Source organism: Lampris incognitus, chromosome 4, assembly GCF_029633865.1.
Source record: "Lampris incognitus isolate fLamInc1 chromosome 4, fLamInc1.hap2, whole genome shotgun sequence".
NCBI classification, from domain to species: domain Eukaryota; kingdom Metazoa; phylum Chordata; class Actinopteri; order Lampriformes; family Lampridae; genus Lampris; species Lampris incognitus.
The window spans coordinates 57,573,863-57,645,951 of NC_079214.1; the positions used below are offsets into that span (position 1 = coordinate 57,573,863).

General features: G+C 44.0%; 1 protein-coding gene across 1 annotated transcript; it reads left to right on the plus strand.

Annotated features, from left to right (window-relative positions):
- Positions 1-694: 694 nt before the first annotated feature.
- Positions 695-47,455, plus strand: rps6ka2 (ribosomal protein S6 kinase, polypeptide 2). The gene is made up of 22 exons (XM_056279383.1): positions 695-802; positions 4,920-5,036; positions 12,758-12,839; positions 14,489-14,569; positions 14,902-14,981; positions 18,893-18,999; positions 19,272-19,309; positions 19,653-19,795; positions 32,970-33,040; positions 33,831-33,919; positions 34,618-34,682; positions 35,373-35,475; positions 35,949-36,094; positions 36,410-36,532; positions 37,276-37,365; positions 37,923-38,081; positions 38,232-38,393; positions 38,691-38,767; positions 38,998-39,115; positions 39,612-39,668; positions 40,645-40,725; positions 47,255-47,455. The coding sequence occupies exons 1-22, from the start codon at positions 698-700 to the stop codon at positions 47,453-47,455; spliced, it is 2,295 nt and encodes a 764-aa protein (XP_056135358.1). The 5' UTR covers positions 695-697.
- The last annotated feature ends 24,634 nt before the right edge of the window (positions 47,456-72,089 follow it).

A 72,089-nucleotide genomic window follows, 5' to 3' on the forward strand; every position in this document is an offset into this window, starting at 1 on the left:
ATGCACATACACACTAAGGGGGGGGGGGGATCAACACAAACATAGGATAGAAATATATTGGAGAGAGCGAGAGAGAGAGAGAGAGAGAGAGAGAGAGAGAGAGAGAGAGAGAGAGAGAGAGAGAGAGAGAGAGCGAGAGCGAGCGAGAGCGTGTGTGTACAGGAGATGAACACATGCACAGCCGGAGAGACAGCAAGGAGGGGAGAGAGAGAGAGAGAGAGCTCATGCACACCTCTCACTGTCCTGATTCAGCTTAACAGATTTATCTGTCGGCTCCCGCTGCAGCCACACGTTGCAGACCCGCAACACAACAGAGGACAGCACGAACCCAGTGGACCTGCTCCGTCCGTCCATGTCAGCCCGTGTAGGTAGTTAACGCACGACAACAGCTCATAACGGCGTGCTTCCCGGCTTTCGACGAAGGTGTGGATTTTCGAAGGTACTCAATGGACGGGAGATAGAGGGAGAACAGGTTAAAGGCACCAGAGAGATGAAAAACAAATGAATATGGAAGAAGGGAAACGCGCCGGCCGCATTGTGGAGGAACCGGCTGGGAAACTGGAAGACAAATAGAAATCAATAGGCAGATCGAACCTCTCTATTCATCTCTACTGTGAGACACCCCCCCCCCCCCACACACACACACATTGGGGCATGATTGTTATTATGGGATAGATACACTTGCCCTCTGGTTACCATGGATACCAGCATGCGCAAATTCACAGTGCGGAGATGGTTCTCCATCTATCTGAAGAACAAGGCAGCGAGAAACAAAAACAACACAAACTTCTGCCAACTAGAGGTGAGTAAAACTATCTATCTACACACCTGTCCGGCTGTCTTTTTCTCTTTTTGTGTAGAAGGAATCAGACAACAACAGCTGCTGAACTCCTGTCAACAAGAGGTCTGTACATGCAACACTGCGTGTTGCATGCGTGAAGGGTGGTAGAAAAGTGTGTCTTTCTGTGTGTCTGTCTGCACACACATGTACTCACATTGGTTTTGGAGGGAATATATGGTGTGTGTGTAATTTTGCTTGTTGTGGCCTGGTGCAGGGATGTTTGCTGCGTTAGGTAATATCAAAACAGACAGACAGGACTCTCTACCCATCCCGTGACCTGTCCTTTGAAATATCTGGATGTGGACGGACAGGTACGTAAACAGAGACAGGTACACAGACAGAGTAGCTGGTAGGCCCGGTAGTAAGATGTGTAGTGTAGCCTGACAGACAGGCAGATAAGACTGAGCAGGACAAATTGGTGCAGACAGATTGATTCAGTCGGTGACCACAGCGGGGCTTTATTTACGTCCCACACAGGGGAGTAAATATGAGGGGGAGAATGAGAGAGTATCCTGTTTGCAGCTCATCCACCTGTATATTTGGGATATAAATAGACACAACTCCCCCCCTCCCCTTCTCTCTTCTCCCCTCATGCCTTGCTGTGGCGGCCCATTGCTGATAAATCAACTTGACAGGGAATCTACTTGTCAGTCTTACCTTCCTGTCTGTATGTGTTAATGTTCATCTGGCTGTCTGTACAACAGCCTGTTTTGTCTTTCTGTCTCTTTATGTGAATGTCTTTCCACAACAACAACTATCCATAAGACGAGGACGATGGGGGAAAAAAAGGAGCGAGAATAATGTCCTGTTTTAATGATGCGCGACGGGAAATTCTCTTGTAGCTTGCTCCTTCCAGAGGAGTCACAGCACAGGATCGAATCCAGAGCCGACATCCCTGACACTGGTAGGGATTCGGTTTGCTCAAGGACTACTCGGCAGAGTCAATGCCCAGTTCAAGGCACCTGAACCTGCTGCAACTGCCTCATACCTGTCTAACTGGACCTCTTATCTGCCCCAGCCTCTCAGCGAGGGGAATGACGGGGAGCTTTATAAATATTTCAATGGCCTAACATTTGATACTTTGACACCGTACTTCCTCGTCACTTTGGATGTGAAATGCCACTAAAAGGTTAAGGCGCGAGGTGTCAAAAGTATATTCAATGTTCAGCCGTATAAGTTTTGATCATACCGGGTGTCCGGGTAGCGTAGCAGTCTATTCCGTTGCCGACCAACACGGGGATCGTCGGTTCGAATCCCTGTGTTGCCTCGGGCTTGGTCGGGCCTCCCAACAAACATAATTGGCCTTGTCTGCGGGCGGGAAGCCGGATGTGGCTATGTGTCCTGGTCGCTGCACTAGCGCCTCCTTTGGTCGGTCGGGGCGCCTGTTCGGGGGGGACTGGGGGGAATAGCGTGATCCTCCCACGTGCTATGTCCTCCTGGCGAAACTCCTCACTGTCAGGTGAAAAAAAGAAGCGTCTGGCGACTCCATATGTATCGGAGGGGGCAAGTGGTAGTCTGCAGCCCTCCCCAGATCGGCAGAGGGGGTGGAGCAATGACCGGGATGGCTCGGAAAAATAGAGTAATTGGCCGGATACAGTCGGGAAGAAAAAGGGGGGGGGGTTTGATCATACTGGATAAAAATATGCACGAGCCCTCCATCTCAGAGTGCCAAATGTGTTTGGCTGTAATGGGACAGAATTACTACAGGTAGTAATTTATCATATTCTGTCAAAAAACTAAATGATGGCTAAAAGGTTTGCATAATACACACACCAGACGGTTAGTACTGTATCACATGAACAGGTTCTCTTGCTAGCTTTTTTTGAATTTCAGTGTATTCCTCTGAAGATTCTGCTGAGGCTACACCTGGCTTTGTATTACTGTGAAGCAGAAGCGAATGCATATTTAGGGTGAATGCGAACAGGTCAACAAAGTGACCAAGGGATCAAACTAGCCACAAATGAGCAAAATCCTACTATGGAGATAGGCATAAATAATGTTTTATGTCCAAACATGTATGGATCTCATGTGTAGGTTTGACCATTGACAGCTATAGCATGCAATTGAATCACACAAGGGCTTCTGCTCAATATTTTCCTTTTTTCACCTTTGATGGCTGAGAAATTTCCCTTTGGTGTTTCGCCATATTTTTTTTTTTGCAGCTGAACATTCATTAGCTATTATTCCCAAATCAGCTTCTAAAAGATCATTTAGTTTATTTTGATGAGCCAAGTGGCGATTCATTTTGTATTCGATTCCAAGTGGCCAAATTCATTTCACTGTCGACTGCCAACAAGCACCACGCTTGCCGTTCACATCAGCCATGCTTTTCTGTGCATACATATGAGTTACTATGAGTTACATCTGATGAAGGTTTTTAAGAGAGTGCTCTTTTGAGATACAGAACCCCTGACTGGAAACACTAACAGAAGATGAAACTAGAAAACAAATCAATTGGGCGTCTGGGTAGCGTAGTGATCTATTCCGTTGCCTACCAACACAGGGATCTCGGTTCGAATCCCCGTGTTGCCTCCGGCTTGGTCGGGTGTCCCTACAGATACAATTGGCCTTGTCTGCGGGTGGGAAGGCGGTTGTGGGTACGTGTCCTGGTCGCTGCACTAGTGCCTTCTCTGGTCAGTAAGGGTGCCTGTTTGGGGGGAGGGGGAACTGGGGAGGAATAGCGTGATCCTCCCACGCGCTACGTCCCCCTGGCGAAACTCCTCACCGTCAAGTGAAAAGAAGCAGCTGGTGACTCCATGTGTATCAGGGGAGACGTGGTAGTCTGCAGCCCTCCTCGGATCAGCAGAGGGGGTGGAGCAGTGACCGGGACGGCTCAGAGGAGTGGGGTAATTGGCCAAGTGCAATGGGGGAGTAAAAGGGGGGGGTCAAACTAATTTTACTGAATGTAATTAATTGAAACATGACCTTCGGGTATTAGTGGTTATGTCTTTTTTGAAAATTTTGGTCCTTCAACAAGCATAAAGATATATTTTCAAGTCACATCTTCATTAGTGGACCACGTCCTGTAAGCTTTTAATACTGTGCAGACTTGGTTCAGAGCATGTTGGACAAATCCTGTCACAGACAACTGTTCAGAAATATTGTCACATCAACCAAGCTAAGCTGTACCACAAGTTGGCAGTTTGTCATGCGCTTCGCCGAGCAATCTGAATGGGCTGAAAATGGCAGCTTGCATAACAGTGTCACTGTCAACGACCTCAGTCCCCAACAGTCAATACCTCAACATAACAACTACAAGCCAACTCCCTTAAGGATGGGGTCACCAGACAATTTCAGCGGGGTTGTAAAATGATTTATGTCCTGACACACGTTCGCCAGCTGTGATCGCTGCACTTATAGAAGTCATGAGCCACAAAGGATGAGAAATACCGTCTCACATCGCAAGTTGTGTTTGTGTGTACGTAAGTGGGAGGTAATGATTTACCTTTTTATTTTCTGCATTTAAATCTTCTCTTGGAGAGATGGGTTGTATGCACCTTGGCCTATGAAGATGAAAAGGTTGAAAAAAGGGTAACGAGAAACAACTGGTTACTTAACTCTGTGTTGAGGAGTGTGTGAGTTGACTGTAATCTTTAATGACTGACTGACTGTGTTCAATACAGTGGCCACATAAACTAACACAGCAATCAATCTGTCTCGCCATCTCTCACGCGTTTTCCATCCAGTTTGTTTTATTGACGTGCATGACCAGTCACAATATTGAAAAACTGAGCGAACGCTATGACAAGTCATCAGTGTACCCTAGCATATAGCAAGGCTGTCCTGTGATTGGGAGGTCTCGGGTTCAAGCCCGACAACAGCCATCTGTCCTTGTGAAATGGCCCTGAGTAAGACACTGAACCCCAAACCTGCTCGCTCACTATAAATGGCTATGTAAAAAAGTTGGAGCTATTTCTGCCACATACCAGCACCACCACGGTTTCTGTCTACACATATCCCTGTCTCTTCCCCTTGTCTTTATCTCACCTTGAACAGTGATAGTTGTGAAAGGTTGAGTCTATCTCTCCTCCCGCATCGCTCTCCTCATGCTGCGTCTCCTCTCTCCCTCCTTCATCAGGATGACAGTATCCTGAAGGAGATTGACATCAGCAACCATGTTAAGGAGGGCTGTGACAAAGCGGATCCCTCTCAGTTCCAGCTGCTTAAAGTGCTGGGACAGGGCTCCTACGGAAAGGTAGAGTATCCACACTTTCCACAACCCTCTGACCCTAAACGACAACTATAACTCCAATACCAAATCATCTCATGGAAAGCTGGTAAAGCAGACCCCTTGTATACTCGGTGGATGAAAGGGCTAGGGCAGTACTACTAGAGAAAAGCAGCACATTATCCTTAAAACCTACTACCACTACCATCCAAACATCAGGTCTAGTATTATATGGGAGACACTAAAAAGACTTTTCCATAGCAAGGTGAAACAGTTCTGAGCGTGGAAGAAAGCATTCCAATGGCATTTCCATTAGCGCATGGCTGGGCATCGAATAGTTACAAACTGAGCTCATGCTGCGATCCATTGTACTTGGAACTCAGAAAAAAACGACCTAGGACACGGAAAAGTGCAATAGAACAGGCATTCAACTCGGAATTCCATGTCGGAAACTCAGAGAGATCCACGTGCCCCCCCCCCATTTCCCCAAATATTATTTAATTCCAATTCAGCAGAACATTACACAGAGAAGACAAACATAAAACAAAAAAACTAAATTATAAACAATACAGCAGGGGATAATGAAAAATGAAAAACTAAATTGAAAGACATATTCAGGACATCAAATATTGTCCGAGTCTTAATGGCTTTTTCGTTTTTTAACATTCTGAAAAGATTCGAAATAGTGTTTAAGTTCCATCTTAAACTGAACAATATGTAGTCTTTTACCTGACAATTTGCATTTGTAAATATAAAATTTACCACACAAAATAAGAAGATTTAATAAAAAAGTTTTTCTCTATCCTTGTTTCTTTTGATAAAAAAAATGCTCTTTATCCAAATAACCTTTAATACAAACTACTCTATATATACATGTTCATAAAATAAGTGCAACATTATTTCAACAGCATAATCACAAAAACCATTTTACATCAATGTCACATTTGTGTTTTTATTTTGTTGGATAAACAAGATTAATTAATTTAAGATAGACATTTTAACTTAGTTGGTGACACAAATGGTATCATTAAAGGTCCAAACTACACTCCAGTCAAGGTTTTTACATTGACTATCCAAACACGTTTAGCATGAGGAGTTGTATGATTAATAAGTACATTCCTCATATACCTATCACTACAATTTCTTTCCTTAATATCCATACCAATTTAACATAATCTTCACATTAAAGGAGCGAGTTTCATTATATATATCACAGCCTTGCAATAATCCTACTAAGTCTGAAGGAGCAGCATCCCAAACTCGCCAAGAGACCCTGGAGTTTCCTGTTTCTTATAAAGTTCTGTTTAAGTGAGACGGTGTTCATTTTCATTACATTGTGTCGACCACAATATGTTGGTATTAACCCAACGGTGAAAAAATAAAGGCTTGTGTTTGAACATAATGAGCTTTGTATTCCAGATGAAATGTTAATGGGATGAGAAATTATGTTTGTAAATGCCGAGATAAGACAACCTGTCTATGGATACTAGATAACCTGACAGGCATTTTGTCTATATTGAAATCACATTTAAGAAGGAATTCTATCCCACAAATAATAATTTTTAAAAAAGAAAGATATTTGGGATGAGGTACAAAATCATGCTTTGTTTAGGATGTAATTCTTTATCCAGGTTACCTTAAATATTGTGTTGGATGAGTCAAAATCAAGCAGATTCAAACCACCATGTTTATATGGACACCATAATAATTTTCTGTTAAGATAATGGATCTTTTTTTTCCAAATAAACCTAAATAAGAGGCTGGCAACTTTCTTGACAAAAGATAAACCTTCAGTTTTAGATGAAACAATACGACCTCTGAGTGATGAGTCTCTTATCAACAACATATTACATTTATTTTGTATTTTATCTATTGGGGGATTTGAATTAAGATCTGTTCTTGCTATTGGGTTTTTGCAGATTTTAATGGCCAGATATATAACTTGGTCTTTAACTTGAATACCCACCACTTCATTCAACTGACTGGGATTTTCTTTCACTGCAAACAGTTCACCTTTTTTTATACAGGAAAATTTTTCCTCAGGGATGAATAAAGTATTCTGATTGGTTGATTGATTGATTGATTGATTAAAAACTTAAGAAAAACAGCAAGGCAATCTGTAGTTGTTGTTTGTTTTTTTTTACTCTCTCCCTCATTTCTTAGAACAATTGTACTATCATCTGCTAGATGGGTACATTTGATCTCCCTCTGATATTTTTATTCCTCTGTAAGAGTTGTTATTCATATGTAATGTCATTAACTGTGTAGCTAACAAAAAAAGGGGACAGCAGGGGCTCCTTATCTTATACCTTTAGAGATGTTAAATCTAGGGGTGGTGCCAAAAGATGATTTAACTGTACTGTTGCATGCTTTATACATAGTTTGTATTGCACACTTAAAATAGGGTCCAAATCCAAAAAAGTCAATTGCATCATACATAAAATTGTGACTGACCGAATCAAACACTTTATAGAAGTCTATAAATAAGATATAACTATTATCTGTGATGTATTCAATATAATCAATCCAGTCTAGGCTTACTCGACTATCATTACTGACTTGCCTTCCTCATATAAAATCAGATTGGCAATCATCTATAATTGTTTCTAGACACGGCTTTAACCTCTGAGCAACAATGAGAGCCAATAGTTTTGCGTTACTATTAATTAGGGTTATTGGTCGCCAATGATCAAGAACTAAACCATCTTTATTAGGTTTGGGTAACAGAGTAATTAGATGTTGAGCCGCAGTTGCAGGGAGTCAGTTCCTCTTTAAACACTCATAATGACATTTCTGCAACGTTGTATTGAAACTCCTTATGAGACCCTCTGGTATGGCCGTCATGGGGACTTGTTGTCATTTAACTTTGATAAGTTTTAAGTTCTTCTAAGAATATTTCCTGATCACATATTGCCCTAGAGCCTTCAGTAATATGCCTTACTTTTTTCCTTTTTTTGATGACCAAAAAAAAACCCCAGATGAATTAGTTTCATTATCTTTAGCATATAGTTTTTCATGGAATTCTTTAACATGGATTAAGATTTCTTCTGGATCAACACAGAGCTCCCCATTTATCCTTAATTTAGCTAAATTATTAATAGAGTGATTCTTTTTTCCCCTTAATTATGGAAATATTTGGTATTCTTCTTACCTTCCTCCAGCTATTTCCTTCTTAACCTAAAAAAAGGCTCCCTTTGCTAAATTCTGATATATAGAGTCTATTTCTAACTGTAGTGTGGTTAATCTATTTATATCCTCGAGACAAATTAACTTTTTTAAATAAAGAGATTATCTCTTTCAATGTAGTATCTTGTTTAGATCTTTTTTTCCTTTGCAATTTGTTTCCCCCTTCTAATCACCAAATTCCCAACTTGAAGTGCTGTGTACTCCCATTATTTGCCATAAGATTTGTGTGCCTTTGCTTTTTTCCAGTTATCAATAATTATTATAATTACGTTGTCTTTGATCCTATTGTAGAGAATTGTTTGGCTTCCAATAACTTGGGTAAAGTTTATAGCTACCTGTTACCTTGCCCAATTTAATGGTTAAGGAGCTACATTTGTGATCTGGAAGTATTTATGGTTCAATTTTGGTTTCCTTTACTCTTTTACTCAAACCATTTAAATAATTGCAATCCTTCATTGTTTTGATAAATCTTTGTTGCTCCATGTAAATTGGGTCTTACCAGGATTTCTAGCCCTCCACATATCACAACAGTTTTGACGTAAACATTAGTTGCTGAACTCACCTTGAGCACCTTTTAATGAGTGAGGAGGGAAGCGACATGTTAATAGAGTTCCAGTCTCCTCCAAATTTCAATGTAGCATGAATGAAGGTTTTCAGTTATATAGATATTTCCTTCTCCAGCTCCTGAAAAAGAATGTTGTTTCGACTATTGTTTCATCCATAAATGTTTCCTAAATAAAAATTTTATTCATTATTTCAATAAGCAAAAGGACCCATCTTCCAAAAGCACGACAAATGTTTTTTTAATACTTTCCCGTTTAATGCTCCTCTCAATACGGCTTTACACTGGCAGAGTGATTGCTTCCATATGCCATCCATATAGTGTCTCCCCATTGATTCTTCCAAAAGTTAGTCTGACTCTGCTGCATGAATCTCTTGTAAAAAATAAAAATCTTCCTTGAAACTTCGACAAATTAAGAATACAGCTTTCCTTTTCACTTGCTCTCAAATGCCCCTGACATTAAATTAACAAATTGAGAAACTAGCGATAAACTAGTGAATAGAATGTAAAATCTGCTTTTTGAAAAAGTGAGTGAAAGAACGAGTAATGGTTTTCAAATACCATTTAACAATTAGAATAAGTACACCAATATTTTAACTTTAGAACTAAGGTTCAGTAGTAGGCAAATACTGACTATAAGAAGTACTGTTATTTTGATCTTACAACTTGATCTCTCTTCCATCAATGATGCCTCTGGCTCCTATGAAGAATGCCTCTTTCCATGCCGCTTCTATTAGAGGCCACAGCTTGTTGCATGCATCCTTGTCTTTGGAGGTAGTCTTCACTGAGATCTCAGTTTCTTTGTCTTGAGAAATTCTGACCCCTTTTCCTTGTTTCCATACCATTTCCTTTTTTGATCTGGCTGTAAACCTTGTTATGGCGGGTCAAATCTTCCCCTCTTCCTTACGGCCAATTCGGTGACTTACAAATAAGTTCTTCTCCGGCATCTGGGACGATGGCATGCCAGATGTCCACCACACGTTGCCTTACATTTTCTCCTTCTTGTTCTGGCAGGCTGTAAAGTCGTAGGTTCCACCTTCTATGGTATCGATCCATCTTGTTGACCTTATCTTCTAGATCTGGTATTTTCTTCTTGTGGTTAGTACTAACTGATTTAGCCTCATTTACGTCTGTTTAAGGTTCCTGTATCTCTTTCCAGAGAAATTCAGTTTTCCGTCAACGCTGTCAGCGTTTTTTGTTTTTTATTTTAATCAAAGATGCCAGAGCATCAGAATTTTCTTTCATCTTCTCAGACAGTAGCCTCACAATGTTGTCTTGTAACTTGGAGAGCGTGGGCTCCGTCTTGCCTTTTATTTTTTTCCTGCTGGAGTGGTTGGCTCAGATTCTGGAAGAGTGGAGCACTTGCTTTCTTTTCTGCAGGTTGATTTCTCAGTCTCATCGATTTCTGTCTCTTATCAGCCATTGTGCAGTCTTCTTTTCGTTCAGCTGCTAGGTCCCTGTATCCGCTTTCTTCTTTTTTGGAAACAATATAAAGTTGTCTGGAAGCTGGAAAAACAGCCTAATGTGCTTCTAATTAAATAAAGCAATTATCCGTTGCTATCTACTACTACTACTTTTGGCTGCTCCCGTTAGGGGTCGCCACAGCGGATCATCCGTTTCCATTTCTTCCTGTCTGCTGCGTCTTCCTCTGTCACATCATCCACCTGCATGTCTTCCCTCACCACATCCATAAACCTCCTCTTTGGCCTTCCTCTTTTCCTCTTTCCTGGCAGCCCCATATTAACTATCCTTCTCCCAATATACACAGCATCTCTCCTCCACACATGTCCAAGCCATCTCAATCTTGCCTCTCTTGCTTTGTCTCCAAACCGTCCAACCTGAGCGGTCCCTCTAATATAATCGTTCCTAATCCTGTCCTTCTTCGTTACTCCCAGTGAAAATCTTAGCATCTTCAACTCTGCCACCTCCAGCTCCACCTCCTGTCTTTTCGTCGGTGCCACTGTCTCAAAACCATATAACAGCTGGTCTCACAACCATCTTGTAAACCTTCCCTTTAACTCTTGCTGGTACCCTTCTGTCGCAAATCACTCCTGACACTCTTCTCCACCCACTCCACCCTGCCTGCACTCTCTTCTTCACCTCTCTACTGCAATCCCTGTTACTTTGGACAGTTAACCCCAAGTATTTAAACTCATATGCCTTCGTCACCTCCACTCCTTGCATCCTGACCATTCCATTGTCCTCCCTCTCATTCACGCATAGGTATTCTGTCCTGCTCCTACTGACTTTCATTCCTCTTCTCTCCAGTGCATACCTCCACCTCTCAAGGCTCTCCTCAACCTGCACCCTACTCTTGCTACAGATCACAATATCATCCGCGAACATCATCGTCCATGGAGACTCCTGCCCGATCTTGTCCGTCAACCTGTCCATCACCATTGCAAACAAGAAAGGGCTCAGAGCCGATCCTTGATGTAATCCCATCTCCACCTTGAACCCATCTGTCATTCCAACCGCACACCTCACCATTGTCACACTTCCCTCATACATATCCTGCACCACTCCTACATACTTCTCTGCAACTCCCGACTTCCTCATACAATACCACACCTCCTCTCTCGGCACCCTGTCGTATGCTTTCTCTAAATCTACAAAGACACAATGCAACTCTTTCTGGCCTTATCTATACTTCTCAATCAACATTCTCAAAGCAAACATCACATCTGTGGTGCTCTTTCGTGGCATGAAACCATACTGCTGCTCGCTAATTGTACTGGGACGCTCGAAACTATCGACTTCTGACTTGCCAAGAATTGCAGCATCACTTTTGGATTTTCAGCACTGCTTGATATCTGCTCAACACAGCCAGATCGTGCTTGTGGGAGTCCTTAAAGAGTCGTTATTCATTGACTGGTTTTATATTCACATCACATCCAGTGACGCTATCCTATGGCGCCATTATTACATCCTGCACTGATATTACAGCGTGTGCTGAAATTGCAATGAGCTGGCGTTTTTCTTTGTCTATGAATAATTGACATCTGGTCCAATGGTGTCATTTGTTGTAGTCATTGTGACTTTTCTATGGGACTTCTTTGTCCTGATTTCGGCTCGAAAGCTAATATACCCCTTATCGCGTGACGTAGAACCTGCGTTGCAAACAAGATGCACGCGCAGAACGTGTGGCAAAACATGTGACACATACGATAGCCATACATATGACTTCTTGCTGGCACAGCATGGCGTGCAGTGGCCTCATTAGGACCTCGACATAATAATGGACAAAGGACATGGCTGCTATTTAATCTCCGGGACATTCAGTGTTAAGCGGATGGTGAGGGCTTTGAAACACCAGGGCAGTATAAAAGGACAGCGTAACTGCCAACAGAGTTTGAGAAGAGATAGGGCAACAAATAAAATGTCATTAATTGGGGCAAAAGTGAGTTGTTCTGTCATCAGTATGATGTCAATTTGACTAAAAGGTTTCTTCTTGTATCACAGCAATTTTACACCAGTGCTCCTTATTCAAAGTGTAATTTAAAAAAACTAATTTCTACCTGGTGATAGGACAGGGTTAAAACAAGCTGAGCTCTACACCAGTGTAGGTGTAATCCACCAAAATTAATTTATAGCTCACAAACTCACAGAAGCAAGTACTCAATGCAAATCACCACAGGAAATATAAATAAACATATAGCATATACATAACTATGACAAGAGCCAGGTTAAACTTCAAATTCAGCTTTCTCATCTTCTTACATGTGGACTCAGCCAATATAAAAAGGAAGGATGAAGATGGTTGATCAATATCTAAATTCTTATATACCTTTTAGATTTGCGCAAGTAACTCCCATTCAGATGCTTCTGATTGAGCATTCACTTTCAATAATTCCTTATTTGGTTATTATAAGATTATATTTTAATCAGTCTCACTAAAAGTTCCTTTGATTTTCTTTTTGAAACCACTACAACACAGTTTATCTCAGGCATGATGGTGGAGAAGGTGATGAATAATGGTGTCAGTGTCATTTTATTTTAGGTTTTCCTTGTCAGAAAGATCCGCGGGGTGGACAGAGGACAGCTCTATGCCATGAAAGTCCTAAAAAAGGCCACACTTAAAGGTAACAATCAGTTTGTGTTCAAATTATCAATGTTCAGTATCATACTTATACACATACATGTGCAACCAACATGATGAGAATGTGTGATATATTTTAGAATAGTATTTACTAATACTTTTCATTGCCTCGTTTGACCCACTTCTTTGTCAGACAATAGGGCCTCACCACAGAACATTCGAGAAGTCACAGAAAAGTATTTGAAAGTCAAATTGAAATACAACTCAACAGACTGGCAGCTTAGGTGACACTGTCTTAAGTTGTTGAGATGCAGTTAAACCCACTGATGCACTATCTCAAGCCAGTTCAAATACATATTAATTAAATACAATTGCAATTAAAATACAATTACTGGTTTTACTACAGCATCTAAGATTAGGGTAGTAAGTAGCTCTCAACAACTCCAACGTATGTAAAAAAGAAAAATCCAGGGTGTCCCGGTAGCGTAGTGGTCTATTCCATTGCCTACCAACATGGGGATCGCTGGTTCGAATCCCTGTGTTACCTCTGGCTTGGTCGGGCGTCCCTACAGACACAATTGGCCGGGTCTGTGGGTGGGAAGCCAGATGTGGGTATGTGTCCTGGACACTGCACTAGCGCCTCCTCTAGCTGGTCGGGGTGCCGGTTCAGGGGGGAGAGGGAACTGGGGGGAATAGCGTGATCCTCCCACGCGCTACGTCCCCCTGGCAAAGCTCCTCACTGTCAGAGGCATGTGGCAGTCTGCAGCCCTCCCCGGATCGGCAGAGGGGGTGGAGCAGTGACCGGGATGGCTTGGAAGAGTGGGGTAACTGGCCAAGTACAATTGAGGAGAAAAAGGAGAAAAATCCAAAGAAAAAAAAAAAAGAGAAAAATCCTGCAATACGATATAATAGCAATTAGCTAACACTTCCATCATACCCTGTCATATGGACAATTTTAGCTGCCTCATCCATCGAAGGGTATTTTACAACATGTGGGAATGTGCTTGTGATATCTCAGTGTGCATCTAAACCGTATCCATTCTGGAAATGACCAACCCGTTTAACGATCATCAAGCAATATACAAAGTTTACCCGGCGGGTCTGTATAGTGATGGTCAGAGTGAAGCGGTTGTCATGGTAACCAGAATGCCCTACATTCAAGAGGATTCAGGAGAAAAGAGGTTAGTTTGTACTTTTGCTTCAGATAAACTGGTTTGGGTCAAACAGGATTATGGTAAATAGGGATGTATTATGGGAGCTGGTCAGGATGCTACATGTTGAGTCAGTACCCTCATACATGCCATAATCCTCTTAACCTGCACCTCTGGAAATTCAGTGGGTACGATTTTATCCCGTCATGCTAAGGGAAAGGGGCCAGCGAAACAGATGTTTCAGGTATGGCACAGACTAGTGATGCCACGGTCAGGGTCCAGTTCACTAGTCACCCTCATTCCCTTTCATTAAGGAGGTGCACTGTGTTTGTCCAGTTATGCTGAAACCCTCGTCTTCACGAATGAAGCTTGTCATAAACAACCGACACAGAAATAACTAAGACGGATGGATCTGTCACCTCTAAATAAATATTAGTCTCTTTCCTTTGAGAGCTGATTGGAGTGAAAAATGAACCAACCTACAATGTTTGATTCCCACTGTCGCTCCTCTTCTCTCCCATCCACCATCTTTGCTCTTCAGTTCGGGATCGCGTGAGGTCAAAGATGGAGAGGGACATCCTGGCCGAAGTGAACCACCCATTTATTGTTAAGCTACACTATGGTAAGTCGCTCCTGGCTGTGTATGTTCATCTCTTTCTCTGAATGCCCTGTAGAAAGCAGCATGTTGACATGATATGTAGCACATCAACTCAACCACACACTCAGCGGTCAGCATGTGCAGTTTGACACAACACCTTCAGGAGCTGAGGAATAAAATTAGAAATGGGTCTGGAGTATTTGTTCTAAGAGCTCCTTGCTTGAATGTAAAGAACCTGAGATAAATACACTTGTCTCTCTTGCTTCTGTAATACTGGAAATAATGTACAACCCTCCGCTCTTACATTTCCATGTGTGTGTTTGCCTGCATGTGTGTGTGTGTGTGCGTGTGTGCAGCCTTTCAGACGGAGGGGAAGCTCTATCTGATCCTAGACTTCCTCAGAGGAGGAGACCTCTTCACTCGTCTGTCAAAAGAGGTGCGTGTGTTTCCAACAGGTCCCGTCCCTTTGCCTAATTTCCATTCAAAACAGGCCATTTAAAGTATCTCCACAACAAATGTGGTAAGTTGTTTTAAAAATGAGCACACAAGCCACACAAAATGTCACCTGTGGATGTGCCCTTTTTGTGCTTTACCATCAAAATCCCACAACATGTCTGCTAGCAAACTCCAGCAGCAACACACGCTATGTTAATGGAGACGAGTGTGTGAGCGAGTGTGAACATGTGTGTAAATGCACTTACGTGTTGTGTGTGTGTGTGTGTGTGTAATAATGTGAGATAATGGCTCCTACAGATGTCAGCTGAGGATTTCTCATCAGTAGCTCCACTTTAGAAGTTACAGTATTTCATGTTTATTTTCAGTTATATGGTTAAATGCAAAACACAATCCTTAAAATATCACCCTGAGGGGCATCCAGTTGGCGTAACAGTCTATTCCATTGCCTACCACATAGCCATCGCTAGTTCGAATCCCCGCGTTACCTCCGGCTAGGTCAGGCGTCCCTACAGACACAATTGGCCGTGTCTGTGGGTGGGAAGCCGGATGTGGGTGTGTGTCCTGGTCGCAGCACTAGCGCCTCCTCTGGTCGGTCGGGGGCACCTGTTCGTGGGGGAGGGGGAACTGGGGGGAATAGCGTGATCCTCCCACGCACTACGTCCCCCTGGCGAAACTCCTCACTGTCAGGGGAAAAGAAGCGGCTGGTGACTCCACATGTATCGGAAGAGGCATGTGGTAGTCTGCAGCCCTCCCCGGATCAGCAGAGGGGGTGGAGCAGCGACCCGGTGACGGCTCGGAAGAGCGGGGTAATTGGCCGGATACAATTGGAGAGAAAAAGGGGGGGAAATATGAAAAAGAAAAAAAATATCCTGAGGGCATTATGTTTACGTGTATGGTTGTTTGTTTGTTTATTAAACGGCTGTTCACCCATTTCTACTAAACAAGTCCAGTTCTAGTCAGTACTGGACTTGTTTGGTGTTGATCTGTTTATTTGTCTGTCTGTTCTGGATTACATTTGTAGAAGAGGAATTGTAGTTATCTAGAAAAGTTAGCTGTAGACCTATTTGTTGATGTTTGCATTTGTTTGATTATTAATTATTACTCCCTTTTAATTGTTTTTTTATCTGTTGATCTTTTTTTCCATCAAGAACTTCTACCTGCTCCATTTTTCTTCCTTTTCTGATGTCATTTGTCATTTACTTCCTTTACTAATTTCATGTATTATTTCAGAAAATTATTGATAATAATAATAATCAGGATCAATACAAACATAAATAGCACCAAGAATGGTCAGACATCAACACCACTGAGACCACTGCTGCCATCAACAAGACCAACAACTGGAAGGCACCAGGGATAGACAGAATTGCCAACTTATGGATCAAGAACCTGCCCAGCATCCATAAAGACCTCGCATCTACTTACAATGACATCATCAAGAATCCAAAGAAATGTCCCAAATGGTTCACATGGGGAACCACATACCTGCTCCCGAAGACAGAGGAGACACAGAACCCAAACAATTACAGACCCATCACCTGCCTACCAACAATGTACAAGATCATGACCTCCATCATTACAGAGAGGACCTATAGCTTCCTCCAACTTGTTACCAGAAGAACAGAAGGGGTGTAAGAAAGGTAGCTATGGATGCAAGGACCAGCTACTCGTCAATAAAGCCATATTGCAAGAGGTCAAATCGAAGAAAAAGAACTTGTCAACAGCATGGACTGACTACAGGAAGGCATTTGACAGCATGCCACACTCCTGGATAGAGAAGAGCCTCAAGATCTACAGAGTCTATCCAACAACTGTCAAATGCATCACGGAGAGCCTGAAGACCTGGAAGACCACCCTGAATCTCCATCATGCAGAGGGGTCGTTAACATCGAGACTGATCAACATCAGAAGCGGAATCTTCCAAGGGGACTCACTATCACCACTGCTCTTTTGCCTTACACTAGCACCACTCAGCAATCTACTGAACAACAGCAGCTATGGGTACAAATCAGAGAATGGCAAACTGACCCACCTGTTTTACATTGACGACCTCAAAACATTTAGCAAAGATGACAATCAGCAGAAGGGTCTACTCACCATCGTAAAGACCTTCAGCGACAACATCAAGATGGAATTCAGAATCAACAAGTGTGCCAAAGCCACTTTCAAGAAAGGAAGACTTACCAAGACTGCAGAGTTAGACTTTGACACGGACACTGTAATCAAAGAGCTAGACCAAGATAGCACATACAAGTACCTAGGAGTGAACGAAGGAGACGGCATACAACACTCAACCATGAAGGAGAAGATCCGGAAAGAGTACCACAGGAGAGTGCGTATGGTACTGAAGAGCGAACTCAATGCGGCTAACAGAATTGAAGCTATCAACACCCTAGCGATACCTGTAGTGACATACAGCTTCAATATCATCAACTGGAAACTGAACGACATCAAGAGACTAGACACCAAGACAAAAAAGATGCTGACCATGGAGAAGATGCACCACCCGAAAGCAGATGTCGATAGGCTGTACCTACCAAGAGCTGCAGGAGGACGAGGCCTAGTCCAACTCGAACTGACCTTCAAGACTACCACTATCGGGCTGGATGCATACCTGACAAAAACAGATGACCCACTCCTCCGAATAGTAAAACATCAGATCTACTCCATCAATAAAGAAGCTGTGCAATTCAAGAAAGAGCTTGATGTCACAGAAACCCCACCAAGACAAAAATGAGGCAACTACCATCTATGCCAAACGAGTGAAGCAGAAGGCAAAACACCATGGCCAGTGGCAACTGCAAAAAACCTGGGAGGACAAAGCAATGCACGGGAAGTACCCAAAAAGAATGAAAAATGCAGACGTGGACCAACATAAGACACACCAGTGGCTGAGGAGCACCGGGCTGAAAGCAGAGATGGAGGGCCTGATAATCGTTGCACAAGACCAGAGCCTGGCAACCAGACCCTATCACCATCGCATCATCAAAGATGGAAAAGACCCAAAATGCAGAATCTGTGGAATGTACAAAGAAACCATCGACCACATTGTCTCAGGCTGCCCGGAACTGGCAAAGACCGAGTACATGTACAGGCACAACAAGGCAGCAGCATACCTGCACTGGAAGATCTGCAGGAGTTACAAGATCAAGATGACTGAGAAGTGGTACGAACATCAGCCAAAAACGGTCACTGAAAACAATGATGTCACCATCCTCTGGGACATGCCCATCCATAAAAGCCAACAAGCCCGACATTGGTATCAAGGACAGGAAGCAAAAGAGGTGCATACTCATCGACATGGCAATACCATCCGAAAAAAACACCTCAGTGAAAGTCACAGAGAAGCTTACCAAGTACAAAGACCCAGAGATTGAAATTAACAGGATGTGGGGAATGAAGACCGTAACAATACCAGTGGTCATCGGAGCTCTAGGACTCATGAAGAAGGGAATGGAAAAGTTCACCAACCGTATCCCAGGAAACATCAACATCAATGCAGTCCAGAAGATTGCCCTTCTCGGAACAGTGCACATATTACGACGAGCACTATCAATCAAGTGACATCTGCTCTATAGTTCCTCAGGTCCATAGTTTGGACCCGGTTCTACAGGATGTAAAACAGGAAACGTGAAAGAAATAATAATAATAATGGGTTACATTTATATAGCGCTTTATCTTGATACCCAAAGCGCTGGACGATGATAATAATAATAATAATCGTAATAGCAGCAGCAACAACATCGGCACACGAAACGTTTGCTGGTGCAATGGGAAAAACTGCTGAACCGCTTTGTTATGTTATCCTACATACATGTATGTTCAGGAGTATTTATATGATACTGTAGTATTTATATAATACTGTATACACCTGTTTCCTTTTCATCCCAGGTGATGTTCACAGAGGAGGACGTCAAGTTTTACCTTGCGGAGCTGGCTCTGGCTTTGGACCACCTACACAGTCTGGGGATCATCTACAGGGACCTCAAGCCTGAAAAGTAATGAGTCAACGCCTTGGTCTTTTTTATACACACACACACACACACATACACAAATGCTAGGGATCAATCATCAAATGTGAAAAGCACTGACACACCTACGTGTTTATAACATTCACACGTAGATTATAGTGGAGGTCTTTACATAATTTGTTTCTAATTTATGACGATATTAAACCTGGCTTTGTTTACTATTACATTTTCACTTTTTTCTGAATTTATCTGATGAACTCACAATTTTGAGCAAGATATTACTTGTTTTTTCTTCACAGTATTCTTCTGGATGAAGAGGGACATATCAAGATAACCGGTCAGTACGCACACCCAAAAGACAATACATCTAATGAGAAGGTCACAGGAAGTGACAGGTTATGGGGAAGTTCTTCTATCTTCAGTTTTCATGAAAGGGTGAAATCTTAAGATTAATGGGTAACGTGACTTAGTAAAAAAAAATTGCTGGAGTTAAAAACTGAATCACAAAGTGTTTTAAAACAAGAATCAACTACTCAATGTTGTTACATCTTTGTTTCTTTTGTAATTAATGGATGAGCTTGTGCATATGCTCAGCTCACGTCTTCAGATACAATACTGATAATAAATGACTGGTCTTTCTCACCACGTGTTCATCTTTCTTTTTCCTCTCCCTGTTTCAGACTTTGGACTAAGTAAGGAAGCCATAGAGAACGATAAACGAGCCTACTCCTTCTGTGGTACTATAGAGTACATGGCTCCCGAGGTGGTCAACCGGAGAGGACACACACAGAGCGCAGACTGGTGGTCGTTTGGGGTACTGATGGTAAGACGTTCATTTAACGTGAAGGTCACTTATTGGTTTTCCAGCATGTTTTTTGCATTTCAGCCTGCTGTTTTGTTAGGGTGACCAGATCCCAACAAACCAAATGTGGGACAAAGAGTTTGTGTGTGTGGGACAATGTGGGACACGTTACCAATGCTAAGAGGTAGTCTGAAATTTTGATATAATGTATATCTAAATTAAAAAATAAAAATGTCTATTCTGCCCCTTAGCTCGTAAAGCATCTCTATGCCTTGCCCTCTGGTTGATTCAGTAGTACACAATAGACTATGCAGGTTACAGGTTAGGCCTTTTTTATGTGAAGGACTTCAGGGTATTTTCCATGTCCAGTCGCAGGTCATTTTCTTTTAACTTGTTCGTAATCTGGAGGTGTATGTTAGCAGATGACTCATTCCTCTCCTCATAAAAGTCAAGGATCTTGCTTTTCAAACCCAACTCTGGTGTCCAATATCTAATAGACAGTGGGAAAAGTTTTGTAGTGCCATGATTAGAGGCATCCGAAGCCACTGAAAAAAATGGCGTGTGTGTGTTTTTGTCACTTTGGAGTTGAACCACTAGTGTTTTTAATTCTCTCAAACAAGTCTCCACAGAGACAGGTGTAAGCACATCTGTAACTATGGACGCTGCTTTTGCACGACCACATTACACTTTTTTTGCAATGTCTGAGTCTGGAAAAGTGACCGGTGCTAGCTTACTACCGCAGTCTGCTGACCTGTATGAGTGGGAGTGCTGTACATTGTGGTAAATGCTAGTTATTTCAGCTGCCGTTACATTATCTGCCAGGAAATCACCTTTGGGTTTCAGTAGGAATGAGTCCATAGATCGGCACATCTTTTTTTGAGCCACACGTTTCTTGTGAGACTTGCATGTCCCGTGTCGCTTCACATCATAATCCCCTCCATGTGAAACTGAAAAATAACTCGTGCAAATTTCACAAAAAAAACTCTCTGGGACTCGCCTTGCACCAGCTTCAACCAGTTATAAGTTGTTTCCCAGTCTTTGTTGTAGCTGCATTTCCTTTTCTTGGTGTTACTGTCCATCATATTCTGCCTAAATCTAAATAAATTGAGGTGGCAGAGTTGAAGATGCTAAGATTTTCATTGGGATAAAGAAGGACAGGATTAGGAATGATTAAATTAGAGGGACTGCTCAGGTTGGATGGTTTGGAGACAAAGCAAGAGAGGCAAGATTGAGATGGCTTGGACATGTGTGGAGGAGAGATGCTGGGTATATTGGGAGAAGGATGCTGAATATGGAGCTGCCAGGGGAGAGGACAAGAGGAAGGCCAAAGAGGAGGTTAATGGATGTGGTGAGGGAGGACATGCAAGTGGCTGGCGTGACGGAGGAAAAAATGGAAACGGATGATCCGCTGTGGCGACCCATGACGGGAGCAGCCGAAAGTAGTAGTAGTAGTGGTATATTCTGCCTAAATCTGCAGTGATTTTGTGGTGACTCGCAATTTTCCCCGTTGGGCGTAGCCTGTGGTGGCAAAGATGGTGACAGGTTAACCTGCACTTGACCCACGTGTGCCCAGTTTGATTGACATCAAACACAGCCTTGTGATGACAGCCTTCCCTGCTTTCTTCACAGTCACTGGATAAAAGCCAGATTTTAGAAAAGCATATTGAGACAACGTCTCAATATGTGGGGCACGGGACAAGGGATAAAAACCCTGTGCTGTCCCGCATAAAGCAGGACACCCTATGTTTTGTGGAAGTAATAAGCGCTAATATTAGCTGTCATCACAGCACTCATTTTTTCCCCTGCCCCCATTACCAATAGCTTGGTTCGCTCACAACCTTGTGGTTTTGCTGTAATATTTGAAGGTGTGATGAAAAAAAAAATAGTTCAATACAATGTCTTGATGCATACTCAATAATCAAAGAAGGTTGAATCAGTTCATCTGGATACAACGTTTATTGACAGATACCTTTCATCACTCATTTAAGGGTGAGGGTGAAGTGTACCTGCACTGGTTTTCTTTACTTTTCCTTGATAAACAACAATAAAGTTAGACTATTTGTTAGTTTGTGTTCGGACAGTTGATGCAGATTTCCCACTTTTAACAATACAATAAATATATATGTTTCTATTCTGACATACGTTTTTGTAGTAAATTAAAACTGAAGCTGTATTTTAGCTTTCAATATCATCATTCAGTAGGAATGGAATGAAATGACAAACCGCACATGCAACACAGGTCATACTTTCACTATTTGTCCTCTGTATAACTTAATATGGCCAGCCGAGTCCTGCTTGGAATATACAGACCCTTCTAATTTAATTTCCAACTGGAAAAAGTGGTCTCTATCCAATAGCGGCAAAAAATTGACAATGACAATATGCTACTAGATTAATGAAAGATACTACCTAGCAGCTTTTTAAAACCTTTTTCGCTGCAGGTTAAAGGTAGAATCTGTAATTGCATGTGACAACACGAGCACTCTACTGACATACTGAGAACAACCAACATGACACAATTCGCCGTTGGGTCCACATTGTGAATTTATTAGAGAAATGGAGACAACTGAAATCCTCAAGAGGAAATGAAAGCAATGCGGCAAGTGGAGTGGACAGCCGCAGTGTGCATCAATTATGAATGGTACCTTTTTTTTTAACCTGTGCTGTCGGCAGGCTTGACATACAACACAGGGAATTTGTATGCTAATGTGTCCTAGACAGAGTTAATCTGCAAGTGGAGTTCAGATTCTCCACCTGCAAAGGCAATCTTTATTAATGATCATAACCGCTTATAATAACTCTGTCCTCTGGATGATCTGTGGGATGATGAGAGCGCAGGGTTTTTGTTATACATTTATAGCCTCACTCTTCTGTACATTTGGTCAGCTGAACAACCAGCCAGCATTGCTTTTCCAAGAGGGGGACAATCACCACAAGTGAAACAAGGAAAGTTAGAAATGCAAAATTAAAACATGTATCTGATAAGACATGGAAATAGAAACAGACGCTGACGTGTGTTCAACAAAACATAATAAATCGATCTATCAACATCATTGTAGGACAACGGTTACAGCAATAAAAGAGAAGACAAAAAAAGGGGGGGAGAAAGGACCAGGAAGAAGGATATAATCCAGAGTGTTCCAGGGAGTGTGAGGCAGATGCTAGCAGTGTGTATGTGTATGTGATGTGACCACTTATGAGTGCACGGGATTAATCCCGATAAATTCTGGTGTCTGAGATCTGTCTTATCGTAGTGCCTCCGAGCAGCAGACAGGCTCTGCAGCAAACCACAGGCCCTGCAGTCGTGCAGACAGCCCACGACCAAGAGAACAGTCAGAGCCCAAAGTACCGCATCCCCAGTTGAACACCAAGCCCACAGGGGTGCCAGGAGCCCACAGAGCAACAGCCCCATGTGCTCCCAAGGAGCACAAACCAGTCGGCAAACGTACAAGCCAGGCCCGCATCCCAGAGTTGCACCCCCACCACCAACCCCCAGGTGCAGGCACATGACGCACGTGCAGGCGTGGGACCCGAGCTGTGGATGGCAAGCATAGACCGCCGGCCTGGAGCCAGACTCCACGACCAACAGACTGATGCACCACCGGAACCCAGCAGGCGGGCAGGTGGGGCCCCATGCCCATCCAAGCCCAGTGCAGGGGTAGGGGCCAGCCTGCTAGACATCCCATCCAGCCACATGCACAGAGCATACACCTTCTTCTTCTTTCGGCTTATCCCCTGTTTCTCAGGGGTCACCACAGCGGATTTTATAGTTTCCATCAGTACCCTGTGAGGGCACAGCAACAGTGACAGCCGTTGTCAACCCAGGCTTTCCCCAGTCTGGTATGGAGCCTTGACCACTGAGTTGGCAAAATTTTACATCGGATGCCCTTCCTGACACAACCACTAACCCTATGGACAGGGGCATAAGTAAAGCACTGGATTCCATCCCAGTATTCATGGACTTGCGCCCATGCCTGCCACTACTCACAGAACATACACCCAGGTAGCCAGCCGATGGCTACGCCCCCTGGGACGGACAGGGCACCGTTAGAGCCCGTGGACAGCAGAATGAGCGGTTCCTCCACTGCTCCCTGCACCTGCAGTGCCTGTCACAGAAAAGCCACGCAGCGAGATCAAGTCGGACAGCCTCCCCCTGCTCTACGGCCCACAATCACCATAACAGGCCGCCACCAAGGGGCCCTAGAAAGCACCTGGCAGCACTTACCACAGCCCTGCAGGAACTATCAGTGGGAGGAAACTGGAGCACCCAGTGGAAACCCACTCAGACATGGGGAGAACATGCAAACTCCACACAGAAAGGACCTGGGATGGCCTGGGGTTTGAACCCAGGACCTTCTTGTTGTGAGGTAACAGTGCTAACCACTGGGCCACCATGCTGCCCCATATATGATGTTCCAGAATGTTTGAATAGGTGGGCAGAGCAAGATGGCGTGGAAGTAATTGTCCATCATACTGGGTGTACAATGTGAGCAGGTGTCATTTTCTAGGAATCCCATTTGAACATTTGGTGCTAGGTAACGTGTTCTATTTAAGACTTTGTACTGGATAAGTTGCATTTTTGAATTGCGGGTCATAGAAAACTTATTACATATATAGTTCCAGAAGGCGGCATCGGTGGACAGCAAGGTCCCTTTCCCTCTCTGTGGTTGGTAAAGACGCAGATTCGTGTTTTTAATAAGAGTTTGTACATTCTAAAAAAGGTTGTTTTTTTGTTTTTTTTTAGCTAAGCAATATGAGTAAGATCACTGATCATCGAAGGTGGTTGAAGGGTGTTGTTAGATAATTTGATTTTTACTTTTAGAGACTTCTGCAGTTGGAAATACTGCAGAAAGCTGTGGCCAACGACGTCATACTTCTGGCTTAATGTTGGGAATGATAAAAATGAATTGTTTTTGAAAATGTGTTCCAAATGAGTGATTCGTAGTTGCTTCCAAGACTTGAAGATTAATGGGTTTGTTTTTTTTTAACCTGAAGATCTGGGTTTTGCCAAATTGGAGTGAGTTTGTTTGGGGATAGAGCGTAACCTGAAAATTTGTTGAATTTCTACCAGGCTGTCAGAGTCATTGCTATGAATGGATTTTTATAGCAATTATTTCTTTATTGATTCAGAGAGAAATGGGACATCAGATATCAATAATTCCTGCTATTCGGTTATGAAATGACCTACGTATGATTTAATTGTTGCTCTGGCTACAGTGATTTGGTAATACATTGAAGATGGCTAGCCAGATTGTAGTGTCTGAAGTTTGGGGCAGCTAGACCACCACTGTCTTTGGTGTTCTGTAGTGTTGTCAGTTTAATACATGTTTTTGTTTTAATACTTGTTTTTTTTGTGTGCTTTCAGTAGAAACTATTGGTTATAGTCAAGGGCATTGAAAGAGTTAGGTGTCGGTTGAACTGGGGTCATTGAGAAAATAGAGTTTATTTTTGGTAGTATTGTGGCAGGATGAGGAAAAACACAGGAGACGAAGGCGAGTTTGATGTTTACTCCTCAACTCCAAAAACCAACTGCAGCAGGAACAACCCTGCACCGGCGAGCCCGGGAACGTAAACCACGCCCCCAGCTCACAGTCCTGCTGGGGGAGAAGCATAGCCCCTAGTGTCCGCCACACAGCCCCCCCCCCCCCCCCCGAACACCCAGAAGGGACTCCTGGAAAGAAAATTAGTGTCTCACTGGAGGCTTAAGCAGCCTGCCATAACGGCTGCGCCGTCCCTCACCCGAAACAGTAGGTGAAACACAGTCCAAAGCCGGCTGAGAAGCAGAACGCTGAACCCGTGAAGACACTGCCGGGGTCCTGGAAGGAGGACGACCCCGACGGGGAACCTGGGCCGGAAACACAATTCGCCTGCCACCCTGTGCGCCGGTTTAAGCCTATCAAGCGTGACACGCTCCCTACGCCCACCCATATCTAGCACAAAACCCTTAGGACCCGTCTCAAGAACCCGAAATGGGCCATCGTATGGGGGTTGGAGGGGCGAGCGGTGAGCATCATGCCGTACAAAAACAAAACGAGCCGACATGAGCTCCGCAGGCACGAACGACCGTGGAAAACAGTGGTGAACGGGGCCTGGAACTCGAGTGCTGTCGGACAAAAAAGGATAAACGGCCGGACGGGGTCAAGGAGCGGACCTCCCAGGCAAAAATTCCCCAGGGACACGGAGCGGCTGACCGAGCACCAGCTCAGCGGGTGACGCGTCGAGGTCCTCCTTAGGAGCCGAACGCAACCCGAGCATAACCCAAGGTAAACGATCCACCCAGTTACCATCCGAGAGCGCAGCGCGCAGCACTGCCTTGAGCGACCGGTGAAAACGTTCACACAACCCGTTAGCCTGAGGGTGATACGCGGTAGTGCGGTGTACCTGCACACCCAAGGATCGTGCAAGTGCCGACCAGAGCTCTGACACGAACTGGGGGCCCCTGTCTGAGGTGATATCTGACGGAGTGCCAAAACGGGCGACCCAGGAGGAAAGAAAAGCGCGTGCACATCCGAGGATGTTGGAGAGGATAGAGGGACAGCCTCTGGCCACCTGGTGGTCCGATCTACCATTGTGAGCAGGTGCGTAAAACCCTGTGAAGAAGGTAGAGGGCCCACCAGGTCCAAATGCACGTGGTCGAAACGTCTGGCCGGGATCGGAAACGGTTCGAGGGGCGATTTAGTGTGCTGGTGGACCTTAGCGTGCTGGCACGCTACACATGCAGCTGCCCACCCCTTGACGTCCTTGCGGAGGCCAGGACAGACGAACTTGGAACCGACCAACTTCACCGACGCCCGTACTCCAGAGTGCGAGAGGGAGTGAATCGAGTCGAAAACTCGACGGCGCCAGGCCACTGGAACAACGGGGCGGGGACGGCCGGTGGAGACATCGCAGAGGAGGGCAGGACTGCCTTCCTGCATCACAGCGTCCTCTAGTTTGAGACCGGTACGCGTTGACCTAAGGGCAAGGACGTCCGGGTCGTTGGGCTGGTCGGCAGCCATAGCGGAGAAATCCACACCGAGGTGCACAGGACACACAAGCACACGCGACAGACAATCAGCAACAGGGTTGGACTTCCCGGCCACATGCTGAATGTTCGTTGTGAACTCGGAGATCTCCGCTAGGTGGCGCTGTTGACGAGCAGACCACGGCTCAGTCACATTGGACATGGCAAAAGTCAGCGGCTTATGATCCACATAAGCCGTGAATGGGCGACCCTCCAGCAGGAAGCGGAAATGCCGGGTTGCAAGGTGCAGTGCCAGCAACTCCCGGTCAAAAACGCTGTACTTGCGCTCGCTATCTCGCAGTTTGCGGCTAAAAAATGCGAGTGGCTGCCACGCATTCGCCACACGCTGTTCAACCACAGCCCCCACGGCTATGTCAGACGCATCGGTTGTTAAAGCTATGGACGCCGTGGGTGTGGGATGGGCGAGGAGGGCAGCGTTAGCCAGGGCGCACTTAGCTCCGTCAAAGGCCTGGACCTGTTCGGGAGTCCAGTCGACAGGGTCGTTAGCCTTCTTAAGCCGCAGGGCTTCGTAAAGTGGCTGAAGGAGGTGGGCAGCGCGAGGGAGGAAACGGTTATAGAAATTCACCATGCCCAAGAATTCCTGCAATGCCTTAACAGAGACCGGGCGGGGAAATTCCGCCACCGCTTGCACCTTAGAAGGCAACGGGACCGTGCCTTGCGGCGAAATGCGGTGACCCAAGAAGTCAATCACCGGCAGTCCAAACTGACACTTGGCCGGGTTGACTATCAGGCCGTGTTCGTCCAGACGACGGAAAACCTGTTTCAGGTGCGCCAGGTGCTCTTCAGCTGACGGACTGGCCACTAATATGTCGTCGAGATAAACGAACACGAAAGCAAGGTCACGCAACACCGAGTCCATCAGCCTCTGAAAGGTTTGCGCTGCCCCCTTCAAGCCTAAAGGCATGCGCATGAACTCAAAAAGCCCAAACGGGGTGATCACTGCGGTCTTGGGCACGTCCTCTGCGCGCACGGGAACCTGATGATAGCCGCGCACCAGGTCCACCTTAGAGAAAATAGTGGTACCCGCCAGGCGTATGGAAAAGTTCTGTATGTGTGGGATGGGATAGCGGTCATTGGCGGTGACGTTGTTCAGGCGGCGAAAGTCGCCGCAAGGCCGCCACGACCCATCCGCCTTGGGCACCATGTGAAGCGGCGAGGCCCACGGGCTGTTGGAACGCCTCACTATACCCAGACGCTCCGTGATGGCGAACTCCTCCTTAGCTGTAGCCAATTTTACCGCGTCGAGGCGCCGCGCGCGCGCAAAAACTGGCGGTCCCAGAGTGGGAATGAAATGTTCTACCCCGTGTTTAGTAAGAAAAGACAGGCGTAGTCACCGATGGAAAATCCGCCAGCAAACGCTGAAAAACATCCCCTAATGCTAAAAAGTTAGCGTGTGTTAACGGCCCGGCTCCCCCTGTCTCGCACAGAACAGTGGCGAAAGACACAGCATCAATTAAACGGCGGTTTGCAACATCAACCAGCAGACCATTAGCACACAGAAAATCCACGCCGATAATAGGAACAGTAATGGCGGCCACTACAAATTCCCACTCAAAATGGCGCCCGTGGAAGCAAACAGTCACCAACCTTGTGCCAAACGTCGCAATGGACGAACCGTTAGCCGAACTTAACTGTGGGCCGCCGCATTCGGCCGACCTGTCTGTCTTAGCAGAAGGGAGTAGGCTCTTTTGCTAGCCTGAGTCCACCAGAAACCGTCTTCCTGACATCGTGTCCTTAATGAAGAGCAGCTAACTACGTCCGCCAGAGCCCACAGCTGCTACTGAGCGCTGCCCTGGAGTTTCCCGCCGCCTCAAACGTGCACGGAGGGACCCAGCGCCTCGCTTTGCCGCCGAACCGCTCGTGGAAGAAACAGAGGCCTCTCCCGCGCCGTCTCCGGGCAGTCACTTCAGCCACCACTGCCGGGTCCGCGTCCTCCGACGTCGGCTGCAGAGGCTCCGATGCCACACTCTGCTCAGAGAACCGTCTGGTAGCCAGCAGCACCCGATCGGCCTCCTCAGCCAAACCTCGGCAGTCACCAGCGGCCAGACACGGGAGTTAGCCAAAGCCGCGCGCACAGGAGGCGGGAGCTGGCGCAGGAAAACGTGCGGGAAAAGGAACCCACCTTCGTCTGAGCCTAGCAGCGACAGCATATTGTCCATGAGATCCATAGCCGTCCCGTCGCCCAAACCGGATAGGGAAAGGATTCTATCTGCCCTCTCTGCGGCAGATAGACTGTACCTCCGGAGCAGAAAATGTTTGAGGGCGACGTATTTATCGTGTTGCGGAGGGGCGCGCAACAGCTGCATGGCCCGGCGTGTGGACTGCTGATCCAGCGCAGCGACGACCAAATAGTATCTGGAGTCGTCCGCGGAGATTCCACGCAGGTGGAACAGCGCCTCGACATGCTGGAACCACGAGGCCGGGTCGCTCTGCCAGAACTCTGGGAGTTTCACAGCCGCGGCGAGAACGGCCGGCTGTGAGAGTTGGGGCGGCGTGGCCGAAGTGGATTCAAACTCCTCTCCTGCTCCAAACATGTTCAATTCGGGGTCACCAATGTGGCAGGATGAGGAAAAACACAGGAGACGAAGGCGAGTTTGATGTTTATTCCTCAACTCCAAAAACCAACTGCAGCAGGAACAACCCTGCACCGGCGAGCCCGGGAACGTAAACCACGCCCCCAGCTCACAGACCTGCTGGGTGAAAGGCATAGCCCCTAGTGTCCGCCACAGTATATTCATTTTACTGCTGCTATCCTGCTGTTACGGCCACGGGTGTGTCCGTATAGTGTTGCCTCCTGTATCACTCTGACTCTACATTCAGGTGCTCCTCATCACCTAATCAACCGGTCAACGAATCCAATCTTCATCAGCTGTTCAGTCTCCCATTTAAACCCCCACATGTTTTCAGTTCACCGGCCAGCTAGTTTAGTTTGTGTGATGTAGTTACTTTGTGTTTGTAACGTCTGGCCCGTTTTTGGTTTAGTTTGCATTGTGACTATTTTGAGTTATGTTTAGTTGTTTAGCTCTTTTGGGCGAGGGGATCAAGGTAAGATGCCCATGGGCAAACACCCCATCACGTAGCTTACCTCTGTTAGACACACTAGGTTAGCAGCGGTTGCCACCTTTTTGTCTTTAGGTTTGGTGCTTTTCAGCACTGTCAAGGGTGGGTTACTTTTGTTAATAGTTTGTTTTGGCAACCGTTCGGTTCCCTTGTCCTGTCATTGTTAATAAATATATTTATTATATCTATACGTTTATGTCTCACTGTGTTGCACCCTCACCTCACTGTTACTCAGTACACTAATAGTTGCACCCTCTCCAGACCGAGGGTCGTAACACCTGCCAATTAATGACAAGGGTAGATTGTTCCAGAAGGTAAGGTTTTCTTCAATGGATTTAAGTAACAGTTTAAGTACAGTTCAGACCGAACAGGTCAAGTCAATTTTATTTGTTTAGCCCAACATCACAAATTACACATCTGAGAGACTGGTGGGGCTATCAATACCCAGGTACCTAATATTGCCTGTTGTGACTGTAAAGGAAGATTCTGAGTTACAGTATTCCAGTTTTCCCCACTGAGTTGTAGGTCTGTAATTTTAGACGAGTTTAATGAGTAGTCTGGAATTGTTGAAAATGTTGATACTTCCGGTAGGGATGTTGTTGTGTTCCGCAATTATAAAAAATGTTGTCAGCATATAAACTAATTTTGAGAACAGCTTTTTGTTTGTATGCTAATTATATTGCTTTGGCGAATGGCTGCTGCGAGAGGTTCGATGAAGATGGCAAATAGCAGGGGTGAGAGTGGACATCGTTTTCTTATGCCAAGTTGGCATGTAAAAACACTGTGATGTGTACCCATTGGTGATGACAGAAGCTGATGGTGATTTGCAGAGAATTTTAATCCACTGAATGAGTGACTCTCGAAACCAAATAAAGTGAGAGTGGCGAAAATATATGCCCCAATTAACTTCATCAAATGCTGGGTTCAAACTATTCTACCATGGTGTGGATGGGAGCAGAAATGGGGTAGGGGTAATTCTGAAGGAAGAGTATGCAAAGAGTGTGTTGGAGGTGGTGAGAGTGTCAGACAGAGTGATGAGTATGAAGCTGGAAATTAAAGGTGTGATGATAAATGTTGTCAGCGCATATGAACCGCAAGTTGGGTGTGAGATAGAAGAGAAAGAATAATTCTGGTGTCAAAAGAGCGCTAGGACGTGTGATTATTTCTAGTTTGTGAACAGGCTAAATTTGGGTCAGGTGCTATGTTAAAGTCCCCTCCTACTATAATATTTGTGTCTGAGAATTCCATGAGTTTTGAAAATATGGTGTGAGAAAAATTCAGGTCATCCTTATTGGGGCCATAAATATCAGCTACAGTTAATTTTGTGTTTCCTATACTTCCATTAATAATGATGTACATAGCACCCTTCTGTGTCAGAAATAGTATTATTCTGATATGGAATGCTTTTATTAAGCAATACATCTTTTTTAGAGCTGTACGATGCAGAGAAGATCTAATTAACCCAGTTTAGCTTTACGTTTGAGGTGCTCAGATGCAGTGAGGTGTTTCTTTTAGTAAACAGAAGCTGGGATGTATTCTTGAGAGGTGATTTAGGATTTTACCATGTTTAGCTGGTGAGCCTATGCCCCTCACATTCCAACTAACTTAATAAATGCCATTGTGATTGGGTCAGGGGTGCTGAAAAAATGAGGGTGAGTGGTCTTGGGAGAAAAAGAGAAAAATAAGAGTGAAAGAAATAGGAAACATGGACCCAGTTCATTAGTCTGTGTGGGACTGGTGTCGTTTCTTTATAGCAAAGAAAGCTGTTCTTCTCCTTTACCTTTGTTTCCGCTGTTGCATAATGATAAAGCTGTGGGCATACACATCTATGCATAGAACACACAAGGGGACAAGAATAAACACAGAACAGAACAGGAAAACAGGCAAAAAGACAAACTTAACATAGAATATATGAAAGTCAGACTTACAGTGGGACATTGAATAGAATGAGAGTTGAGAGAGCTTTGGAAACGGATTAGAAAAGAGAATTTGAGAGGGTGAACAATATTTACAATCTTGACAGTTATTTGATATCTGCTAGTTATTTTTCTGTCGGTTATCATAGTACTCAAAAATTTGACCATCTAATACAGTATAGTTTGTCTACTACCAACGACCCATTTACCCTTTTGCCAGTTCTCTTTCTGGATGGGCACAGAACCTTCCGTCTCTTGTTGATCTCCTGGGGGAATTGGTCGTAAAGTCCAAACTTGGTTCCCTTCAGCTCCTGTCCTCTGCTCTTGACCAGATTCTTTTGCTGGAAATGTTCAAATTTGGCAATAATGGATGGGGGTCAGGCTCCCACGTGGTTACCCAGTTGGTAGACCCAGTGGAAGGTGATCTGGTTCATAGTGGTCATTGGATGTTTCAGTGCCAAGTGGAGAATGTTTTTCACCGTCTTTTTTGAGATCTTGGTGGTGTTCTCAGGGGATCCCTGAAAAAGAGGTTGTCACGTATGCTTCTCGTTTGTACATCCAGGATAGTCTCTTTCATCAATTAATCTAGTTTCCATGGTGGTTTTAAGCTCCGTGTTGTCTTTTTGTAGTTCGGCGACTGCGTGGTGCATGATATCCAGGCTGGCTTTCAACTCCATAAAATCTTAGTGCGATGTACCAAACATGTCCAGCTTTTTATTGATGGAAGCCAGGACACTTATACCTCTGCATTGGTGGTCAGTAGGTTGTCTGTGTCGGTGGATGAGTCTGCCTTCTTCCTCTTAGCTGATTTGCTGCGGTCGTACTCCATCATGTGCCTGTGTAGCGGCGATCAATAAACTCTTCAAGGTCCTCCACACGTATTTGGTGTAAAGTTCTGTTGGGTGACCAAGGTAATTTGGAACAGATGTTTTTTATTTGAATTTTAACTAGTAGTTCGTTATTTTTAGCTGAAACAGAGTGGATTGTCATTAAGATCTGTGTTGGATCTGTTATCTCCTCATGTTCTCGCAAGATCAGAGCATGCTCACTTCTCTCTGCCTAGTCAGCTCCAGTTGGGCGGCTGCTGTGTGCATCAATTGCGGATTGTACCTTTACAGTTATGTTTTTTTTTTTTGTGCCCTCTATTTGACAACTTTAATGCACTCTGTCACAAGTGTCAACTTTTGTTTTTCAGTTCGAGATGTTAACTGGATCATTACCATTCCAAGGAAAAGACCGCAAGGAAACAATGGCACTTATTTTGAAGTAAGCCAAATCCACCATCTGTCCATTATGGCTCTTATTAAGAAGGATATTTACTCATAACTTACTCATAATAGTTGAAATTTTATTAATTTGAGTCTCCGTGTAATATTCATTGACCCTGAAGTGTGCTAAAATCACAACTACAGACAAGTTTCCTTTTTTAATGAAAAAATGAATTTGAAATAATGAATTAAACTGAGGTTTGAATAGACCTCAAAAAGCACTGCAATTGCAAAAATGTCAGCAGGAGTTTTGAACATTAATGAATCGTATTTAGAGATACTTCTATTACATGAGTTTAATGCGAAGATAGACATAGTTTTCAAATGCTGAGGACTGCCAGACTAAGAGAAGTCAGAATTGTGTGTAGTCTGAAACCCTACAGGTTTGATGAGATAAAAAGGAAATGGTGTACCATTAAAATCACATACAAAAAAGAACACACTCCCCATAGATATGCATGCTGCGTAAAATGAGCTGTTCCTGAAAAACCCCATTTGCCAAGTGATCCAATGCCATCCAATCAATGTCAGACTTGTCCAGCCTCTCGGTGGCCTTAACATGTCAAGACCAATTCTTGTAGTCGAAATGGTTTACACAGTCAACATGTTGGTTGGAATTCCTTTGACAAGGTAACTGAGTTCAGATAGAGCATTTTAGTGAATCATACAAAAATAACTAAATAAATAAAAAGACCATCTTTGATCAAAATGATGAATACTTAATTTCTAATAAATTTGCACAGAAGCATATACTATGCACATCACAATGTCTTTGCCTGTTTCCACAGAGCTAAACTTGGAATGCCACAGTTCCTCAGCCCTGAGGTCCAGAGTTTATTAAGAGCACTCTTCAAAAGAAACCCTGCTAACAGACTGGGTATGTGTACAAAAACTGAACCTTGTACTGACAAATATATCAATAAATAACTTTCCCTATTAAACTCAAAGAAATTACCCACCACCACCTTTTATCAGTTACCCAGAGGAATGCATGAAGGGAAATATAAAATGACTGTAGACGGTATCTGTGACATGAAATCAATCATTGAATTTTCTGTCTCGCCAGTCTATTGACTTAGAGGCAGTGTACTTGTAAGGTTACACTATGTAATGTGTTGGACACAATCTAGCTTGGTATTTACTAGGCATGACCTTACTGCTTGAACTCAAGAGACTTCAGAATAATAATATAAAAGTGAAATTCCTTTTGAATACAATTAATAATCATGCATTGCTTTTTGGTATTAATTGTTTGTAGGGGAGCTTAGACAGTCACTAAAGATGTCTGAGAGACTCTTATCGACTGCTTTATATGATGACAACATGAAATTCTGTCATCACAGATAATGAATGGCAAGCTGCAATTGATAGATTAAAAGATGTCTTCATCTTCTTCTGTTTTGCTAACAGGACTTGGTGACATACTTTAGGGCTTGACAGCGTTCATAGTTAAATTTGTTAAATTGTGTTTTATCACAGTACCAGCTATACATAACTTGACAAAACAAAATATTTCCATGTCCTCCATGTCTTTGACAGGAATGATATTATTCTCGCTTTATGTTCCTCTGACAGGTGCAGGACCAGATGGAGTGGAAGAGATAAAGAGACATCGTTTCTTTGCAACAATCGACTGGAATGTGAGTTCAAATTATAGAGCATTTTGGATGATGGGGTTGGGGTTTGACATAATGGTTGAACAGTAAAACAAGGTTGTGTTGAAATGGTGAAAAAATAAAGCAGGCTTCGACTGACTTAACATTTCCAAGGACCATAAAAGCGTTTTCAATTTTTATGTCACTTTATGGTGAAGTGGCCTGTCAGCTGTTCCAGACACAATTTAATATTATAGTGTATATCATATTTTCAGTGGCTCGGTGGTACAGTGGTTAGCACGGTCGCCTCACAGCAAGAAGGTCCTGGGTTCGACCCTCAAAGTTTTCCAACCTTGGGGGTCGTCCCAGGTCATCCTCTGTGTGGAGTTTGAATGTTCTCCCCGTGTCTGCGTGGGTTTCCTCCGGGTGCTCCGGTTTCCTCCCACAGTCCAAAGACATGTAGGTCAGGTGAATCGGCCATACTAAATTGTCCCTTGGTGTGAATGTGTTGGCCCTGTGATGGTCTGGCAGCCTGTTGAGGGTGTCTCCCCGCCTGCTACCCAATGACTGCTGGGATAGGCTCCAGCATCCCATGATATTGTTTAGGATAAGCAGCCTGGGTAATGGATGGATGGATGGATGGATACTATATTTTGTTTTAGGTTTGTTGATGATTATGGTGATAGTAATAGCTATATTATTTATTTATTTATTTGCTTACTTACTTACTTTTAGAAGTTGTACAGGAGGGAGGTGAGGCCTCCATTCAAACCAACAGTAGGAAGACCGGAAGATACTTTCCACTTTGACCCCGAATTCACCTCAAGAACACCAACTGGTAATCTACTCAACCATGCACGTGCACACCCACACCCACACAAGCCTAGATTGAAGATGATGTCAGCGCATCATTTCAATGTCATCACAGCCATCACACAATCCATTCTCAGGATAAGTTGTTTCTTAAGGGGGAATTTGCTGATCACACTTGCTCTTGAACCAGGGAAGCTTTGACACCGACAGCCTGCCAACATTTTGCCAACACATAAACAATTACTGCACCGCTAACTTGGATACGTTTAAACTTTTTAACAGCCACTTCAGTTGCACTATTGGGGGGGAAAAATAATTTCAATGTTAACACAGACCTCTACACACAAATTGCTGCAAGTATACATGATGAATAAAAATTACACTTAAAATTGAACCACCAAAGTATGTTTTAATGCGTGAGTACAGCGTATATATATATATATATATATATATATATATCTGATCTATATCTGTAAATCTAAATGTCTGTGTATCCAGATTCTCCTGGTATCCCACCCAGTGCCAACACACACCAGCTGTTTCGGGGTTTCAGCTTTGTAGCCACCAATCAAAACCAGGAGCCCAGTGCAACGACGGTAACGCCTTCCCGACAGGAAGTGACTAACATCAACCCCTTAACCCAGGTGTGTACCATAGATGAATTAACTTTTGAATCTTCTGCCTGTATCAGTAACAGCTGAATGCATGACCATTAAATAACCAACTGAAGGACTGAGTGGATCTCTGTTTAAATACTGATTGGTTGACTGCCTAACAGATGATGCAGACCTTTCCAAACATTTCCTCCACAAACTGATTTTAATTCGGCGACTGACTACCCTTTTTGTTAATAAATCATCTAAAGTATGGAATAGTAAATTTAGTAATATTATGCGTGTTTCTCACTACCTCCTCTTTTCTGTGTATTCATACGGCATGTATTTTTGTGTTTCCCGAAGCACCTCCGTGGGAATGTGTTGTTTAGTGATGTGTATGAGATGAAGGAGGAAGTTGGACAGACAGCGACTTACATCTACAGAAGATGTCTGCACAGGGTTACTGCGGTGGAGTATTCTGTTAAGGTAGCAAAAACTACTCCCTGAAATACAATTAACCCATACAAATGTCATATATCTATAAAACGCAATATACTTCATGTTTTGATTGAACGATTAAAATAAAGCTTAGCAATATAGATAAGAGAGAGATTCTCTTCAGTCTGAGGATAGCATCACCTATATTCAGAACAGGACATACTATCTGAGTATTAAAGTGTGAGCGAGGGCGCCCGGGTAGCGTAGCGGTCTAGTCCGTTGCCTGCCAACACGAGGCTCTCCGGTTCAAATCCCTGTGTTACCTCCAGCTTGGGCGGGCGTCCCTACAGACACAACTGGCCGTTGTCTGCGGGTGGGAAGCTGGATGTGGGTATATGTCCTGGTGGCTGCACTAGCGCCTCCTCTGGTCAGTCAGGGCACCTGTTCAGGGTGAAGGGGGAACTGGGGGGAATAGCGTGATCCTCCTACGCACTACATCCCCCTGGTGAAACTCCTCAGCGTCAGGTGAAAAGAAGCAGCTGGCGACTCCACATGTATCGGAGGCATGTGGTAGTCTGCAGCCCTCCCCGATTGGCAGAGGAGGTGGAGCAGCGAACAGGACGGCTTGGAAGAGTGGGGTAATTGGCCGGGTACAATTGGGGAGAAAGGGGGGGGGGTGTGAGCGAGGCTAAACTCACCGCAACAAGCTTTGTGCACTAGGTCCAACGTTAAAGATGTCAAAGTTGGAGTTATCTATCTGTGGAGACATCCTCTTTGTCTGTTTTTGTCAGATTATTGACAGAACAAGAAAAGATCCATCAGAAGAGATTGAGATTTTGTTAAGATATGGACAGCATCCAAATATTGTAACCCTGAAGGATGTAAGTTCCACACACAAAACCTCTCACATTCTCCATATTTACACGTTAAACATGTTTATCTGCTTTCACTAAGCGTTCCAGCCAGGAAATGGTAAACAGCAGCCCACATCCGATCAAATTTGTTGTTTTAGTTTATCATTGATGTAATTTTTATACTAAATCCATATAAGTTTTGAATGGTATGAAATCAATCATATTGGTTGAATTCATATAATTTGCTGGAACTGTGATCAGATTAGTAAGACTATGTCTTTACGCAGTGAAAATATAACCAGTATTGAAAACAAATTAAAGTGCAGAAAATTGTCCTTGACACGAAAGTGGAATTAAATATAGCCACAGAAGTTGCGTAACGGGCATTTTCAGGACAAATGTAGATGCGGTATGACAAAAATAGATCTTCTTGATCAGATCTAAGGAAAAAAAAACACTATTGAAATGATAAGTGGAACCTTAGCTATTTATTCACTACTTCATGACACACCAAAGCAAGATTTACAGGCATTAGGGTTTACCAGCATCATTTCGTTTACTATTTTTGTGTACTTCTGCTTTAGGTGTATGACGATGGCCAGTCCATGTACCTTGTTCAGGAACTGCTGAGAGGAGATGAACTGCTAGACAGAATTCTGACCATGCCAAACTTCACAGAGAGAGATGCCTCGGACATCATCTGTGTCCTGACCAAGACCGTAGAATACCTACATTCACAAGGGGTAAGATGGATGGATGCTTTTAATGCCATTTTGTTGTCACTAGCATCACCACCATTTTGGAAAAGCTGTGTACATGGTGTGTGTCTGCCCATGTCTCTGCCTCTGCCTACAGAATGTGTAAGTGTGTGTTTGGGTCTCTTGTCTTGTCAGGTAGTACACCGCGACCTGAAACCCAGCAACATCCGCTACGCTGACGACACCGGACTCCCAGACAGCATCAGAATCTGTGATTTTGGTTTTGCCAAACAGCTCAGAGCTGAGAACGGTTTACTCATGACCCCCTGTTACACAGCTACTTTCATGGCTCCAGAGGTAAGACAACGATCAGTCAACAAAAAAGAAAAGAAAAACTACTTACGGTCATGACATGAGGTCACACACACACAGAGCAAGAACACACACTACCAAAACACTTTTAAAGATTGCTAGTCAATAACATTAGAAGTGCAAGCTTAAACCTTACCCTAAAAGAAAAACTAATCCTTTCAATCTCTCAAGCTTTGAACCTAGTGTTCTCCACTTAATACTGACTACACTCTGTTTATTCTTGTGTGTGTGTGTGTGTGTGTGTGTGTGTGTGTGTGTGCTGTGATTGGGGCTTATGTGCAGGTACTAAAGAAGCAGGGCTATGATGCAGCTTGTGACATCTGGAGCCTGGGCATCCTGCTCTACACAACGATAGCTGGGTTAGTTTTGGGTATACCATTGTGACTCATGTGTATTCTCAGTGCCCAGCAGTCAACTGTGGAAGATGCTTTTGATACACCCTTTGGCACCTTTCTGGTGTAAATGCATGGATGTTTGTCACTCTACATGGCCTTACGTACAGCTGCTACCCCAGAACATCATTTAAATCCAATTTACATTAACTACATGAATTAACACCCCCCCCCCTCAATATTCTCTGTTTGATCAGTTTCAGCCCATTTGCAAGCAGTCAAGAAGACACACCAGAGGAGATTCTGGCTCAGATTGGCAGCGGGAAGTTTTGTATTGATGGAGGGAACTGGGATCTGGTGTCAGAAGCTGCCAAGGTTGAATTTGTCTTCCACTATTGAGACACACAACATTTTGGCAGAACATATGACACATTGCACAACAAAATAACTATATATAATATTATGTGAATTAAATATAACTATTTATTGGATGCAATAGCTGATTTAATAAAGCTGCGAGTTTAAAAGGGGAAACTTGGCTGCAAGAGCTCTTTAGTAATGATAATCATAATCACAATGACAACCGTAATAAGGAATTATTTGTATTAATAAATATTAAATCAAAATCATGATACAAAAGAGCAAAATTAGAGAAAAACATAAGCACATGAATGAAGCACACATCTGAATCTAAAATGTTTTCAGAAATGTTCTCGTTTAACTCTTTTTTTCATATTTATACTGTAGTTATTTCTGTTACTGACATCAAATTGCTGTGGTATTATTCAATAAACTGCTGCTGTGACTGAAAGCTTTGTGTGGTTGTGGTTGTGTGTGTGTGTGTGTGTGTGTGTGTGTGTGTGGGTAATAGGACATTGTGGCCAAGATGCTACACGTGGACCCTCATCAGCGTCTGACAGCCCCCCAGGTAGTATTAGTCATTGGGACATACTATTCTAGATAAGACTATATTGCCCCACAGCTCATACAGGCAATAATTACATCTTTTCTCATTTGCAATTGTACCAACATGGAAAAAGGGAGCGGCTTTGCAACATATAAGTACAGTTTAATGATGTTGTACCTTGCCTTTTTGTGTTCTACACCATCCATTGAAGACGTGCCACATATAAGAATTATTTTCTATGTGAGCTTGACTTCATCATTAAACTTCGCATATTTAAAAAGCAGCTCCCTTTTTTTCCATTTTGTGGTTTTGTTTTGTTTTTTTGTTTTGTTTTTTTTGCCTTGCAGCTCTTTTCCCCTCCCAACAAGACCAATAAAAAAATGAAATTGGTGTTTTGATGACTGTAAATATAAAAATAAAATGATCTGAATTACATTATAAGAGGCTGTGAATATGTAGCCTTAAGATTTTACCCTGTTTTGTTGTTTGTTCTAGTTCTTCTGCCTATCATGTGCATCTGTAACCAAAAACAGCTGCACTATGTCATGCAGCGTCAACCTACGCCATCTGCTGGTTGCCTTTTATAGAGAACGTTTCCATTCATTTCCCCAGATTTAAAAAAAAATAATCACTCTAACCTTGTTTATCAACAGCTTGAACAATCATACGTCTTCCCTTTTTCAACACTTCAACAAGTGTGCTATGAATAGCATCACAATAACCATATATCTTATAAAGGCATAAGAGCATACTACAAACTAGTCTCTTTTTTTCACAAAAAGTGGATTTTTTTTTCTGGATTACCAAATAATGGATATTTCAGGCTTAAAAACATCATTTGCTAGTGACTATGAACTTATTTTGGTCCATAGTTAACCGCTGTTTGGTTTCACCAAATACATTTTAGTTGGACTTCCAGCCACATGACTGTCAAGATCAGAAGTTAGTAATGGGAGGGGACCATACTACCGACTAAAATGACCCTGTTGCTCCTCAGGTTCTTCGTCACCCCTGGATTGTTGAGCGAGACCTGCTCACAGACAGAGTCCTCACCAGACACGACGCACTCAAAGTCAAGGTCAGTCACATGTCTGCATGTTGTGTGTGTGTGTACATGTGCACATGTGTATTTAATCAGAATCAGAAGATTTTATTCATCCCCGAAGGGAAATTGGGTATTTATGTATAAGGATTAATGACTAGGACACCAGACTCCATTTATACAGGTGCGAAATTATCTGGGGTGGGTTTCAAGGGTTTCCTTGTCACAGTTGTTGTGGTATGCATCATTCCGACGCGTGGTTACTTTTCTGGGGGGGTGCACGTCAGGCTACGGCGTAGGGTATGTCACCATCACCATTGACAACACCATGGTGACGCCAACTTGGACTGCAAGGAATCTGGGTGTGATCCTGGACGACCCACTGTCGTTTGCTGCAAACATTGCATCGGTTGCTCGCTCCTGCAGATTCTCCTCTATAACATCAGGAGGATTCACCCCTTCCTCACCAACAAGACGGCACAGGTGCTCATCCAGGCTCTGGTCATCTCCCGGCTGGACTATGGCAACTCCCTCCTTGCTGGCGCCCCAGCGTCGGCCACCAGACCTCTGGAGCTTGTTCAGAAAGCTGCAGCTCGTCTGGTGTTCAACTCCCCTAAGTTTTCCCACACAACTCCCCTTCTCATGTCCCTACACTGGCTCCCAGTAGCTGCTCACATCCAGTTTAAGACTCTGGTGCTAGCCTACAGGGCAGTGAAAGCAACAGCTCCTTCCTATCTCCAGGCCATGGTCAAGCCCTACACCCCCGCCCGACCATTTCGCTCTACTGCCTCGGGACACCTGGTTGCCCCGTCGCTCAGAGGCCCTTGCTGCTGATTGACCTGGTCACAGCTCTTTTCTGTCCTGGCGCCACAGTGGTGGAATGAACTCCCCACTGATGTCAGGACAGCGGAGTCGCTGCCCATCTTTCGGCGCAGGTTGAAAACTCACCTCCTCAAGAACTACTACCCTGTTACTTGCTCTTAGCACTTATTGTATTCACTTATTTTAAAAAAAAATCTCTTTCTTGCGATTTTACTTAAGCATTGGTTTTGCTCTTGGATGCTTGTTTAGAGAGAAGATGCACTTATGACTAGGGTTGGGTATCGTCCGAAAATGTTCGATACCGATACCAAAACAAATACCTCCAATTCGATACCTAAACAATACTTTTTCGATACTATATATTATGAAAAACTTATAGGATTATCAGCAAACTACTTTTCTATACAGCCGAGCACCATAATTCATTGACACATTGTGTTATTTTGGTTCTGTACTCTAGCACTTTGAGATTGAAAGTGAGGTCAACAATGACAATGAGGTCAACGTGCAGACTCACATCTTTAATGTATGTGAGCCTATTTATACACATCATCATAACCGTCCTCACCTGTTTCATTATTGCTAGCAGTGGCACCAGAAAAAGACCCAGCAGCAGACGTCCCAGGGCTAACGTTAACATTGGCAGCAGCACGGACATTAATGCTATCAAACACAGAGCAGCTGTCCACTCGTAAATTTATCCCATGCGTGATCAGATGTTTCATCATCCATCCATCCATTATCTGAACTGTTTATCCTGCTCATAGGGTCGCGGGGATGCTGGAGCCCATTCCAGCAGTCATATTTGACGTATTCCCAGACTTGCATTTGATGATCGCTTTGCGGCGGTTGCATTTTACTGTGTCAGGTTTGCTGTCTACTTTTATTAAGTGTAGCCACGCCTTGGAACACATAGTAGCTCACTAAATCTTTCCCGCCAGTTTTCAACTCCAATGCAGTCACGAGACGCACACGCATACCCATGCTGATTTGTCAGTCAGTCCCCTGTGTACAACAATGCTGGTAGTGATTGGCTGGCTACGATAGCATTCACGTCGTCTACCGTAAAGTATCGAAATTTGGCACCGTTTTTTTCCAAGTTGAGCTGGGATGCCAATCTTCTTGTGTATGGAGGATAAGCAAAGCTTGACTCGGTTTTTTCTTTAGCCTTTAATGTTAGGCTTATTTATTTAGGCAAATACAGCGGGCCCCTGGCTCTCTACTACCGAGTACCGACTCTTACAACAAGCTTACAACACAGTCGCACACAGAGAACGTGGCGACATCACATCTGAATGTACCGTAAAGCCTTAGACAGAACAATAATACGGCTGGTACCATAATACAATGAGTAAGGGCGCCATCAAATAACAACACTCCTGATTTCCTACGTTAAATGCACTTATTCTAAGTCGCTTTGGATAAAAGCGTCGGCTAAATGACTGTCCCAAAGAGAGAGATCTCATAAAATACTTGAATACACATATGTACATGTTATAAATGTCCTTAGGTGGGACCGGAGAACAGTAAATTCAGAGCCAACTAAACTACCAGTCAAATCATCCATCCATCCATTATCCAAACCGCTTATCCTACTCAGGGTCGCGGGGATGCTGGAGCCTATCCCAGCAGTCATTGGGCGGCAGGCAGGGAGACACCTTGGACAGGCTGCCAGTCCATCACAAGGCCAACACAAACACACATTCACACCTAGGGACAATTCAGTACAGCCGATTCACCTGACCTACATGTCTTGGGACTATGGGAGGAAACCAGAGCACCCAGAGGAAACCCACACAGACAAGGGGAGAACATGCAAACTCCACACAGAGGCGACCCGGGACAACCCCCCCCCCCCCAAGGATGGGCTACCCTGGGGCTCGAACCCAGGACCTTCTTGCTGTGAGGCGACTGCCCTAACCACTGGCCCACCGTGCCCACCCTGCCAAATCATGCTGTATCTATTAGCATTTCCATATGCCTTGATTGATTTAATGTTTTCCCATTTCTTTGTCACACTCATTCTCTTCTGCTCTTTTGTGTTCAATGTGGATACCGTTTTCAAATTTGCCCAAGAAATTTCCTCAATTTCTACTTGATCCTAGAGCCACTCTCAGAAACTATCTGCAATGTCAATCAAAAGAGTGTTATGCACTTCTGAAAGACACCGGATTTTTTTCAGTCCACCAGGAAATGAACTTCTCGCAACGAAGTAGAGCAGCAACCAAAATGAAGAACTTGGGACAGTAAGAGTAATGAGCATTTGTGACCACGACTTAATCGCTGGGTTTGAGAAAGTTTGTGAAGTTCACACTACTACCTCACTTTGAGACTGCTGAGTCACTGTATGTGAAGACTAGTTTCACGTGTGTCTGTTTTTCTTGTGGCACCGTTTCAGAACTGACCACTCTTAAACATCACACCAAAGCAACAGTCTGCGGTTGGTCTTTTTGGATGTCAGTCAAAAGACCTTTTCCAGTCAAAGTGGGTGGCCCTTGAACTCATTAAAGAATGGTCTGGACTAGACTTTATGCCGACAGTCAAAAGTCTGGCTGCCATGCAAGATTACCTGACACCCGGGTCAACACAAAGTTTGTCAGACTTGGGTCCCCCACAGACAAGAAACCCTGACCAGAAAATGGTCCTGTCCTGTAGCTGGACCTGATGTGATTAAATGAAATGTGTGTGCTGCAAGGACATTGATAAGTGTTTAGGCATGTTATGTTTACTGTGTAACCTACACACTTTAAGTGAGGTAGCCCATAACAGAAACACTCTAAGTGAGGTAGCCTATAACAGAAATACTCTGTTTAAAGAGGTACAGCTTCTAAGGGCAGTTAAGGAGATTAAATACATTGTGGTAGATTACAATCAATTAACTGCAAACAGGGATCTGAAATTTTGACAGATTAAAAATAAATACTTCTGAATGAGTTGTCCTCTGTTGGGCTGAAAACAAAATGATCATACAAAGGAAACATAAAAATCACAGCCTCTTCATGTCTCCGTGATGAATGTAACATCAGCTAAATAATATCAAGAGCTGAGTAATGCATTGAAATTGACAGCTGAGTTTGACTGCAATGAAAAAAACCATCTAGGGAGAAAAACTGTAGAAGGGGTAATATTTATAGACTAGACTGGAATAGACTAGAGTAGAAAATCTTTGTGGCTCACATCCATCCATATAAAAAGGTTTCCTTTGGCTTGACTGTAAACATTAAGGCCCAGTTATTGTATATGTAGTACATGCATTCAATTCAATATTTGAATGCAAGAGGACACTTGTTTTCATATGAATTCACTATAAAACTATATCAAATTGATTGACAGAGCATCTATATTTTTCAAATAGTTTGCCCGATTATGACTGAGTGTCAGACAACAACATCAATAGGGGATATACTATATTAGATTGACCTTGCTATGAAGCCACATGTAATGGGAAAATATTGTCTCTGGTTGAGTGTAATCCATAGGATTAACACAAATACAGGCCTGTGCAATAAATCCAGTCCAGTGAAATAGGCCCTGTCATTGGATCATGGTTGTCCTTTGCATCTTACCTTTGCATTGCCTTTACTCCCTTCTTCATTCCTCGTTCTCTTTTTGCGTCTCTCTGTCCGACTCTCCTGTTGCCTCTCCATTCAGTGTTGAATGGTTGTTCAACTGTGTTTTTGTCATCATGGTTCGACTCTTAACTATTTTCCTTGCTCCATCTCTGATGGCTCTCCCTATTCATGCCTTGGTGGTGTTTAAGCCAAAAATGTCCTTGTGCCACCTGCAGAAGAGAAAAAAAAATAGAGGAAAGAAAGGGGGGGGAAATCAGTGTTTCTCTTCTCCAAAATTCTGCTTACTTTATAGAGAGAAGAGCTAATGGAAAATTGACTAATTTTTGAGACCTGACAAATAAAACCTTTTAGGAAAAAAATGATGAAATTTAAATACTGTAGGAAAAAAATGCCAAAACGTTTTCAGAAATATTCCTAATTAATATAATTACATGTTGATCGAATGATGCCCAATACATTTAAGTCAGCACATTAGACAAAATAGTATTTGCTAACTTTGGTAAAAGTGACCAAATACTTTCACCATTTCTTTACTGTTTGCTGGGTGTGTGGGCATATGCACGCGTTCACGCTGCCCTCTAGTGCCAGAACCATTGGGCTCACTAAAAACGGTAGGGGCTGCTGGAGAAAGCCATGTTACACAGGTGCTGAACTGAAACATCCATCCATCCATCCATCCATTATCCAAGCCAATTGGATAATGACCCCAATTGGGGTCACAGGATGCTGGAGCCTATCCCAGCAGTCATTGGGCAGCAGGCGGGGAGACACCCTGGACAGGCCACCAGGCCATCACAGGGCCAACACACATATTCACACCTAGGGATAATTTAGTATGGCCGATTCACCTGACTTACATTTCTTTGGATTGTGGGAGGTAACCAGAGCACCCGCAGGAAACCCACTCAGACACGGGGAGAACATGCAAACTCCACACAGAGGACAACCCCCAAGGTTGGACAACCCCGGGGTACGAACCCAGGACCTTCTTGCTGTGAGGCGACCGCGCTAACCCCTGCGCCACTGTGCTGTCCCATTTGGTTATGACTTTCTTTTTCATATAATGCTCACCTAAACGATACTACTTTTGTCAACTGACATGTATGCCTGGGGTGACAAAGGGCAGTCTTTCCGCCACCAGGCCCAATCAATAATGGGTTTTTGAATATTAAGTTGACACCAATAATGACTGTTAGCTCAGCTTTTAAATGGCATTCATGTCAATTTATACCTATTCAACAGATTTAAAATGTATTCAGAAAAAAAAGACACAAAAATTACTTCTTTGCACTTTTATCACTGCACAGTTTTTGCTTTAACTTGGATAATTAAAATAGTGGTATCACTTTTTTTGTAAGATTATTCTAAATGAAGTAGTCAGTTTAAAGTCGAGATGAAATGAAACATTCCTTTTTAAACCTTTTATATAACATCCCCAGTCAAATTGTGCACCTATTTAACAATATATGCCATAAAAAAAATCTATTTCTTTGTATTTTTATACCAGAATCCAATCATGTTTTCTTCCTGTAAAACAAAATATGACACATGCTTACATAGGCTTGAACCAACCAATTTCAACCAATAATGTGACATCCACCCATCAATCAATCCAACTTTTAGCAGCAGAACTCAAGATTCATTAGTTAGCTAGCTAGCAAAATGCCTACTTTTCAATGTTCAAATCAAATTCTTCCCAACGTTATTTCCCACTTGTCTATCCTGTTGCACTTGGAAATACGTCACGATATGGAAATTAAGACTCTTGAAATGCCGTTTTAGCTGGACTTTAAGTGTGTCATCAGAAATTCCTCAGCTAATGTCACTGTTAATGATTACAAGTAGGCTAAATAAGCAAAGTATTATTGCTACTGATAATCTGTCAAAGACAGCTCATATGTCAAAGGGCAAAATCACAAATTGCACAATGATGATCGTGCAAATGTGTCACTTAGAATAACTGTGACCACTTCTGTTTAGATTTTTCACAATGAATGTTTAGACTCAGGTCAATGTTGTATAGTTCCAGCCAACATAATGTGATTTGTTTCTCGCTCTCTTCACCAGACAGCACTTTCTGTCACCTATTGATGACCTATAATGATGGTGTGAGGTGACAGCCAGAGTGGCTGTGGGTAAGGTAACATGTTTTTATCCTTTGATTCCTGTAGGGGGCTCTGTCTGCTACGTATTCTGCTCTGAAGCGCTGCACTCCTGCTCCCGTCCTGGAGCCTGTCCTGTCCTCCAGCCTGGCTCAACGCAGAGGAATGAAGAAACTGGGTAGCCCCAAAGCTAACCCTACACCTAACAAAACGGACCTGCCACAGCACCCAGAGCAGACCGCTGAAGAAACCGACAGCAGCTCCAAATAATAAAAATAATTCACAGCAAACTTACAAAACTCCTAATATAAAATGAATACAGAACAGGTCAGACAAATCCTAACCCTAACCTAGACTGAAGGCTGGGCATTAAAGAAACTGATTAGTAGATCCTGATATTACTGACTTGAGTATACCGACGCACTCGTAGGCCCTAAATACAGAGACTTAAAGAAACTGATATCCGCCAGTATCGATCAGCTCCGACGTGAACAGTTGTGCTGTCAGTACAGGGAGATTTCTTGATAATTCAGGCAACACAAATTTTGCGAAGAGTATTTGGCAGCTTTTATCTCTCTGACCCTGTTTAGAACGGAGCTTTTCACTATTCCTGTGACCCGACATGGACTATCCAGATCTCTCTCCTTCGGTCCTCCGGAGACTGTCTTGGAGCTGGAGCCTGCCGTCTCTACCCTCTCACACACTGGTTGCCCTTTACCAGGGTGGCTGCAGAAAACTGCTCGTTGCAAAAGTGCAACAGCACGTTTTCCTGCAAAGGGGGAAACACAAACAACTTTTCAAAACATGTAAAGTACATCTTGCATCTAAAGTACGCCATATACAGGTGGAGAGATGGAAGGGTGTTCATCTGCCCCTGTCCCATCCACTGCAGGTATGATATTAGCCTAGAACATGGTTTTAACTTAAATAAATGTAACCGATTATTTTCTTGCCCGGTGCGGGATTCGATGCGGGGTGTACCGCACCACGAGGCGACATCGCTAACCGCTCGGCTAAAGGGTCTGACCCGTTAGCTACCGACTAACGTGTCTTATCAGTAGGTTACATAAATAATAAGTACGTTACAAATCACTTTGCTGGGAGTAATTTACATATAAATCTACATATAAGTTCATTGGGCACATTTCTCTAGGTTTTGAAACCTTTCGGTGAGCTACTCCGAAGCGGACGGCTAGCTACTGAGCTCGCAAGCTAGCTCACAGATAGCTAATGCAATAAAAAACAAAACATGGTCTTATGAATGATAGCAAATTGTGCAGCTAATTGTTAATATGCTTTTGTCTAAAGAAACTTCAAGGAACCAGTCCACTCCTCCTCCTACCGCTGGTCCAAGCCGGAGCCAAGTCCATAGCCCCATCGCTATTGCATATTTAATGTCAAACGTTTTAATTTGTCGTTTTTGTTCTTAGGGAATAAGAAAAAGAATCGATAAGAGAACTATTAAACTAACGGACCGATACGTAGTATTGATAAGAGTAGTGTACCCACCCCAAATTTCCATTCTCCATTTTGTCCCCAATGACGCCACAGAGCCTAGCTTAATTTTTTTTGCATTCGTGACCCTCGCAGCGGGCGGAAGTTATAAAGTTGGCGCTAACAAAGCCCACCCATTTAAAGGGAAGATATGATTGGTCAATTTTACTGTCATTTCAAATGACTCCCTCCGCGGAAATTATAGCTGGACCACCAATCACAGAGCTGAAAACATAGCATTTTCTTCCTAGCAACCGCAGAGGCAGCAAAATTCTGATAGGGAAACAAAGGAGCTCCTTTTATTTAACCCTTCACGTTCCAACACAAACTGAATAGGCAGGTTTGAAGGGTTTATTTCCTCAGAAACATTTTAAGACGTTGCTTGTCAAATTATGAATAGATCAAATAGAATTAGAACTGATGACTTTTTAAACATTATTTTTAGAATATCTTGGAGGGCCCTGGCGGTTCCCCTCTGCATTTAACACACAATGTCACCGGGTCAATTAATGTTACAGTATGATACAGCCATTTACAGGGATTTCACTTAACTGCTTCTGTTTGAAAACAGATTACAACAATCATAAATATAACATGCTATCTATCTTTAAATGAAGGCAATGTTAATCAGATGAATGTATACTTCTTATATATAGGTTTCCCATTCATTTTACCTGTATCTAACTAGTGAAATAATAAAGCCAGAGGTGACTGCAATATAGTAATAGCTAATTTTATAGGTTTAATATTAACATAATCTGTAGATGCATGCCAAAAACAGAAATGTTGTTCAAAATTGAAACATTTCCTTAAGGTGACGACGATGTTGAGGACTGATAATGTCAAAATACAACAACTATCGTACACGATGATGTCTTCCTCTGGTACTTATTATTTGAACTGTTGATGTGAATTATACTTTAAATTCGAAGTATTGTTACTCTGAGGTTGAAAACAGAGTTTATGTCTTAAGTTGTCCATCCATGTTTTCTCATGTGATATTCTGACGCTTGTTTAACAAGATAGTAGGCACAGAACCAGGAGAAACTGATATGCATACAGTAGTTTTGTTCTCCAGTTATTTCCACATATTTAGGGGAGAAAAAAAACAAGTATTGCACATCCTACTGTGTATAACATAAAAAATCGGTGTTAAGTGTCAAAGTTTACCCATCTGTGTGTGCTTGCACAAGTCAAGTAGCTGACAGTCGGCATCCTTTGTTTGAATTTATGAGCCAAAAATATTGAGAATCACTGTGGTAGATGACTGTATATATACATACTTAATTGCTGCTGCCTAGATTGTAAATATTAGGTTGTAAAATAACAACTAAAAGCTAAAACTGTGCAAGTTGTTTGCAGATATGAGATTGTAAATCTTGGGTGTACAATTGGGAGTAACTGGTGAAAATGTAGCTTGTAATGATCTACAACTACTATTCAAAGGCATGGCTGCAAGTATAGTACTACGTATACTCATGAGAAGTAACGCCATACGTAATACGGTGTATGTGGTTACGACAGTAATCGCAGTTGTACTATACATACTTTGTTATATTATAGTTGTCAGTAAGAAGTGGGACTGCATATTGTTGTGCAATCATTAGCCAGACAAGTTTGTACATATGATGTTGTACCACCTCACAAAATGCAAAGCTGTAAATTTTGTTGACTGAAATGCATTGTACATATTTTGTTGCACAACCCACTAGGAGGACATAAGAGTGTACATATTGTGTTGTATTACCTTATATATACATTGTGTTTGCGGATATACTGATATTGTATATATTGTACTGTGTGGCTATTGCTCAAACTGTATATACTGTGTATACCCGGCCAGTCATTGAATTTGGCTTGAATGCCAAAGTTTTACAAATAAATTTAGAGGACAGAAACAATGTTAAGGTAGGAGTAAAGTTCCATTTATTTATTTAAACATTTGTCCAATTATTACCCCGTCATAATTTGTTTCATGTGTTTGGATGACATTTATATCCAGAGTGGATTACAGAAGAGTCCAAAAGTAAAATTAGCTTACATTTCTAAATAAACAGCGTTAAATTCGACCAACAGCACAGACAATAAGAATCTGTCCCACAATGCCTAGAAATTAGATGTGGTACAATACTCGTTCCCTCTGAATTGTGTAATAAGTGAGTGCTTTGTAAGGAAATCTACATTTTCTTTATATCAGTCATATGGTCAGAATCTGAACACCTGGTCTGAAGCCAGCACCCAGAGAAAGTCTTCAGGGACCATCAGCACCCCAAAAAGCCTTGCTAATACTGATCATATCGCTTAAATTTCAATTCACCTTAAACCTAGGGGTTTGGATTAATATCCCAGGAACAAATATCAGTAATTAGTTGGCTGCAAAAATGAAATTGTGAGGGAACATGGTCTCTTTCAAATTATATGAGCACAGCATAAAAGGTTTGGCTTGGTTTGCTTAAGGATGCCATTTAAGTGCATTACCTGGGGTTTGAAAATTAAACTTGTCATCGATCTCAGAAGAATCAGAATTACATGCACTAAAATAAGTATGTAATATATGTACGTACACACACACACACACACACACACACACACAATTGGCCAGCAGTTGCAGACATAGATATAAGCACGTATTTTTTAATTATAAATAGACAAATACCCCCCCACCCCACCCCCGTTGGACCATTAGCGATCACTTGTTTTTGAATTTTTGAATGTCGCACATCTCCCTTCCCCATTGGATGTTGTGCATGTGATATGCTATGCATGACAAGGCAGTAAATGGTAGGTTCTTTCCTCAGGTAGCTTTATTGACAGCTGATGACTGTTTACAGCATGAAACAGGCTAGTACTGTCTCATTGGATTATATATAAATATATATATATGCATAAAACATCTAAAAATTATAAATGGAGAAAAGTATAGAAAAAGTATAATTTTACATACAAATTGCAGTATGTGTGTGTATTGCAGTATGTGCAGTGTGTGTGTGGGAGAGTGGCTGTCAGTGGGGGGCAGGAGGCCTGTTGATTAGTTCAACTGTAACAGGGAAGAAACAGTTGCTGTGGCCTGAGGTTTTGGTCCTGATGGACCTCAGCCTCTTGTCAGAGGGCAGAGTCTCATAAAGGTGGCATCCAAAGTGGGAGGGGTTGGCAACAATGTTCTATACCTGGCTCAAGGTCCTGCAAGCACGCAGGTCCTGGAGAGATGGGAGGCGGCAACCACCTTCTCCGCCAAGCGAATGATGTGCTGCAGCCTGCCGTGGTCCCTGGCGGTGGCAGCAGCGTACCAGATGCTGGAGGAGGTTAGGATCGTCTCAATGATGGAGGTGCAGAAATTCAACATCATTGTCAGCAGCAAGTTGAATTTCTTTGGCTATTGCAGGAAGTACATCCTCTGCCGCACTTTATTGATGAGGGAGCTGATGTTTAGCTCCCATTAGAGATCCTGAGAGATGGTGGTGTCCAGGAAACAGAAGGACTCCACAGTGATAACTGGGGAGGGCGCAGAGCTGTGCTTCTCCTGAAGTCCCCCACCATCTCCATTGTCTTTAGGGGGTTTAGCTCCAGGTTGCTCTGACTGCACCAGGGAGCCAGGTGGTACACCTCCCATCTGTAAGCTGACTCATCACACCCAGAGAAGAGTCCAATGACGGCGGCGTCAGCCCCAAACTTCAGGAGCTTGACAGATTGGTGTCAGGAGGTGCAGCCATTAGAGAGAGAAGAGCAGTGGAGATAGCATGCAGCCTTGGGGGGCACCGGTGCTGATGATCCAAGGGTCCAAGACATGCTTCCCCATCTTCACGTGCTGACTCCTGTTGGTCATTGTTTCATTGTTACAGTTCACAGAAAAATAAGCAGAACTGTGATTTTATTTTATTCAACTTGTCCAATTTATCCTCTGACTCCCACTGTAACATTGGACAACTCGTTGAATTTGCAGCCAGATACTGAACAATTTTGAATTCAAAATATTGTTCGAAACTTTTAAACACAATTTCAATATGACTTTCGCGTGATATTGAAAGTATAGGAAATCTCTGGCCATGAAGTAGATTATATTCAATGGCAAAGGGGTTTGTTGCTTAAAATGTATTTTCCTTTTGAGTATAGTTCAGCCCAGTCTGCATCTACCCGGGAAATAAAGTAGCGGATGCCAGTAACAGCCACTAGATGGCAGCCCATCACAATCTATGTCCTCCTCCCCTCCATTCCCTTACCTAACCTCGCCCCCTATGAGCTATAATCTCTGATAAGAAAAAAAAAACAAAACAAAAAGCAATAATAATAATAATAATTTCTTGCACCCACCACGTTCTGTAAAAGCTTTTAGCCGTCGCTGAGCCGGTGTGTCAGGTGGGTGTGGTGAACTCATCAGCCCTGACATTTAAGTGCAGTAGTGCTCCGAGCAGAAGGGATTGTGGGATATGAGCGGGTACAGATGACAAGGCCCCCTGCGAGGATGATTGCAGAGGAGCGACAAGAGAAGATAAAAACCAAAGGGAGAAAAAAAAGAGAGAAGGAAATGTGAGGGAAGCGATGAAGGGCATGAGAGAAAGAGAAAGCTTTGACAAACAAATTATCGAAGCAACAGTTCCGGCTACGCAAGCATTCAGCATCATAGTTTGTTCAGAACTTGGACACGCAAACGTTCTCATTACAACGTGTGACGTCCCATCGGCAGTCTTAATTTGATTTAATGTTTGCAGTGAAAAAAAACTTATTTTAAAACTGTAACTTTAACGTTACAAGTGTAACCTATTTTTTCTGGACTTAGCCTGTCAGCGATTTTAAGTTCCTGTTATAAACTGTTGCCAGAGTATATGCCCTGAGCTCTTATTTTGAAGGCTGAAGAGAGAGCGGAAGTGCTGTACGCAGCGTTGTTGCTGTGGGGTTCTGTTGGGGGAAGAATCCGAATAAAGTGGTCCTCGTGTGAAAGTGGAACCTCCGTATTTGTTATTTTATAGTTTCGTACAGTATAGGCCAGTGTTTCTCAACCGGGGGTCCGCGGACCCCTAGTGGTCCGTGGTGTAATTGCAAGGGGTCCGTGAAAATAAAATATCTTTAAAAAAAGATCCTATGACATTTATAGAAATAGGATTATTTTACTCAAATGTGACTGAGATCTTTATCTACCTAAACTATAAAGGGTAACAGGACTGTAATATTTGCTAGTAATATTTGATTTGCTAATGTCCCTTACGACTTTCCGTAGCGCCACAACAAAGTCACGTGATGTACGTAACAACGTCAGTGGGAATCCGGTCGGTGAATAAACACCCAGCACGAGAGAAGTCGTCCTTGCTTTATTAATGTTATAAGTTAACATAGCCAGAGGGCACAGATCATTACAAGGACTTTTTTCTCTAATTACATCTGTTTCACAAGTGTAATTTATTGTATTTTAATAAGAGATCTCGCTCCCGTTTGCATTGTTAAAAGTTACTGCATAAAAATTCTGTTGTTACATATATCTGAAAGTTACTGAATACATATTCTGTTTTGTTACATATATCTGAAAGTTACTGAATACATATTCTGTTTTGTTAACTATATCTAAGTTACAACTGAAAGCTCTTATTTTTGCCCCTAAGAGTGAATAAATGCTATAATGCAATTTAAAATGCCGTTTCTACTGTTTCAATCAAATTGCAACCCCCCTCCCCCAAGATCAGGTGGAGGGGTCCTCAGGGTAGATCAAAAATACGCAGGGGGTCCAGGACCCCAAAAAGGTTGAGAACCACTGGTATAGGCGACATCTACAAACCCTCGGTGGCATTGGTGGCAGCGGTGGGATCCGGAAGCGTGCAGATCCTCAGAAGTCTCTTCGGAGCGCGGGAATAACAAGGCGCGAGGGCGCGCTTCCGGGAGAGGGTGACGGCTGTACACTACTAATAAGACACGTTAGCCCCTAGCTAACGGGTCTGACCCTTTAGCCGAGCGGTTAGTGACGTCGCCTTGTGGTGCAGTACACCTCGTATCGAATCCCGCACCGGGCAAGAAAATAACCGGTTACACAAGTCTAAAACCTTGCTAACTGTTAGCCTACGTAGCGTCGGCCTTCAAAACTTGCCCGGTTGATTCTGGCTGAAACGCAGGGGCAGACTAACTAGGACAGTTCAAACAACTTTCAGATCAAAATGTTCAGAACAAACCGACGTGTGTGCGTGTGCCGAGTTCACGGCGTCTGTATCTGAACTATTCCCGAAATGAAAATCCTGAGCGGCGTCGTTGCGTCCATCATTTCTGTTGAAAAACAGTATTTTGATCATACCCGACCATTAACAGTCATCTATCACATATGTACTTTAAAAAAAACCCACTTAGCTCATTGTTCAGAAGACGCTATTCTGTGTCCACTCTAGCAATATTTTGTTTGTTGACGTATTTATTATCAATTATCCTGTCACTTCCTCTTATGGGCAGAAGTGGCGTTGAGAACGTGTGAGGCGTATGCAGACGGCAGCGCCATCTAGTGGCCACACCGTGTCCTACATCACCTTGTGGGCCTTCACGTCAGTTTGAAGATAACTAGAAATGTCAGTTTCTTATCACACGTTCAGTCCTTGATTCAACAAGATACGGATCTGTTTTCCACCGTACTGCCTAATGAGATATAAGGATGGACACGAGCAAATAAATAAAAAGAATACACACAAAAATGCCAGACGTGAAAGGGGAATAACATTAGCTATCGACAACCAAAGACGAGCACGCACACATGCACAGTCTTGCACGTATTTCTTCCTCTTATGTTCAACATTTCACTTCCTTTGGAAAACAGGTCTGAAGTCTAGAAGCAGAGACACTCTGACGGACGAGGATGCCACCACCTTTGGCACTTGGTAGGCTCATATAGATGGACACACACACACACACACACACACACACACACACACACACACACACACACACACACACACACACACACACACACACACACACACACACACACACACACACACACACACCCTGTGGCACTACAGCCAGCCCTATCACTCGGACACTCACCGAATCAGACGGACAAATTTCCAACAGCCGGCTCCTGACAAAGAGATTACCACTGTGACAGGAGAAGAGTATGCAGCTGTGGGTGTGTGAGTTCACAGCAGAGAGATAGAAGGAGGGGTGGGGGGTGGTGGTACGGGTGGGGATGGCGAGGTTCTTGCTCTCGTGTACATTCACACATTGTGGCTCTCTCACTCCACGGTGTTTCGGGTCAAAGTTACCTGAGTCTGTATGGTTGACAAACCACAACCGTACTTTTGTGTGTGTGTGTGTGTGTGTGTTAGCGTTTGTTTGTGTGACACATATGTAAAATGACATGTCCATGTGTCTGCAGATGTGCCGGACAACTGCATGACAGCTCTCAGTTCTGCAGAGCAGGTGTCAAAAAGAAAATAGAAAGAAAGAAAAGAAAATAACATGTCCTTTAAGCCGGCTTTGACTGGGAGGTTGTGTGGGTCAAAAGAAGGTGAGGGGGTGGCGGGACATGTTGGGTGTCTCTGTGACACCTTTGGGTGAGTTGGGGGCTGTGGGTTTGTTGAGTACAAGACATCGATGGCCTCTGCTCTAGTAACCACATTAAGTGATTATCAAGTCTTTCAACGAGCATTCAATGATGTTACCCTACAACACATCACAGATTTATTAAATTTCTCTGCAGTCACTTCCACATGCAGGTCAACTGACATTTCAGGCATTTTTACAGGTTGCTCTTATTCTGAAATACTAACAATCAGTGGTGTAGTGGAGGGTAAACACACCTAAATGCAGTTAACGCACTTATTTATCTGCAGAATATAGTTTACCCATCTTTCTTAGGGCTGACAGACATCTCTGTTACATAGCATCATCCATCCATCCATCCATTGTCCAAACCGCTTATCCTGCACAGGGTCGCGGGGATGCTGGAGCCTATCCCAGCAGTCATTGGGCAGCAGGTGGGGAGACACCCTGGACCCTGGGCGTGGGTGTAGGTCAGGTGAATCGGCCATACTAAATTGTCCCTAGGTGTGAATGTGTGGGCCCTGTGATGGCCTGGCGGCCTGTCCAGGGTGTCTCCCTGCCTGCCGCCCAATGACTGCTGGGATAGGCTCCAGCATCCCCGTGACCCTGAGAGCAGGATAAGTGGTTCAGATAATCGATAGATGGATGGATGGATGGATGGATGGATGGATGGATGGATGGATGGATTGCCCACTACATCGCTGCCGACAGTGTTTGTAATAGCGGAGCAACTTTTAATTCCCACGTCACCAAACTTGTAAGGAACCTGCAATAAGGAGAGCAAAAGTCAGGGCCTTAGTGTCCACATACTCTTTCTCTGAATGATCACAGAGGAGCGAAGTGAGGGAATAGAGAGAAGAATCAGCAATTAGGGTGAGCAGGAGAGGGTACCATCGAGTGGGGAGGTGGTGAATGGTGACACGCTTCTTTAAAAGATGAGATTTCAGACAACGATGGAGGATGTGGCGTGACTCCACTGGTCTGACTGGAGTGGGAAGGTAAGTCAGCCACGGGGGAGAGCGACTGACATTGGATGGACCAGATTGACCAGGCCAGCACCAGGAGGAGGCCGGGAGCCAGAGGCCGGTTCTGACAGGCTGGACCGGAGCCTGCACTGTATTGCCAGCACACTGGTTTTCAATTCAACACAAGACAGCCATCAGCGATGAGGCACAGCAGCATAATGGTCCCCGTCATTCCCGATGTAGTAGAGACAACACAGAAAAATCTTGGGGATCTGAGCAAACTTCCTGTTTTCCGGTGTGTAATTCCTTGTGTCATTGAGTCACACTGTGTCCCTTTCCAGACCCAAGAACTATTCATGTTTCATAAACTACCTACTACTTCCTATCAGGCCAGTTTCTCCTTTGCTTCTCAACCCTGCTGCCGAAGATCAGCCAAGCTCTTCGTATCGGCTGTAGGCTGCAGCCTGATGCACTTAAAAAAAAAAGAAGTCCCAATATGTCACAAAGTTGCACAGACACCAGAGCACATTAAACACACATTAAACATGAACTGAGTGAGGAAAAAAAGAAAAATGCACCCATAAACACAGTTTATATGAAGGATACCTGCTAATTGATGATGACTTGTTGAGCTCCATTTCAGCTGACTCTCATATGTCCATTACTCTTCAGCGCCTTGGAAATGTTTTTATTTTATGAGAAAACAACTTCAAATTTGGCATAAACTCAACATCAGCACTACAAAAACCACCATGGTCTGTCTGCTTCCTGTGTGGGAAGATGGCGGCGCGAATTCACATTTGCGGCAGCCTCACCCAGTACTATTGTGGAAAGATGGGGGCACAAATTCACATTTGGGGCAGCCTCACCCAGTACTAGTGTGGAAAGATGGGGGCACGAATTCACGTTTGCGGCGGCCTCACCCAGTACCATCCGCGCAGTCTTCTTCCACATCTGCGTCTAAGGTTTGTCTTCATTTGATGGCTGGGAGAGCTGGTGCTGGATCGGCTGGGAGAGCCTGGTCTGCTGCATCCTGTGGGCCCAGGGACCACGGCCCTGCCTGGAGCTGCCCCTGAAGAGGAAACACCAAGGGGGCTCTGACAGGACGCGGAAGCAGGGCAGGCTAAGCTAACTGCTAGCCCATGCAGACCGGCAGCTCCAGCGGTCATCCTGGCTGGCGTTCGTTCCCTTGGACAGTGATTTTATTTTTATTTGTTTGTTTAGTTTGAATATATATGTGTTAGTTTGGATATATGTGTTCCTGTAGTTTTTGGATACGCGTGTTTGTCTTTGTGTTGCACTGCTGTGGGGCTGGGGGGAAAACGCCAATTCGTATAAAAAGACAAAAAGTATTCCTGACTCGCTATTTCATAGAAGAAGCAACCACTTTGCTTATTTATATCACGAAGAAAAAAAAGGGGGTTGCGTAAAAGACGTGAATAGGATTTCTTACAGGAAATCACTACTGCAGCATCACAGCATTTGTTGTTTTTTTTTTTTAAGTCGTAATCGCACGAATGTAAACATTTGTGAGCGACGGCGAGCAATTTTTCAGACCCGGTACAAATTGCCGCAGTAATGGTGATATAATCACACAGTCTCAACACAAATACACTCACACGTCAAAGGTACCGCCGGAGGATAAGTGAAGCTCAGCAGAAAGTCAATTAATCTTTTCTCTGGTCCCCCTCCCCTCCACCCTGCTTAAAAGCTTCATTTACCTCCTATGGGGAGGAGATAGAAACACCATTAGTGAGACGATGGCAGGACTGCAAAGGGGAAAGGAGAATCTCACAGTTGAATGAGCTGAAACAGTATAGGACCCCATGTCTCCTCGAAAAGTGTGTGTGTGTGTGTGTGTGTGTGTGTGTGTGTGTGTGTGTGTGTGTGTGTGTGTGTGTGTGTGCACGCGTGTGTGTTTAGAGAGAGAAGAGGCGAGTGCATCTTCCGGATGGGTGAGCTCAATTAGGTTCTGTCTTGATTATCAAAGGTTGTGGTATACAACTTTTAATGCGGAAGTGTGCTCAAACCCTGGATATGGCAGAGGGGGCAGGGGGGCGAGGGGTGGGGGGGTCGGCCGACGGATTCATCCGAGAGTCGCAGCGATACGGCAACACGCTGTACACCGAAGGATATGTACTTTACCGGACAGTTTAGTGATGACTCAGATTTCAGCGGGCTTGGAGCCTTACGTCTACGTCCGACCCGATACGTACGTGTGTGTGTGTGTCTGTGTGTGTGTCACATAGGACCCCAGCTGGATAAATTATGTGCGTGTTTTTACAGTACATGCATGCATTTGTGTGTCTGAAATGCCAGTGAGCATATAGGCTCTGCTTCGCTGAGCTCGGCTGGCTACAGGAGCACAATTGGGGGTCTCTCTGTGTGAAAGAGGTCAAAACGTCTACGCACACACAGACACACACACACACAGACACACACACACACAGACACACACACACACACACACACACAGAGATAAGGTTGTTTTGTTGAATACTTTCAATCATAAAGACTTTAAATCTACAATTTCTTGTTCAGCTCACAGTTTGTGAATAAATGTATGTACAAAAATATGCTGAATTGTGGTCACTTTTCAATCTAATAGGGCCAGCCGTTAAATAAAGTTGTATTGTTTAGTGTTGTCCTTGTTTCTCTGGTTTTAATTAGGTCTTCCATACACCGTTGTTAACTGCTTTACGATTGCAACACCAAGTGTTTTACAGCAGATATAACTCAGCCCCCTCCAACTGATCATAGTTTGCCATTAATCGGTAAGAATGACACGACCATACCCATCCATCAGTATACAATCTACATTTTTGTTATAGCAAAATGCAAATTCCACACAGTTCTTTGTCAGAAAGACTGTTGGTTGATTTTAACAGATTTGTTCTTTTATTTATTTTTTCAAAATGCAAATTTATTTATTTATCTTATTTCTTATGTTTTTTCTATATTTTGGTCAAAAGGTTTTCATTGGTTTTTGTGATATTTTTTTTAATATGTTTTTTTATTCTTACCAGGTCATTGAAATTTCCCAGCTAATTTATTCTCAAACGTGACTGTTCTCTGGTTCGGGCCATGCAGCTCAGCTGTGTGCGTGTTAAATTCTGCAAGTAGACGACAAGCACAGAGAGACGAATGGAAAATATACATGAAGACATGTGGAGCAGAACGTGCACTGCACATAAACTCTGTACGGCAACGATGTCGGCACACAAAAGTCACACGACTCAATCAAAGCCAGTGTCAAAAAGATGAACACAAAAAGAAAGAAAGATGAAGACAGCTGTTTAAATGATAAAGAGAGTTTAGGGCCCGGGGCAGAGAACACACACAGTCTCCAACTCGGTCCTTCATCCTGGAACCAGATTAGACTGAAGAAGTAGTGCTGGGCAGTATAGAACATTATTAGTAGTAGTAGTAGCAGTAGTAGTATTTTGAGACCTGTAGGGAATTTTATAGGACACCTTTATACCAATATATCACGTTTAAGGATCCAACTGCGGCGCGTCACATTGAACTGTGTGGTTATGTATAATAATAATATATAAACCACTTTTTAAACAACACTACCTCATATAATATTTCAGACCTCATTTTATGAGAAATTCCAAGCAATGTATTCTCCTCATCAATTTAGAGAACAAAATTTGCATATCACCATATGACGATATCTGAATTTCATCTCTGAATTTAATATGATCTGTCCGTCCCTACCCACACAGTCTTGATAAGAAGACCCTAAAAAAAAAGTCTTACGGGTAAAGGTGGGAGTAAATAGTTTAAATAATAAATAGAAAAAAAAGTTATTGGCTGAGATTTTTTTTTATTTCGTGTCGATATCAGTACCAGCCGAGAGTTTTTATTTCATTGTATTCCTACCGATCTAATCACCCAAGACACATTTAATAGTAAGTGTACATTTAATAGTAAGTGTACGTGGGGTCTGAGATGGAGTCTGTCAGTAGACAGATAGATACTGCAGCTTCACTGAAGAGTCCGACCTGAAGTCACAGCATCACACACACACACACATTACTGTTACCATGCTTCACACATTTACGATATAGTACACACATTTATAGAGAGACTTGTGTACTGCTTTATATGACATGGAGAAGGGAGCAGAAGATAGATAGATAGATAGATAGATAGATAGATAGATAGATAGATAGATAGATAGATAGATAGATAGATAGATAGATAGATAGATAGATAGATAGATAGATAGATAAATAACTTAATCATAACTTACATATAATCAACATCACAAGGTGTTTCTGTAACACCAGTAAAGTAGTGCATGGATGGATGGATGGATGGATGATCTTACTCACTGGTTTCATCGTGCAGGTTTTGGACCAGGTACTACTGCTGAAAACAGCTTTACAACAGCATCTTTTGGGACAACAGAAGACAAGCATCAGACATGATTCATCCACTCCACTTTAACCTGGTTATCCTAATAATAGCCAGATAAATACTCGGCCATTGCAGCAGGTTTACGAGATTCATTTGGATTTTACACGGTAGCTTACGTAAAGGGGAGACACATACATGTTAAATAAAGCCTATACGCACACATATGGATACCCATGCTGCTGCTCATCCCTGCAACCTGAACCAGGAAGCAGCCCGGCCATGCGATCGACCATGGTTAATAGTGGACATTTTGGGTAATAACTTTTAACTTGCGCTTTCGTTTTCACTTCCACACATGTGGTTCAGATGATTGGGTTGAATTGGACTTGTTAACACGGGTCATGCTCGTGTTCAGCTGAGCCCTAAGACGCCATTTCAAAACTGTGTCCCGCGGTAGTCATGTGTCTAAAAATCGCTAAAATGAGGCCGGGGAGTAAAATGTTATCGTAACCAGTATGCACGACAGCAAAACCTGAAATGAAAAGAAGACCCAGGTTGTCAGTTATACTTTATAGAACAGCTCTGCTAGTAGGCCTGCAAGAAAAGACAAGAAGAACGGAAAGCAGAGTTTACATAGCACACATTATATGAGCACTTATATATATATGTAGGTGGTCAAATATTTGTGGGTAATAATGCATTTTTGTGGATTGTCCTGTGTGTTCAGTTTATTTAAGTCCCCAAAATATCTTTGACAGCTACCTGCTTTACAGTCAGCAACTGGCAAATGGAGAGAGACCCTCCTTTGCCGACAAACGTAACAGGATTCAGTTAGTCACTCCAGAGTGCTGGGTCAGATCTCTGCAAACCATACTGTGAAGAAATATCCCGATTGCAGGTTACACAGATGATGGAGGACTGACAGGGTGGGGCACGAATCCCTTCAAACTGGAGTAGAAAATATGTGTTCTCAAACATTTCTAGAGACATGTTGTGTCATGGTCTCCGAGTCGTCTCAGTCAAGATTAAGTTTTGTTTTTGTTTTTTTGGGGGGCGGGGTTTAACCTAAATAGCACACTTCATTTGCACTTTATTTTACTTGATTTCCAGGACTTCTTTCAACAAAACTACCACGCCTGTCAACGCTCACACATGATGCACATCAATGGGAACGGTGAATTCGATGTGTAAATGAGGAGTATTATGTACGGAGCAATGGATTTGAGCTGTGTTGTTGATGCTGGTAGGACTTGGTAGGGCTTGCTGTGGTAATATCGAGACTGAGATTTGAAGGCATCTCCCGAGGCTGGAGGGGTAAAGTGGGGTAACTACAGGCTCTAGGCCCCATCTCCATCTTAATAAACAAGGAGCTTCAGAACAGCCCAGCCTCCAGTGTCCACCGCTAATGACAATTATGAGCCAATAGCATGCACGCTGTGCCATACATGATCCATTACATGGTTCACGGAGCTTGGACTACTTTGAGGGGATCTCAGCTCTGTCATGAAACTAATGACTTGGGAGAGGTCTGGATCAGTAACCAAGCCAATTGCTAAACTTGTAGTTGTGAGAACACATGTATCTCTTCTCCTGCCTTGCTCTGTGTGTGTGTGTGTGTGTGTGTGTGTGTGTGTGTGTGTGTGTGTGTGTGTGTGTGTGTGTGTGTGTGTGTGTTCATGCGCCTGTTTGCACTAGTGTAATGTGTGAAATGTTTTGTCCCAGTTAAACTAGGTCCCAGTCGGACCAAACATTTGGCACTGCTCCACTGATGCTGGTGTGTAGGTGTTCTGCAGTATATATGTGGGCATATGTGTGTGTGTGTGTGTGTGTGTGTGTGTGTGTGTGTGTGTGTGTGTGTGTGGCAGCCGGGGGGATAGCATGCTGCTGCTGACACTGGGCCTGCCTGCCTGGTGTGCCCCTTTCTGCACCAGTAGAGATGGCACTGCCTTGTGCCTCTGCCCAGCCGAGTCACAGTGTGCCAGCTGGGCATTACCAGGAGAGCCCCCACAGAGAAAGGACTCAGGTCAGCCGTGATGGAGGGATAGAGAGAGAGGTATGAACAGAGGGAGAAAAGCAGCAAGGTTTAGATATAGAGGTATAGACGCGTGTAGAGAGACTCACAGTGAGAGAGGACGTGGGCAGCAGGATAAGAAAAGACGGTTTAATACCGAGGAGTTGAAAGCGGGGTGAAATGTGGAGACGATCACAGGAGTTAATTTATCAGGATGGAGTTTACCTGTAGGAAAGGTTGTTGTTTTTAGACTTGTGTGTCACCTGGGGGAAATCGGGGAAATCACATTTTACATTTTTGCTGTTGCTGTTGTCTTTTTCAAATCCTACTTTTATCTTTCATCATTTAGTGTTTATTGTTTTTCAGCTGGTTTTGCTCAGTTCAGTTCACTTCAGGACAATTTCCTGCTAAGTATCTTAAAGTCAGTAGCTAGTGAACACATGCCGAAACTCCCCTTCCATTGTAATATCTCAATTCTGTCTTTTTGCTTTTAGATAAATTTCCTCTTAAATAGCCAATCTAGTTGAAATGTTTGATGTAACACTTTCACGGGAAATAGTGTTCAAAAGTCAATATACTTAAGTAAATGTTTACTGGTATTCTGTATTGGTAGATTTAACAGGGAAGTGGGTTCAAACGATGCACTTTGAACAGCGGACAGTTGTGTAGGTGTGTTTAATATTCGTGTTACTTCTCATAACGAGTCATGTCCTGCTTGTCCCTCTCCAGCGAGGTGCGGGACACCCAACCTGCTCTGACTTCTCCCTCAGCTAACTACAGCAACCACACTCACACTTTGTCCACACTGAGCTGGACAAATTTGAAATTTCCATTTTACTCGATGAAAGCAGGTAGGACGTTTTCTGCATACGCTGGCACTTTCACAATTGTTTTCCAAAAGACCACCAGCCACACTGAAAGGTTGACGCAAGAACCAACGGGGTGTAGGCACGGAAGTAGCCGTGATTGGCTGTTGCGTCGGCCAATAGACAAGGCGGAACCTCGAAGCGCACTGACTGCCAGACCTACAGACAGAGCAATAGCTGGGGCGAATTAAGTTAACGTTAGTTAGCTAGCGATAGCAACAGCGGTAGGGTTAGGGTTAGAGTACGATTTGGCAATGTTAAGGTCAGTTGTAAGCTAGCTAGCTAAATGTTTCAGTGCGCATCGTTTGTTTCAAGTCAGTGCGCTTCGAGGTTCCGCGCTGTCTATTGGCCGACGCAACAGCCAATCACGGCTACTTCCGTGCCTACACCCCGTTGGGTCTAGCGTCAACCGCACTGAAACGCACGAACAACGGAAAACGCGGAAGTATCTCTACTGGGCATGTGCAACATGAGCTAGCAGCGGTCAGAGCCCTACAAAGAGAGAGTTGCGTCAATGAGGGGTCAGAACGCGAGAGGGTCACGTGGTTCATGTAGCCGCCGAATAGTTCCAAACGAAGCTTGGCGGGTCATTTAAATGAACTGCTGGGTCGCGATTTCTGGTTACTACTAAACAATATTTTCAGATTTTTACATTTATGTAGATATATTTCAACGTGACACATATTCTATGCGCACTGTTTGGAACTATCCGGGGTTCCCATGATCCGCCATTGCTGTTAAATAATTGGCCCATTGACGTCTACGGAGTTGACGTAACTCTCTCTTTCTATGGGCTCTGGCAGCGGTGAGCTTTACGCTGATCACATGACAATCCTACGTCATCGTTTTCGGGGCGCTGTTTTGTGTTTTTTTTTCTCCGTCTTCGGAAGCTCTGTTTTCGCCTTCCACACTACGAAACGAGACCGGCATTTTCTTAACTATCCACTTTGGAGAGCGTTTTCAAAACTTATCAGCTTCCGGTGGTCAAAAATGCAGGCTTGGTGTGGACGGAAGGCCGAAACGGAGAGAAAAGGATGCGTTTTCGAATTCATCCGCGTTAATGTGGATGTTGTAGTGGTTATGGGGCTACATAATTCCCATTATTGAGCTGGTAGGAACGTTGGTTTACCGCTGCTGTTTTCTCGGTTCGGGTTTACAGTGACACACTTCCGCTGCGCGGGTTTTTGTTGTTGTAATGGTGAAAGGAGTAAATGGTGCACGTTGTGTAGCCGAAAGAGAAAGTTGTCACGACTCCTGCTTGAGCTCCTCTACACTGGTGACCCCGACGTTTGTCTACAATGTTCTCTCAACCGCAGACCTTTTGTTCCTGCTAAACATGCTATGTGGACCATAGGAGGAGCACAACTAACGCATGAAAGGTGACTTCAGTGCACAACATGGTGAAAAATGTGTAAAGCGAGCATCCCTAATGCTAACGATTTATACAACCAGCTCTGTTTTATTTATTTATTTTGAGATACTTTATTGAGCCCCGTAGGAAACTACGCTCTGCATTTAACCCATCCCAGCTGTGTAGCTAGGAGCAGCGGGCAGCCGCCGTGCAGCACCCGGGGACCAACTCCAGTTCATCTTGTCATGCCTCGGTCAAGGGCACAGACAGGAGTACTAACCCTAACATGTATGTCTTTTTGATGGTGGGGGAAACCGGAGCACCCGGAGAAAACCCACCGCAGACGCGGGGAGAACATGCAAACCCCACACAGAGGACGACCTGGGATGACCTCCAAGGTTGGACACCCCAGGGGTTCGAACCCAGGACCTTCTTGCTGTGAGGCGGCATTGCTAACCGCTGCGCTACTCTGCCGCCCCAATCCCCTCAATCCAGTCTTCTCAGCTCGCCTTTCTATTCAATAACGATGCAAGTTAATGAGTTTAACCAGGTGGCTAACAATGGTTTGGATGTGTCAAAAGTGCTCTGATGACCACCCCCGTCCTCACCAAAGCCTTTAAAAGAGGTTTGGACCCCGGTGCAGTACAAAATAACACTAATATCACAGCGGGGAAAGCTGAGCAGAACCATTGGCCACTTTCAAACACACAAACATTTCATTATATTGCTGTAATTACTTTTCTAGTGCTGCTGATGGTTTCCCCTGTTCACCTACACAGCTTCTATCTAGGACTTTGAGGGCGGCCAGACTGGGATTTTATATCCATCAAGAACAGACTGAGCCCAATGTATTGTCTATGGGCTGATACGTTGACGGATGACAGAAAGAAAGGAGCGCTGTCTATCTTTTTCATGGACCACTGGCCATATTTTTATGTTGAAACCAGCGGAACCTTAATATATATGACCATGCTGAACTATTTGCTGAACCGATCGTAGACAGAAGCTCTTTTCCAAAATGGAGGACCAGCTCATTTCACTTGAACACAGCTTCCCCAAATTAAACGAATATGGTGAAGTCACATCCGAGGGCATTTTCCTTTCTTCTGCCATTGAATGTGAATGGCAACAGCAAGGAGTCTGCAGTTGTCAGGATCCATGTTTCCTCATTTGATCAGACACACCATACCTCCATTTTTACATCTCAATTGGACAAAAAAATCACCGATCCGAATATGTTCTTCATCAACGTGATCTGTTTCTGTCCGGCCTCCTCCATATTAACAGGGTTTGTTTACACATGATGTGACAGGGCCTTGTGTTTCGTAACCCTCTCCTGCAGGACGTCTCTCACTTCATCATGGACGACGGCGTCTCTAACTTCGAGAGGCTCTCATGGTCGGTCAAATCTCCAGACATTTTCAAACATGCTCTGACTTTTGCTGGTTTACAAATCTCCCACTTGAGATAAATGCCTGCCGTGAGCAAGTTGCAGATACATTCCTAGTGACTCGGTTCACGCGCTCCCGTAAAAGCATCTTAAGTAAGATTGATAAGGCAGTCTTACGGCTTTAGTTCAAACCGTCATCGTCCCGAGACATTTCAGTGAACTGCCAACATTGTAGATCCAAGACCTTTGCTCTGTCTTGGCAACTGCCAATACAGCTTTTACAGAATATCGACTTTGGCTCGGGTTCAGACACGAGGCCGACACACAAATTTGCCGTACGACTTACATATACATGAGCAAATGGGTCTAAAAAACAAAAAGGAGAAAGCAGTGGCACAAAGGAAGGAAAGCAGATTGAATGAGAAGCATGCTGAGAGAATTTGCCATGGTCATGATTTTCTTTTTTTTCCTTCATATTGCTTATTAACAAGATGCCAAGACAATACATATGACTACCACCAGCCTGGTGGGTAACAGCTGGTTCCCAAACACCCTCACCACATCCCACATTGCCCTCAACTCATGGTCTGAGCGTGGCGGACTTGACATTGTGTGTGTGTGTGTGTGTGTGGGGGGGGGGGGGGTTGCATGCAGAGCTCTCCCTCTAGCACTGAACTCAGCAGCACAGCCAATACACCATTTGGAGCAAAAGGCCCAGAATACCATCACCTCCTTTCCCTTTCTACCTGTGCCCTCCTGCCCTTCTGTATCCCCTTCACCCTACCCAAACACGCAAACACTGTTCTTCCTCCTCCTCCTAAAAAGTGCCTCCGCAGCCCCACCATCCCCACCCCCACCCTGCCCCCCATCCATACTCCGAGGGCCCTGGGTCTGTGGATGGGGCAGGCTGGCACAGCTGTGCCGGGAGCCGTGCTGTCACAAGCGGTTAGGGTGACAGCCACTCACACTTCATAATGTCCCTCTCACAGGTCACCGAGCGACAAGCTGGGTCGCCTCGCTCCAGCAGGCAGCCCCAGGGGAAGCAGAGTACCCCCCCCTTCCCTCACTCACCACCTCTCCATCAACCCCCCCCACATAGCCCGGTAAAACAGGGGAGACAGCAGGGGCAGGTGGAGGAAAGAGGTGTGTGCTGTTATGCCGGATTCAGGCCGGAACATACGGCGAGCGCCCTGACACCAGAGCCTACACCAGGGTCGTGTCCGTGGTGGTCCTGCATACAAATTGGAAAACGTACCTAGTAAATTTAATACAGATGATCTTGGTGATGTGAACTGGGGGGCAGTGTGGACGCAGTAGGTCAGACAGTTAACGATGACCTTGCATGATTGGCTGCATTCCTTATTCGTGTCCGTCTTTGGATTACTTTCTTAGGACTGCGCTAAAACTGTGCAACTGCAATATTCACGTCGAGCAAAATATTTAAATGCAATTTATTTTAGAAGAATGTATCGGGAGAGTCCAGCTGTAGTCATGAGATACTGTCATTGTAGATGGGGTGATGATGTTTAAAATGAATCGGACTCTGCCGTCATCCTCCGCAGTGACAGACAGATGCTGTGTACTTGGTAATGGCCTAAGACGGCGCCATATGCTGCTAATGTCTGTCATCCAACTGTCATTAATGCCCATTACCTCTGCTCTCAACCTCATTATGAAGTCTGATTCGACACCAACACGGGGCTCAGCAAGACAATGTTAGGCAGCAAACTGTTAGGGCTCACACTGATTGGATGTCCCTAATTGGTTTGCAGCTTTCACCTGACGCGAAACGACCAGGTCATCGTTATTGGAAATACGACCAATATGTCAAGTTTAAATAAACGATTGCACCTTTAGAGTACACCTGATTTTAACAAGCCTTGCTTGGTTCTGTCTCGAAAAATACGAAACCAGGTTTTAAAGCTAAAAGATGGGTTTTGTGTAGTTGGGGAGTTCTGCAGAGAGAGCCACTCAACAGTGTGCTATTTGCACACAAAAAAAAACAACTTTTTTTTTGTTTTGCTCTTTACGCACTAACAAACAGTAAGTTAAGCATGTAAATTCGGGGCCAGATAAGTTAATTGGATGCATTGCCTGCCATTGGCTTCAGCTGTGAGCGAGACGCTTCATACCTAATATCCGTTATTGGAACGGTCACACCCTGAACGCGGTTAATTCAGTGAAGGTGGGCACACACCCACTGAACAATGTGTAGCAATTAATTTCGCTCTCCGTCCCACATCTGGCGCTTCGGCGCAACCCTGCCTCTGCCGTGCCACGTCGCCGGGGCTGCTGCGCGGGCCTCCGCAATTTCACACGGAGAGGACCCCCAATGAAACGTGAAGAGAATATACGGCGATGTTAAATTGCATTAAAGAGTATGAAACGGTGGATCTGTGCCCCCCCCCGCCCCCGCCCCCGTCCCACAGCCCGTAAAACAAAGCAGCGAATGTCCTCAAATGCTCAGTGATGAGACGTGACACAATGTAATGTGCACCAGGGATGCGTTTTCACAAAGGGAGGAGGTGGAGGAGGAGGAGGAGGTGGGGATCGTCACAACAAGGCGCGGTCTGGTTATGATAAACACCTCAAGAGGAAGTTTAACTCGATGTCACGGTGAAATGTGCGCAGGAGGACAGCGGCGCCTCCTCGCGCTAATGATGTTTTTGTTTCACATTGCCCCTAAAGGGGAAAAGTTTGAACGTAGGAACAACCAAAAGTTTACGCAGGTCAGTATGAGAGTCTCCAGCTCCCAGTCTGACGGCAATTATTACGGGCGAAGGTGAGGGCACCCTCTCGTATTTTATTTATTTTTTCATTTCTTCCCATTTTCTCCCCAATTGTACCTGGCCAGTTATCCCGCTCTTCCGAGCCGTCCCGGTCTCTGCTCCACCCATGGCCGGATTAACCCACCAGGGGGCCCCGGGGCATGCACGTCCATTGCCCCCCCCCCCCCCCCGTCAGATAGGCTACCCAAACAATACTAAGTGTAAAACGAATGCAAATAGCCAACATGGTAACATAGTAACAAGCTTGGGGCCCTGCATCAGTAGAGACTGTAGCTTGGTTGGGGCCCCACATCAATAGAGACTTTGTAGCCCAGCGCCCTGCATCAGAAGAGACTGTAGCTTGGGGCCTCCGCATCAATAGAGACTAGCTTGGGCCCTGCATTGCGACGCAGGGTTGGAACAAACGTCCCTTGTAGGGTATGACTGGGGATCCCTACTATACGCGAACACAATACCCCTGACCTTTTGGGGCCCCAGGGCACTCGGCCGGCATGCCCGGTCCGTAATCCAGCCTTGGCTCCACCCCCTCTGCCTATACGGGGAGGGCTGCAGACTACCACATGCGTCCTCTGATACACGTGGAGTCGCCAGCCACTGCTTTTCACCTGACAGTGAGGAGTTTCACCAGGGGGATGTAGCACGTGGGAGAATCACACTATTCCGCCCAGTCCCCCTGCCCGAACAGGCACCCCGACTGACCAGAGGAGGCGCTAGTGCAGCGACCAGGACACATACCCACATCCGGCTTTCCACCTGCAGACACAGCCAATTGTGTCTGTTGGGACGCCCGACCAAGCCGGAGGTAACACGGGGATTCGAACCAGTGATCCCGGTGTTGGTAGGCAACGGAATAGACCGCTATGCTACCCGGCACTCTCTCTATTTTAAAAGTTTACGACTGAGAGACATCACACCGTAGATATACCTCGTGAAAGAGATGTTTCAATCTCATATAGTTTATTCATTAATATTTTCTCATGTATTTTGTTTTAATGTGGAATTGTCACCTACATTTTTCCTTTTGCCCTATAGAGACACCCCCCCCGGCCCACCCCAACTAGTCCCCGATTCTCTCCCTGTTTTTTCCCTCTGTCTCAGTGCCATGGTGCCAGTCACCCTGCTCTAGGGCTCTGGAGATATTTCAAACATATCTGGGAAATCAATCTTACAGGAAACTGAAGGAAAACATCGAATGTCATTGAGCAATAAGTATGAAGCCTGTCAAGAGGTGGGGCTCAGAGCTGGGCCTGGGGCGCGTTGGGCCTGCCAGTGTCCCAGAGAGAGGCCCCGTCAGCTGGGCCCCCTGCTACCTCACACAACAAACACACACAGACACACACACTTAAAAAAAAAGACACATCTATTGTGCAAAAATCAATTTAGCTGTTGGCCGTATTGGAGCCCTGTTTGCTTCATTCTCTTTTTTGCTATAATCGTGTAATATTTCTAATATTTCACATTTCTGTATATCATAAGTATTGCTTCAAAATGTAATCGCAAATCGATGAGCAAAATCTTCGCAACATTCATTCCGATTCTCCAAAAAAAAAAGAAGAAGAAATGTTTTGAACTCTGGCGCCCTGCAGCAGAGCTTCCCGGTGCAGTTATTGTTAATATTTTCCTGGAGGCGCTCGGGCCGTTACAGGGGGATATAGGTAGGAGGGTAAGAGAGAAGGAGATAGATTGCAGGAGGGAGTCGGGGAGAAGGGCAGAGGGGAAAGAACGGGCCCAGACAGACAAGTGAAGGGAAGCAGAAGTTGATGAAACAAGATGTCACCAATGATGGGTCATTACACCCAAGTAAGCATGGGACACTAGCTGGGCCTGCAGTCTCCCCATCTCTTTATCCCCCCCCCCTTTCCCTCTTTGACACACTTGGAATGACAGCATGTTTTTTGGCCTCCGTTTTTTTTTCCCTCCTCCTTCCATTGTTAACGTTTTACCCTACATACCACCGAGGTATAAGAAATCCCTACAGCTTTAATGTCACCGAGTCCCTGATTGGCCCATCTCATGATGTCCACATAACCACGTGTTTATGTCTCCAGGTTAATCGAATTAGGGTTTATAATGAGGCCGGGCGCTGAACATCTACTGGGACTGAAACACATTTGGGCGTTAACTGGGACAAATCAGGTGAATGCTGTTAAGAGTATTTACACTT

Coding starts and splice junctions, on each gene's coding strand:
- rps6ka2 (XM_056279383.1), top strand. CDS start 698: ATGGATACCAGCATGCGCAAATTCACAGTGCGGAGATGGTTCTCCATC. Junction 19,310..19,652: donor GGGACATATCAAGATAACCG/GTCAGTACGCAC, acceptor TCCCTGTTTCAG/ACTTTGGACTAAGTAAGGAA. Junction 19,796..32,969: donor GGTCGTTTGGGGTACTGATG/GTAAGACGTTCA, acceptor TTTGTTTTTCAG/TTCGAGATGTTAACTGGATC.